Source organism: Metopolophium dirhodum, chromosome 3 (assembly GCF_019925205.1).
Source record: "Metopolophium dirhodum isolate CAU chromosome 3, ASM1992520v1, whole genome shotgun sequence".
Classification (NCBI taxonomy): Eukaryota; Metazoa; Arthropoda; class Insecta; order Hemiptera; family Aphididae; genus Metopolophium; species Metopolophium dirhodum.
The window spans coordinates 35,949,197-36,004,378 of NC_083562.1; the positions used below are offsets into that span (position 1 = coordinate 35,949,197).

The 55,182-nt window shown below is 30.0% G+C and overlaps 3 protein-coding genes across 3 annotated transcripts; all 3 read right to left on the minus strand.

The window, feature by feature from the left end:
* Positions 1 to 2,868: 2,868 nt before the first annotated feature.
* Positions 2,869 to 14,403, minus strand: LOC132940661 (zinc finger MYM-type protein 1-like). The gene is made up of 4 exons (XM_061008372.1): positions 14,119 to 14,403; positions 11,924 to 14,002; positions 11,468 to 11,731; positions 2,869 to 3,015 (listed from the first exon to the last, which is right to left on the minus strand). The coding sequence occupies exons 2-4, from the start codon at positions 13,973 to 13,975 to the stop codon at positions 2,869 to 2,871; spliced, it is 2,463 nt and encodes an 820-aa protein (XP_060864355.1). The 5' UTR covers positions 13,976 to 14,002; positions 14,119 to 14,403.
* A 1,723-nt stretch (positions 14,404 to 16,126) lies between these two features.
* Positions 16,127 to 34,073, minus strand: LOC132941459 (fatty acid synthase-like). Its single transcript, XM_061009521.1, has 32 exons — positions 33,940 to 34,073; positions 27,257 to 27,394; positions 26,960 to 27,112; positions 26,686 to 26,859; positions 26,411 to 26,611; positions 26,076 to 26,314; positions 25,788 to 26,018; positions 24,539 to 24,736; positions 24,149 to 24,277; positions 23,845 to 24,081; positions 23,337 to 23,756; positions 22,935 to 23,239; positions 22,696 to 22,840; positions 22,470 to 22,583; positions 21,931 to 22,039; positions 21,612 to 21,860; positions 21,379 to 21,555; positions 21,157 to 21,308; positions 20,937 to 21,092; positions 20,559 to 20,870; positions 20,297 to 20,499; positions 20,014 to 20,235; positions 19,848 to 19,935; positions 19,610 to 19,786; positions 19,363 to 19,542; positions 19,107 to 19,290; positions 18,477 to 18,648; positions 18,290 to 18,414; positions 17,985 to 18,232; positions 17,667 to 17,912; positions 17,317 to 17,557; positions 16,127 to 16,751 (listed from the first exon to the last, which is right to left on the minus strand). Exons 2-32 carry the CDS (start codon positions 27,390 to 27,392, stop codon positions 16,576 to 16,578), a joined length of 6,099 nt encoding a protein of 2,032 aa, XP_060865504.1. The 5' UTR covers positions 27,393 to 27,394; positions 33,940 to 34,073; the 3' UTR covers positions 16,127 to 16,575.
* A 4,207-nt stretch (positions 34,074 to 38,280) lies between these two features.
* Positions 38,281 to 54,979, minus strand: LOC132941707 (fatty acid synthase-like). The gene is made up of 32 exons (XM_061009856.1): positions 54,862 to 54,979; positions 50,567 to 50,704; positions 50,292 to 50,444; positions 50,036 to 50,209; positions 49,769 to 49,969; positions 49,448 to 49,686; positions 49,161 to 49,391; positions 48,904 to 49,101; positions 48,586 to 48,714; positions 48,275 to 48,511; positions 47,767 to 48,186; positions 47,353 to 47,657; positions 47,131 to 47,275; positions 46,513 to 46,626; positions 44,280 to 44,388; positions 43,969 to 44,217; positions 43,735 to 43,911; positions 43,513 to 43,664; positions 43,293 to 43,448; positions 42,915 to 43,226; positions 42,653 to 42,855; positions 42,370 to 42,591; positions 42,204 to 42,291; positions 41,966 to 42,142; positions 41,719 to 41,898; positions 41,463 to 41,646; positions 40,524 to 40,695; positions 40,337 to 40,461; positions 40,032 to 40,279; positions 39,715 to 39,960; positions 39,365 to 39,605; positions 38,281 to 38,622 (listed from the first exon to the last, which is right to left on the minus strand). Exons 2-32 carry the CDS (start codon positions 50,700 to 50,702, stop codon positions 38,447 to 38,449), a joined length of 6,099 nt encoding a protein of 2,032 aa, XP_060865839.1. The 5' UTR covers positions 50,703 to 50,704; positions 54,862 to 54,979; the 3' UTR covers positions 38,281 to 38,446.
* Between the last annotated feature and the right edge of the window lie 203 nt (positions 54,980 to 55,182).

The window sequence follows — 55,182 nt, forward strand, 5'->3', positions numbered from 1 at the left end:
CCCACGCGGGCATGGCAGGAACAAGGGACGACGTGTGCTCAAAGAAAAATTCTGCCAAACAGCTGACCAGACTATAAGGGCTCACTCCCGGTAACAACACCCCACGAGTTCAAGACGTCTAGTGAGATTGTCCACAAGTGACAATAGTGTTTTTGTAAGCCAGCAGCTGAGAGATTTGTACTTGACCGTAGTTCGCCGATGGTTTTAATTTGGAGGTCATTGCCAAGTATTATCATTATTTATATTTTACCTACATAGGTACCAATATACCAAGGAACTTGGTGATGATACAGAAGCAAATAGTAGTTAAACGTATACGTTCACCACTATTAAAAAAAAAAATATATTTTTTTAGTACGATATCATTGGCAAAGTGCCTGCACAGGGTAATTTCTATAAAAATGGTATTGGAATCATCTAGTGTCTCTAGGGCCGTGTTAGGAGACGGTATATTGGGGTATGGCATTTTGTAGGAGAATGATTTAACATAAGCATACTTTATGGAGGACAAGATATTAATGACAGGCGTGCAATTGATATAGTATGATATAATATCATAATTTATAAATATTAAATATATAATTGCTGTTTTGTTGGTAAACGGTTGGGGCTAAATGGTACTATAGACAGTCGTAAGTTACTCTCACGATCTCGCCATTGGTATAATAGTTCATTTTTGTACTAACCGCCGCCACTTCAAGAAAATACATTTATTATATTATATGAAAATGTAATTCCAACAATATTGTTGTACCTACCTAACGCTAAATTTGAAATTTTAATGACTCAGTAATAAATATTACCTATTTATTTGATGAAATGAATATTTATTTAGTTCCATATCAATATTCAATATCATATATTGACAATGCATTACTTGAACACGATTTCGCTTGAATTAATTAAACAACCAAACGTGATATTTGAGAAAAAAACACGTTTTTCTTAAAATCTGTAGATACAGTGTACCTGGGTAAAGGTTAAAACATCATTGAACAGGATATTTTTAAACTAGTTGTTACCGTCGATTGAGCCCAACTACAAGATGTTTAGACGTATAATATTCGAACACAAATCATCCGATTGTTAACCTACTCACACTAGAAACAAAATTTAATGAACTTTCCATTACAATAAAATTAGTGAAACCGAGAAAAGAGTATGTGTTAAAATAAAATATGTATATACCTACATATCTATGTACCAATAATGTGTTTTTAAATTATTTTAATAATTGGCTATCGTGCATAAAATAAAAAATGTATTATATTATTAAATCAAACATTTTTCAAGAAATTAAAAATATGATATTTATACTCGTCAATTATACATAGTAAACATTACCTATAAACATTTTATAAACGAATAAAGGTCTCGAATGACAAACATCGATAGATGAAACTACGAAAGCAAACGTAGTTACCAAGACGTAAGATAGGTACTAGATTTAGACTTATATTTGTGCAACTTTTTTCACCTTATTGCCCAGAAACCTGAAATAACAAAGTTTATTAACAATATGTGCAAGTACTAATCGGTATATTATTTGGGTACTGTGTACTTATCTAGGTTATGTGTTCTGAGTGGTTGATTTAGAATTTAATTGTATTATTGATTTTTTTTTTAATGGGAGTAAATATTATTAAAAATAAAACTTTTAGTGTATAGTTACTTGAATAATAAATTGTAAACGCCTAGAATTTTGTTTATCGAACAGGATATATAATATGTCTTCGTAAAATGCTGTTACTTATATTATAATATGTAAAGAGTGGATTTTTAGGTTTAAAATATGATTCTAATATTAAAAACCTTAAAATATTCTCTTAATAATCCTTTAAATATGAGTATTATTTTTTTTTTTTTTTACTTCAAATAATTAAAAAATCTGTATACCAGTTACAATATTACATATTATATCAGTTTTGTATAGCGTAATAGTTATGACATAAATATATTATTATGTACCTACGTCACAATTATAAAAAAACGGTCAGTTTATTAACCTAGATATGAATGCGCACCTTATAACCACTACTCGCATTTAATATAATGAATAATTATTTATAATTACTATGACTGTTTTAGTAGTGTAGCGTGCACGCGTTAGCGTGAATTCAATAGTTTTATAAAAAAAAAAAAAATACCTCCTGGAAAATATTACACAAACAATGCAAAACAACGTCCACTCGATGTTTAGGATCGGATTTAATTCAACATACGTACCAAACGGGTGAAATAATAAAATATATTATAAAGTGAAATGGATTTTTGTACGATACATATTATTATAATGATATTGTCATTCCACCGACAATGCACTTATGCACGCCCATACCTAGGTCCGTCTATACTATAGTAATAATATTGTGTGCATAATATACGTATATTATCATCGGTATTCACCTCACGCGGGTTATTGATTTATTTGCAGCAGTTTCGACACCATCGCCGTTGTCGGTTCATTTTCCGTTCGGTCGAAGAATATTTTATAATATAATATATTATAATAAAACATTATACACTATATACGCGTTATATATATATATGGGTACCCATGCACGTATATTATTATAAGCACTACGTATTATTATTACACTATTGTCGTACACGCATTATTCTCACGCGGTGTCCAATACGCATTATATATTTCATATTATTATGTATACGTGATTTGCTTGTCTACCGCACTCCGGGTTCGAATCGAAACAATGCCAATAAGTTTCACTTAAATCCATATCGAGAATATATACTGTGAGGTGGCAGCAGCGCGGCGGCGGCGGCCTGCAGATGCACGATATATATAATAATAAAATAATATAATATAAAATACATTGTGTATGAAGTATATAATAATAATGTATATAATTACGCCGCGACGTCCGCATTTATTGTGGATAATTTTTGGCATTGCCAGGAGAAATCGACGTGACATTTACCTCTCTGTAACGGGCTCAGAGCATCGTAAATCGTGTGGTGTGCAGAGACGCCATATCCATTATGTCTTGCACATTTCTTTAACATATAATATTGTAATTTATAAACAAAATTATTACCCTTCGCTGTGCCGGTAGAATCATTTTATGCCCACTTACCGAAATATACCTACTATATGCACACGCTATATACAGAGTGATTCACCTAGCACGCTCACCCTCCTTGACTTCGTCAATAATGAAGTTATTCTGACTTTTGGAATTTTCAAATATTCTTAAACACCATATGGTTTTCAAATTATTGATATTTTTTCGTTCTACTCGAGGAGTGCCCTGTGGTGATGCAAACGTTTGTTTTTCAAATGAAAATCCACTTTTTCTACTCTTAATATTATTTAGTGGGTAGATAATTTTTCTGAAAATGTTGAAGTATCAAAATTCGAACGAGTAATTTTTTAGTCACTCATTCAGCTTATTTGTGTACTAAAGATAATAGTTTCATGATAATGAGTTGGAAACACATGGGGGCGCTATGGAAATTTGAAAATTTTAGTAATTTATAGCAATCCATCAATATTTATAACTGAATTTTAAATTGGGTACATCAACATTTTCAAAAAAGTTATCCACTAAATTATTTACAGTAGAACATGGTGGGGGGAGAGAGAGAGGATTCTCGTTGGAAAAAAAACGGGAGCTTGTATCGCAACGGGACACTCCTCGGGTAGTACAAACAATCTCAAGAATTTGAAAAAATAGTCTAAAAATAAGTATATAGGTATATTAAATTTAACAATTTCAAAAATCAAAATTAATCAAAAGAAAAATGGGGGTTGAGTGCTCATTGGTGAATCATCCTGTATACCGACTATAATACAATATACACGTTTTTCGATAATTTTCGGCGGCCGCGTCGCCGGAACGCTTTCTACACTGCACATTTATAATATATTATATGCGTATATATAATAATAATATCGTATATGTACCTAAGTGCGGTCGCGGAATTAATAATAATATTCTCATTTTACGCCAGTTAGGTATAATGTATTACAATTCTCTGGGCAACCAGTAATTATCGCGTGCCCGTCCGACGATAGAGGAGGCCCCGTTGTAATAACATCTGCGCACGTCCACGCATTACGGCAATATCTCAATAATATATTATTATTATTACTGTGCAATAAATAACCACTGGGAATATATTATTATTATACGCTAAAAAAAATCACGAGTCATGTCGTACTGCAGCCCAATAAAACATTGTCCCGAGATCTTCCGTTATTTCATAAAACAGTAGGTACTAATAAGTAATAGGTATCGACTTTAGTGTTTTTCAATTAACTATTATATAGTATAGGTACCCGCATATTTTTTTATTACAAATTTTCCCTTCGATTTGGATGTGCCATCTTTCCAAACCTATATTTACTATGATATCACACATTTTAATATACTTAAAATACGTTTAAGAGGCGAATACTCGGAAAATGGTTTACGTTCAAGAAACAAATAATACAGGTTGCCATTCGAACAATATTTAAAAATGTATTTTGTTTCTCGATATATCGCCTTGTAAGCGAGTATTCGAGTTGAAAGAATCACCCTCTGTAAAACTCACCCTTTGTTTAATCTATAGATTTGGACCGTAGTGACGACTGTTTTAACAACAGGTTGCAGGTTGACGGAAAACATCGCGATTACAGGCTTGCGTGTGTGTGTGCCATCATCCGCGGATGCAATATAATATCTCTCATAAACTTAGTAGCACGACCCTATAACAGACTGTTTGAAATACATCCTAAAAATGTGTTGGTAATTTGTCGGATATTGTTGGATTGTACTCGCCCAGACTTTGTTGCACTTGCAGGTTTCGTCGGTAAAGCTTTTTTTAAGTTTGTGCTGCCGGCATAGGCTTGCGTGTGCGTGTGCCATCCGCGGATGTAATATAATATTATCATCCCTCATAAACTTAGCAGCACAACCCCATAACAGACTGTTTGAAATACATCCTAACAATTTGTGGGTAATTTGTCGGATATTGTTGGATTGTACTCGCCCAGACTTTGTTGCACTTGATTTTCGTCGGTAGAGCTTTTTTTTAAGTTTGTGCCTCCTGTCAACAGCACACCGCTCTATGTTAGCAACATTTTACTCGAATAAAAAATTTCGATTTTAATATTTGACGACGATACGATTGTTATGTTTTGTCTTGCGCAAAATAATAACATTTTATTGAATATGCCTCCCTGGAAAAAGTCCACGGGTGCATGGGATGTTGTCCCACGCACTCTCAGAATTAAGTAAAGGCGATCAATGTCCAGTGCAGAGATAGTGTAGCTAGAAGAAAACAATTATAGAAAACCGTCATATTATGAATGCACGGTATTGTTTTGAATTATTTTAACGGTTTTTGGCCCGACGAGTGAAAGCGAACACGTTTCGAAGCTGACGCAAGACGCTCGCTAAAATGTTAACGACCCGATAGATGCCGAAACCTCCAGTGGCGTATTTGAGAGTTTATTTCGGGGAGGGGGCTTTGCAAAATCGAGATTACAAAATACGTGTTTTCTTTTAAAAATTATCATTGACCAAACCAAAATATTTTATCCGTATAAATGACTAGAAAACGTCTTAATATAGTATACATTCGTCAATCAGTATAATACAATAATATAATATTATTATATAAAAAAAATCTATTGGTGGGCATGGGATCGATTCACTCAGGTACGCCACTGCATAGTGGCAGCTTTACTATTATAAGCCATAAGCCAACAGCGTGATAGCTTCTACCCGTAAATGTATTATAAATATATATTATTATGAGTACAGATTGAAAGAACATAATAATATGTTATATTATAATTTATAACTAATTAATAATAGTTCGATATTTGTGCATCAAAATTCTCAAAATATTATTCTGCTTATGAGGATAAAAGAAAAATGTATTTTGTCATTCTAAAAAGAAAAATCCTGCATAACAAGGATGGTTACGATAAAAATAGTGAAAAATAACATTTTACTTTTTTCCAAATACATTGTAGGTATTCGCCATCTCTGTTTTTCCGTTTCAAAAAACTTTCAAACTTTTCAGGAAAATTAGTGTTTACCAATTACCACCCTACAGTATATATTTATGAATTTACAATCGACGTCGACTATAATGCATTTGCATACGCCTTTTCATTAATTTTACACCTAACGTTTATTTTATTAAAATGTTACTATATAATAAAAATTAATTATAAACACAGACAGCAATATTTCACGAACACAGACAGTCCCTGTAGACTGGACAAAACAATTTTAACGAATCGTCGAACTGAAACCCGATCGGGATGGGCCCAGCTGTAGATCGTTGACCAGAAGTATAATCGCGTTGAGTTGGGTACCCTATTACAGGTGGCTGGTTGTACCGAGTGGCGTAACTTTCGAGGATAAACGCGGCCGGCACTGACGCGATTTCCGGTAAACGTAGCAGCAGAGTTCTGCCTCGGGTTTCGACCGACGATGTCTGTTTAAAAATTTCTTTCCGTCCGTCCGCGGCGAGAAGGGAAAACGACGCGTATATACATACGACATCAATACATCGACTATACAGATATACGCACAACACATAATATTATTATATATATTTAATATAAAATCGTCGCAGGTTTTTACTGTACGCGCGCTTACGGAAAAGGACAATTCATTCGAAAGTCACGAGCACAAACTTACCCATACTCATATATAGATAACCGACGTCTATGTATACATAAGTGCGCGTGTATACCCGTGTGTGTGTGTGTGTGTGTGTGTGTGTGTGTATATATATATATATGTTTATGGCGGCATTGAACCAGTTCTGTATATGCACCGCGGACAGAGCTGGGTTTATATATATATATATATATTTTTTAATTGGGACATCCGCACATACGCATTATAACTGTCGCGCGGGCTGACCGACCTGAGACGATGACTGTTTCGGCGGCCCCGTCGATCGCGGGTCACAACATTATATTAATGTTATTGTTGTCGTTGTTTTAGCTAGGTGGTGTTCGCTTGTTCGTGGTATAGTGCGGTTACAGTGGTATTATTGCCACGTCTTGCCCGGTCGCCGGACTCACTTCGAGTGCAAACGGCGGCAAAATGCGTCGCGTACTCGAGTAGGTAAATCACGTCGCACGAAACTTCTATACTACATAGTCGCGACTACAATAATAATAATGATCCTGCTCCTACTCTATGGTCCATCGACCATGTGTGTGTAGAAAAGAAAAATAGACTTCTCCGTCCCCCTTTTATTTCCGGGTGTCCGTATTATTATTATTATTATTATTATACCGCGGTATCTTGCGGACTGTACCGTGCAGGCGAGAGAGAGTAGATTTTCCTTCCTTAATACAAAGCAACGACAGCTGCTACCGCAGACGTGTGGAGACGGATTTCCTCTGCAGTTTTTTTTTTTTTTTTTATATAAAAGGACATGTACTTATTTCATACATTTATTATTATTATTTTTTTTTTTTTATCATCGACCACTCTCGGACTGCGGCCGTCTCTTGGTTTTACGATCTCATGCCACCACTGCTTTTAGGTACAGATCCGCACGTGTAAACACCATAATAGCACACGCAGCTGTTGCGACGATATTAAAATCGTCTGATGTCTCCCATGCACATTTCCGTATGTACCTACTTTGTATTGTAATAATATACCAATACCCGGTAAATTAAAAAAGTGCATAATATATTCAATAGTGCATTATACAATATTAATTTTATGGTCTGCCCGTGACCCGAGCTGTACGTGTGAATGATATTGCAGCAGTACAGTATTATCAACAATAATTATGAAAAATATTATACCAACTACAGTTATAGTTTATTTTTTTATTTTATTTTTAATATAGGTAAGTATAGTACTATAATAGTAAGCTATAAGTATATAAGGGGTATTCGGGTTAACGGGGGTATTGTTACTTGGGGGAAGAATGAAATTGATTTTGTTGTGCTGCAGGCACTTCAGGGTGAGTTTATAAAGTGGTATTATGGTATACGTGTTAAATTATTTAAGAATTTAAAATATAATAAAGTCCATATAATATAATATAGTGTCCATATTTCCACTTGGGATTTCTGGGGACTGCGATATAGGGGAAAAGTTTTGAACGAGAGAGGATTTGGTATGATTTTAAAAACGGCTTTTGAATTTAGAGTTATATAGTTTGGCTATGGTTCAGTGATTTTAGGAATGTGAAGAAGGACTGAATAAATTCAGTTTCGAAACGTACGAAAGAGCATAATATAGTAGTTGAAATGAGTCTGAGAATTTTTTTTATTTAAATCTCGTAGTATAATATTCAATAACTAAAAAAATAAATACCGTGTTTGTTTTTTTTTTGGCAGAGCTCCCAAAATTTGAATACTATATAGGTACATTCATGTGGTGTATAAGATAATAAATGTTGATTCTGGGTTTGAAGTTTTACTGTTAAGTATTTTTTTAGTAGGTAGGTATAGGAGGTCTGAGTAAATAAATTCATCTATTTAATTTTAATTTTGTGAGTATGAAACATACAATGATAGTCCATTCAACATCCACGTCAAATGTTTATCGAAAATGTAGCCTAGGGACTTATATTAAATTTGACTGTATCAGATTTATGATGGTTTAGGTTTGCTGTTTATGACGTGTATGTACTACCGAGGGTTGGAAATAATGCAAATGTTGTGTGGAGTGATTTGGTATGACAATCGAGGAAAGCATTATTGGCGCACCCCGTTTGTTAGAACAACTCAGAACTTGCGTTGCTGGTAACACCAGGCTTCAGTGGTCGTTTAGCCTATTTACCGGTAAGTCGAACTAATTTTGTAAAAAAAAAAAAATGTGTCTTTAATAAGAATGATGTATATAATAGCCGATAAATGGAAATAATAATATTAAATAACTTTTCATACCGTGCCAATTATAATCCTTCATATTTTAAAAAATTTAAATACATTTATATCATCTGTTAAATTAATTTGAACTTTGAACTACCTATGTGTAGTTTGTTATCAAACGTAATTTATTCATAAGATCTGTTGAACTAGTTTTAATTGTAAATATTTTTTTATCAAAGTTCGTACGTGATTCTTACAAATAAATAAATAAATATAATAATACCAACTCGAATAATAGTATTACATATTTTGGTTAAGCAATAATCACGTAAGTTAATTTTTAAACGTTAAAATTTTTAATTCTTATAACTGAAATTTCAATTTTTACAAATTTACCTAAATATTACTGTTTATAAGTTTATAACCTTAGTCGTTCAGTTCGTTCCATTTTATATATTTACTTTAATTTTAATAATATGATTGTCCTTCTATACTTTGTTCCTTATGGGTAATGATTTGATGTAGGTATACCCAGAGCTTGAATCCGATATTGAACACCGGTTAAAACCGTTAAAAACCGAAACCGAAAACAAAAAAAATCAATATCGGTAATCAAAACCGAAATTGAAATCGGAAAAAATAAAAATCGATATTCAAAACCAAAAACGAAATCAGAAAAAACAAATACCGATAACCGAAATCGAAAAAAATATTTTATTATTATATTATAGTATACTTACCTGCATTAGTCATAAATCGAACAGTTTAGTGTATCATGTTAATTCTGACGAGTAATCAACATAAATAATCATACATATGTCACATTATTTTGGACCTTTTTCAATTAATTACAATAACCCTATTGTGTTGAATCAACTAAAACATAACAATTAAATCGGTGTTGTTATAAAATAGTGTAAATTATACATACACAGGTTAGTAATTATAATATATTATTTGACCTGTCAACCACTATTTGTGATACTGCAATTATTTTTTTATAGAACAATTTATATTTCTAATTAAAGCCTCGAGTCATAATTCTAATAGTTAACAATTTTATTGAATATAGTAAATGATAATTGTACAACTCTATCAGACCCAACTACATTATTCCTTATTTTAGGGCGTATTATACGGCAATATCTGTACGTTTGTGTATGACAAATAGTAAGTATACCGGGCTGTCGTCTAAATTTTACATTCTTGAGAACTAAAATTGTTACTCACGTTTTATTTGCATTACTTGAGTGTAAAACGTTACAACTAAGGTCTGGACTATGATCTCCACCAATTATATCTACATTCCACCATGGTTACAACCAAATAGCATCAGTGGTGTGACCACAGTGTGTTGACCGTAACACCTAATTAAGTCCTCTATAGATTTAAGTTTTGTTTATAACTCTAAAATTCAGTATTCATACCTAACTGTAAAGGTATATTGTTGAATATCGAAACTTTGATACTTTTTATGTAATATTATAATATTCATTTTATCGACATAATTTTGCAAAGTATCAACTATTATTTAATATTTTTAAAAATCGTGATAATTTTGTAAATAAAATAATTTCCAAAACGGAAAAATTCATTTTTCTATTAAATCGAGTCTTAGCCTCTTAGGGGTTATAGATATGCATCATAGACCTATTAACATTAATATCTGACATGTATACAGTCTATGGTTTTATGGTTAGGTGTACCACTGTTATTATTGAAGATTTGTAAACATATATAATAATATAGGAATATTAATCAAATATGAGCAAATATTATTGGAACTGTAATTATTATTAATATTACTCGGCGTCTTGACCGGTGGCGTTTAAATTATTGATGTATCACCGTATAAAAATACTCTGATAAAACCGCACTTATTTTGAACGGTCGTCCTTCTCAATAATAATATATTGTTATAATATAACTTGTGATATCCGTTCCGCATTCGAAAGGTCGTGGACACCACATTAGTTTATTATTGCCGGGGTCGAAAAGCTCGAGTGTTTATCCTACACGATAACAAAATATAAATAATAATATAACATAATATATTATAGCGATGTGTATTGTTATCATCGACGGGCACCTCTCTCGGCTTTTTCCATACAGCGTCTGCAGCAAAAAATATTATGCTCGTGTGTGTACACTGCAGGTAAAATACCTATCGTACAATATATTTTTGAGCGCAGACCCGGATTAACACTATCGTAGGCCCTAGGCACAGTTCTTTATTACCCATCATGTGCTAATATACGGTTCTGTAGTGTTCAGTATTTAAATGATTAAGAAACCTAATTTTTGGGAGAGGTAGTGTTTTTCGCAGTGTTTTAAGTCTTTAAAATCAAAAATATTTACAACCTGAAAATCAATTATTAACTTTATAATCATAACTTTATCTAATGACAATTTTAACACATCTAAAAATACATTTTACATTACTCAAAATATATTATTTAAAATTAAACTGCAGGAACCATACAAAACAACTTATTTTATACCATTTTTCATTTTGTTCTTTGTATTTAAATATAAAACAAGATAATTTATTGTAACAATTTAAAAATAACAGTATTATGTAGAATATGTCTTAATATAAATTTATTGTTACAAATGTTTTTTACGATATTTTTTGTTTGCAAATGATTCTATAACTTTTTCGGTATCGATGTCTTGGAGTAATTCGTGTTCAATTGCAAGTACCGATAATGATGATAATTTATCTTGTCCAATAGTTGACCGCTGCCAGTTCTTAACCCTCTTTAAAATTGAAAATGATCTTTCACCTTCGCACGAAGTCCCAAAAATTGATAAATATATCCTAAAAGCAATGTTTACATTTGGAAAACTTGTTACCATTTTGGTATTTATTTGTTTAATTAGCATTTCATTAACAGACATCCCAGTTTCTCGAAAGCTCTTAAAAATCAAAAACTCATTAACAAATGAAGATTCTAAATCGGTTTTATAGGCTTCAACTAAATTATTTGCCTTTATTTTTATTTCTTCATCTTTTAAACTCTCGTTAGTTAAAAAATTAAATCTTTCGTCTAATTTTAAATAAGCTTTTTTTCGTTTTTCCATTTCAACAATCAATTTATCAATTATTACATAAAATGTTTGAGTTTTGAATTTATCTCTAGCACTCATTTGATCAACAGCATCAATTGCATTGCCATCATTTATCGAGACTTTATGTTTACGTTTTCTAGATTCCATTTCAGAATAATCAGACAAACCAGAAACTCTTTTTTTTGCTTTTTCTTCAAATAAATCAAATTCTTCGGCGCTTCTCATTTTTTTAAAACATAATATAAGACTGTTATAGAGGTTAACGACAGTACATATCTCAATACCGGGTGTTTGTAACGATTTGTTTACAATATTAATTTGTTGTAAAATGTCATTCCAAATATTAGACATTAGAACAGTTTCAAGACGATTGAGTTTTTTAACAAGTGACTTAGCTTCATTAACAGCATTAGGAGGTTGTCTTTCTGATAATGAAATATCAATCAAAGCCTGACGGATTTCTTCATAATTAAGTGATAATGCCTTCGTTGCATCACTACGCGCGGACCATCTTGTTTCAGACAGACTTTTAACTACAAAAACAGACTCCTTCATATTTTTTAACATTATAGACCATCTTTGAGGTGATGCTGCCAAAAACGTATAAATTGACTGAACCACACTAAAAAATTTAATGGCTTCAGTACAACATTCAACAGTAACAGATCCTACCAAGTTTAAACTATGTGCAGCACAGGGAACCCACTCGGCCAATTTATTTACTTCACGAAAAAGAGCTTGAACTCCTGAGTATATTCCACTCATATTACTCGCATTGTCGTAAGACTGAGAACGGCAATTTGATATGTCAATATTGTTATCGTTAAGCAATTTAGTCAATACATTAAAAAGATATTTACCATCATGCTGTTCAATAGGAACAAAGCCAAGAAATCTCTCTACGACTTTTCCTTGACCAATGGTGGTGTAACGAATAATGATCGTTAACTGATCGATGTGCGCTATGTCGGGCGTCGAATCAATACTAATACCGAAATATATTGATTCTTTTATTTCAGAAACAATTTTTAAATTTAGAGTAGTAGCAAGAATGTCTATAAATTCGTTGCAAATCGTAGATGACATATATGATATATTTCCTTTGCCAGGATTTCCGAACTTTTTTATATGCTCTTCAAGAAAAGGATCAAAATTAGAAAGAAGTTCAAGGCAACCTAAATAGTTACCATTTTTTGGACAGCCAAATACTTCCGAATCTCCTCTAAAAGCTAATCCTCTAGACGATAAGAACTTAATTACTGCTATAACTCGTCTTAAAACTTGAATCCAATACATTTTTTCTTTATTATACTGATTTATTAATTCCACATCTATTTTTTTACATTTTTGAAGGTCTACCATTTTTTTTATCGAGTTAAAATGGTCATTAGATTGTTCGTGAGTTTCCATTCTAACATTAATATTTTTCCAATCATCAAAACCACTTTCGAATTGATGCACAAGTGTTAATTTATCACTACTTTGCAAATGACGAAAAATTTTACACACATAGCAATACACTGATCCAGTGGATGGCGAATATATCAGCCAGTCTCGATTTACACACTCACCATTTCCTAATGCTCGTGAAAAATATTCCTTTCTGAAATATCTCATTTTTTTACCAAATTGTCTAGCAGATACAGTTAAATCTGCATCCACATTTTGAATAGGAATATTTTCAGAAAAATAAGAAATCAGATCAGCGTTAATTTCCCAATGTGCAGGATCGTTACTAAATTTTAAATTACTAAGGTCGGTCAGATTGGATTTAACTTTATCTGGTATAGATTCAGTTATAACACTTGTAGTTTCGTTTAAGGGAGTTGTCAAATTTGGTTCAGTTTTCTTAGGAGATGAACCTAATAAATTACCTTCAATTTTAGATTCATCTGTCATAATATTTATTAGTTGATTTTTATTTGAAATCTCAATTTGGTTTGTACTTGTACCTGCATTAGAACGATTTTGTGTTATTATGAATTTGCTCATGGACCCCATTTGTTGACTGATGTATAAATCTCGTTTTTCTTTCTTTTTTCTTTTAGTAGAACCACTTTCGTGCATCCTTTTGTACCCATCACCAGACATTTCAATATTACTTCTACTAGTTCTACTCTAATAATGTATACATAAACATTTATAAGAGTATATCAGTATATGATATAATTTTAAATACGATGTTATTTTAATATATTATCTAACGTAAGATATAGATTAAAATTTTAAAGTACCTGTTCAGAGATTGTTCCGTTTAAAGTTCACTATACTGGATTTACAATTGACAATAAACGATATTAATGAATAATGATATTATAATTTATAGTACGGAACTGCGGACTGCTACGAACAAATAACAATATTGACAAGGATTACTTAAGAATAATTAAATGTTGTCTTATCGTTTCGATACGGCGAATGGCGATACCGACCGAACAAGTCCCGCATATAATGTCCACGCGTGTGTGTGTGTGTGTGGGTGAGTCCGCGGTCGATAAATATTATTTATATTACGTAAATGATATTATTTTTGTATTATTTCCAAAAATATTCTAAACAGAAATCGTCGTTTCATTCATCATACACAGTCGTTTTCCCGTATACCGTATGCATTTTATCGGTTTATGGTTTATCCAATCTGATTTCATTAAGTGATTATTACGAATTACGATAACGAACATTAAATATAAATATACGAGAAATATTATAAAAAATATTTTATTTGTTGTGCTAACATCTACAAATAGTTAATTAACTTTAAAAAAAAATATTACAGAAAAATCGTAACCAAAAATTTCATTTTCGTAGGCCCTAAAATGTTCGTAGGCCCTAGGCACAGTGCCTATAGTGCCTATTGGGTAATACGGCCCTGTTTGAGCGTGTGCATGATAATAATACGAAACATTCTCACGCCACTCGTCTGCCAGGTAGGTTTACCTACGTCATTTACCTCAATACTTTAATGGACATCTTAAACGCCGAAAGTGTCGGACGTCTGTCACTTGAACGTGTAACGGACACGGGCCGTAATAATATTATTCTGTGCGTGAAAAATAACGGCACGACTCACAAAAACGATAAGGCGGAGACTAAAATAATAGTTAAGACGTGTGGCTCTTATATGACACAAATAATTGTGAAATCCTTAATTAAGAAGCGTGTATAGTAACCGAATTACGCAATTTAGCGCCTACTTTGAATATTGTTTCAACTATTATTAGTTTTCGATTATATAATAAAGTTTTGATTTTGCATAAAATAATTCGTAACAATTACGTAATCTTCTAGCCTTATAGGTAGGTAGTAATAATAACACCTATATAGGTTTACGATATTGTTTTTGAAAATAAATAATCTTTTTTGTGAAGTTAACAGAAAAAGTTGATCACTAATTTCCACTATTATTTAGTGTTCCTAGCTATTATTAGTTGATAGTTGTCGACGATTTCGATTGATAACAGTAAATTCTATACTTTTAACACAGATTTCATAATATTATTACGTATAGTATAGAAATCTGTGACTTTTAATCACTACCACGGTACGTCTAGTGAATATTTATCTACCTCAGTGCTTGGAAGTTTGAAACACAGACTTATATAGTAATAATATTATATACTAACTATTATAGTACTATAATACAGAATTCTGCGGTTTGTGGTTACAGGTCTGGATCCACAGATATTTTATACGACAAAAATTGATTGAAGTACAAACTGTATTAATATTATGCCCATAAATAACTTTAAATATTTTTAACAAAATATTGTATTGGACGATGATATACTTTGTTTATGTGCTTGAAGGTCCGTGCTTATAGGATTCATCTTTTCTTTGCTCACATAATATATATGTACACACCGATGTTCAGAATTCAAATAAATACACATTGCAAGTCATTACAGTAAAAGTAAAAGTACTTTGTCCATAAAAATATATGCTAAACATCACGTGATAAAAATAAAATACATTGATGATGATGCTCAGTGGCGTGTATCATAAACGAAATTGGTGTTGCTCAAATAATTTTAGGTGACCTACCCCTCATAATACTGTTATACCGGCCTATACAATTTGCTATTTTTCTTCTATCAATACCCACCCACCCATATTTAAGGTGTTGTCTGAGCAACACTTGGACCCTATGCTACACGCCACTGATGATGCTAATATATGGAACAGTGGGAAAAAAGTATCAAGTGGTCGTTCATCACGGTCGATGTATAAACAATTGTTAATAGATTTAACTGTTAACATTAAAGTGTTTATTATTTCTATTCACAATCTTAATAATCATATAATAATATGTCTTAAATAGTAAAAAAATAAAAAGTAGTTAAATATTTATACAAATTTAAAATTAAAAAGAGGTATTAATTATAGTTTATAGCTTAAGATAAAATACTATTGTCGTCGCCCAGCGATCTGTGCCCCATGTAGCCATGACCCCTCCAACACATCAAGCTCTATTTAGGTACATTACCTACTTATATAGGCATATGTGGTATCTTTAGGAGGCCCATTTAGATTTCATAGATATTATTAATTCCAATATTAACTCAAGTCATTATATGGTTAAATATAGTCTTAAAAAAAAGGCTACATGGTACATCATAATAGTTACGATGAAAAGAAACTAATTCGAATATGTTGTACTTTAACATTGTCAATGAAAATTTGTAAATATGAAATCAGTTAGCACCCACATTATCCAATTCACTAAACTTCAGCTGTTGAATTTGGGTATTGTTCAAGGAAAGTCCGAACATACGTTCAATCGTCTGTTTGATGTCAACTCCCATCAAGGAATCCATTCCTAAATCAGCTAAGGTAGACGCAGGCTTAACAGAAAGCGGATCTTGAATCCCTGAATTATAAAAGAAAATATTAAAAATGTCGTAACATTAAAAAAAGAGAAAGTGCCTATTATTATAAAATAACATTAAACCAATATTAAATTGAATAACCTAATTCTGTTCTTTATAACAAGCAAAATATTAGATAGTATTGTAAAATAGTAAAATACTGAAAAATTCAACTCAAAAACTTTAAAAACTAATTTTAGTTATGTATCATTCAACCTAAATAACTAAAATAAACGTAAACTATACATCTAGATTCAAAGTTATTGAAAAACGTTACTGTAACAAGAAACTCCATTCTCATTCTCACCAAAACTTCGAAAAGGTTTCAAGATACTTCAAGTAATCAAATTATGAGAGAATATAATAGCAAAAAAGACATATAATAACAATTATCACGATAAGAAAAATTACTTAAATACAGAACTAAAATTATGACATATAAGTTAAAAGTTATAGTTGACTATAATATACTAATAATGTTTACCATCATGCATGACACTAAAAGAATAAAATACTTTTTATTTTTAATTATTCGTAAATCGTAATTCATATTGTACAAATATTTACCCATAATTCCGGAAACGATTTCTGTGAGCGATTGTGAGTTTGAATTTTCCGTCAGTTTTCTTTTGGTTGGTATCACATGCGAAGCAACGACGGCTGAACTTTGTGTTAATAACGTATCCAACGCCGCTAGACAAGACGATATTTTTTGGGCCAGAGTTCCATTGATTTCTTTTTCTTCGTTCCCACGAGTTAATAAATAAGCCATTCCGACGTCACCGATACCTCCCCATTGGATAGATTGCTATGAAATAAAATATAGTATAAAAACATTGATTCTATAGCCCCCAATATAGGTACCGATGTCTGTTGTAGAAAATGTATTGGATAAAATGGGACTTGGTGCTTCTTACCGCTGGCAGACCTCGCTTTTGTCTTTGCTCTGAAATTCTTTCCATGATGGAGTTTGCATAACCGTAATTGGTTTGTCCCCTGTTACCCCGGCCACACGAAATGGATGAAAATGTGACGAAATATTCCAAATCCTTGGTAACGCCTTCCGATGCTTCGTCTAAATATTTAGTGGTCAAGACTTTACTGTTGTATACAGTCTGGAAGTTTTCAACTGTTTGGTTTTCAAAGATTCCATCTCTCAAAACCTAATTTGTTAAATAAAAATATATAAATAGAAAAAATTTTAAAATCAATATAAAATGCGTGAAAAATAGTACCCCAGCTAAGTTGAAAATTCCACCAAGTGGTCCTAAACTGAGGGCCAATTCAACAGTATCCTTAGCTCCCGATAATGTAGTGAGGTCAAATGTGCTGATTTCCACTTTGATATTTTGGCTTCTCCAAATATTTACTCTATATTTTTGGTATCCAGTTTGAATTCCACTCCGAGAACAGAGAATAATATTTTTTGCCCCGCGTTCAACAGCCCACTCCGTAAGTTCCATTCCAAATCCACCAAGACCGCCTAATATCAATTTCAATTAAATTTAAAATTTAAATACATATTTTGAACTAGTTTTACCTGATAGTATGTAACTTTTGCTTGGATCAAAGTACACCCGTCGGTATGCTGAAAAGTTTAATCTTTGAGACTCCCCAGTCACTTCAACGACTATCTTCTTTCCAGTCTTATTATTAGTGTATGATCTGCACAAAAACAAAATGTATTTTAATCTTAAATAATTACATGAAATATTATATTAGTTTACCTGAAAGCAGACTCGATATCAGAATATTGGTAAATAGTGAACGGTAGAGGCTTTACGACATCAAGTTTTATTCTTGATTCTATGAATGAATAAATACTGTCAACAGACGAATTATTTAAAATAGGAATATCTTCAAATTTGGCTGACACAACTCCAAATCCATTTTGCGAATCTAAAAATAATATAATTATTAGGTTCTTATAATATTTACTCCTAAATAGATTTTTTCTACTAGAAAAATCATTAAACTTCACGGATTAATGTTAATTATTATTTTTTCAAGTAGTGTTTAACATTACATACTACCTACATATAATATTTAGACACTATATAAATGTTATTAAAAATATGCATTTACTAGTCAAAGAAAAGAATATATTTTATTCACGATATGAAATCTAAGTTTTGAATACGTGAATATATCTAAAAAGCAATTCTCAAATGTAATTCAAACTATAATTAATAATCTGATTAATTTTTTTATTAGCTTTTTCACATTTTATTTGCTTCGAATAATAATATTAAAAATGTTCTAATACATTTGAATCAATATATAAATAGACACATATAACATACAGCGATACATAACTAGTGTGTATAAAGTTTTAAGAAATATATGTTAAAATTTACTTGATAAAACTGAAACATCTGTATTTTCGGTGATGATAATTTTTGCATTATCAGCAAGCAGTTCTGGCAGACGATTGGAACAATATTTGGACAGAATAGCGTAATCAACTCCTTGATTTAGTGTCAACATTGATACCATGTGAATGAATTTTGAATCGAACCTCGTAGTTGAAAACTGACTCACCTTAATTTTATATAAATTTCATATCAGTACCCAGTAATAAATTCCATTCTAATAAATAATTTGACAACTCACTTCTGGGTAGTTGGTTTTAATAACTTCAAGTTGTTCATTCGTTTCAGCTATGACAAACACTTTGCACTTGAGAGATAATGCAATGGAAATAGCCGCATAGTTTACACTATTTTCACTAATAAATACCAACACATTTTTGGATTCCGATAAATTTCCTTTATGTATCAGAGCGTAGGTGGCCTAACACATATTAACAATTTGTTTATTAAACTCAATTAATATGATTTTATTATCCTAGACACCTTACCACATAGTAAGAGTATGGGACAGTGGCGGCTTGTCTCAAAGTCCAACTTTCCGGTACATTCCATAAAAGAGCATTATTCTGATTGACTGTCGTTGATAGAGCCCCAGTTTTAACCAATCCCATTACCCTTTGACCATTTGATTTAATACCGGAAAATTCTACTCCAAAATCAGTTTTCTAAAAAAATATATGTAACATAAAATCGTATAAAAATATGATTGAATAATAAATCATTTACCATTGAAGAAACTGCTGTTAAATCGACATTATTAACACTAGCATATGATATTTTTATAGAATCACTGCTGTCGTAACTGTTGTAATATCTACAAATAACATGCAATCGAAAGTAAATACAAGATGACATAACATCAATGATAAAAACTGTAGTATAATATATCTACTTCGAAGACTGAACCCATTGGAGTGTTGTCAGATCACCCTTGGAAAGTACGAACACTTTAGCATCAGCTGTTTGAACATTTAAAGCAAGTTTTACATCAATTGGTAAATGTCTGTAGGATCCCCAAATCCCATATCTTTCCACGTTAAAGAATAAATCGATTTCAAGCAGTGGGGCAAAATCTTTTAAAGTATATTTTTTACCAGAGTCGGTCAGTATGCACCTAATTAATATATACATTTTATTATATGACAATTATATTTATTATGAAAGACATTTTCTACCTAATGGGGTTTTCTTCACCGCTGAATTCTTCTACTAAACATTTAGACAGACCAAGAACACCGTTGATATTTTTATCACTATAAACTACAACTTTTTTGTTTGTGTTTCCTTTAATATCAGCTAGTTCCTTTTTCAATGATTCAACCCACGAAAACTGTTCATCCTCGATGTTCAAAATTGTGTACTCGTATTTTGGAGAAAGCTGTAAGAGTATATAATATAATAAATTATTTTAAAAACTGTATAATAGTATTAACTTACTTTTTTCAAGAGGAAGTATTTCTTATAATTGTTTTCGATAACAGTCACCATTTGGAGATTAAAGGATTTCAGTGTTGATGAGGCAACGGCATCAATATTTTCAACCAAAAGAACGAATCCTCTGGGAGTTAAAGCCGCAGAAATTTTACCCAATAAAGTAGCATCAAACTGAATATCGTCAGCAACTATCAAATGGTATCCATCAGGCAACGATGCATTTTGGACATTGAAGTCAACAATCTCAATATCTAATGACGATAATTTGCTTTGATCGATATCAACTGGCTTGTTTGAAAGAACTGTATAGTCCACCTAAATCAACGCCAAGGTCAATTCATATGGCTAAAAAACGATCGTGTTATTTTTAAAATTTCTTACATAAAAATTGGCTTCTGCTTCAATTATTTGAACAATTTCGAAAGCCAAAACGCTTTTGTTGTGGACTTCTGCTGCTTTAACATGGTGTACTCCTATGTTTTCCATGAATAAACCAATCAAAGAGTAAAGAACCTCGTACGTAGATAAGTCGTTTGACTAATAAAACAAAACACAACACATCTGTTTTTACTGATAATTTTCGAATTAATGAAACACTTACTGTGTACGTGAACGGAATAAATGAGTGACGTTCCAGAGTAGCTGGAAGTTGTGCATTCTTTTTCAAAGGAGCCGGTGTCACTTTCAAATTAGAAATAGTAACTCCACCCGATTGCGTTGTTTTAGCATAACCAAAATGGTTTACTTCAATTTCTAAGCATATTCCGAATAAAATAAGTATTAAATCAATGAATACATTCTACCTTTAGCTTTTATGCATTACCTTTAGTATTCGACGATCCTTTAACTACTTGCTTATGATACAATGGATCAATTATAACTTCTTTAATGTAAGTTGGTAAACGAAGTTCTCTAGTTTTGATGGATATAAGTTCAAATTGTAAGAGTGTATCAATATAAGATACCCAATTTCCGGTCCATGCAACTTTACCTTTGGAACCTAAAATACAACAACATAGTAATATTTTGTTATAACAAATTGTTTGTAAAGCTTACCTTCTCCGTTTGCTTCCACAAAACCTAAAAATTCATCTTTATACTGATATCCACGAAGTCTCAATTCCTTGTAAAAATCATCAGAATTCAAATCCATTTGTTCTGAAATGGTTGTGAGATGTTCCATTTGATTTTCTGCAGAATTTTCAGTTAGTAATTTCACACAACCCGAAACTGTAATAGACCCTCCCTCTAGGAGCTCAAAATCGCCTGATCCATGAAAAATGTTTATGTTGAACTTAACTGTTCCTAAATAAATATAAATAAAAAATAGCATTTATTTAATGAATGTACATTGATTTGTCATGATTATTTGTACCCTCAGAATTTAGCACAGTGGGCTTAACGAATTTTATATTTTGGAAAATGACTGGAACATCTTCGAACCATTTTCCTTGTAATTTTGAAAAGACTTTCCATACTAATGTCTAAAATTATTGAAGAACGCACATATCAATAAATACATTTATGACTAAATAGTACTTTTAAGTTATAACTCATAAGTAATTACCAAAGGTTCTTTAACATTTTTAGATATATTTTTTCAAAAAAAAAAAAAAATAATGATATTTCAAGTGAAAAGATATTGTATTGTATTGATATTTAAAGTGATAAGTGTATTTTGGTAGTGGTTCTAGGTGTTATTTATGGAATAAAACCCATCGATGAAATAAAAATATTTAAGTCATTCAAATCCATTATTTTATGACGTTCAAAAATGTTTAAAAAAATTCTGTGTATCCGAAAACATTCAATATAATACAATTTGATGTTTCAACAGGTATCAAGTATTTTATGTAGTTCCTATTATGTAAAATTTGAAAAACAATTTAAAAATTAAATATATTGTAATCATACTATATATCCAGCTGCTGGATAAAGTACACGTCCATCAACAGTATGACCAACTAAATATTTATCCTGATCTGTTTTTATATCAATTTCGACTTGATTATCATCTGCCCCAGAACTCTAAAAATAAATATTAAATTTGAATAAAAAATGTTTCAATATTAACTTTTGTACATTTAATTGAATAGATATGTAGGTACCATAAAATATACTTATAACTGTCTTAACATACTTTTTCTACAAAATTTGGAACTGTAAATTCGTTTGAATGATCCCACCTTAACATTGGTGATATCATTGGAGTTCCTCTAACTACTGGGTACTCAACTTTCCCATACAAATTTTGTAATTGCGGCTCTGCTCCGGCAATATATAACCTAAAATATATATATATATATATATATATATATATTATTTTCAGCATGAAAATAATATTATAAAGTTCCAGAATTCAGACAAATAATCGCTTACTTTCCAATTGCTTCCAACAAGAACTTTGCATGATTTGAAACAGTTTTTTTCGTCAAACCGACATTTGTAACTGTAGAAGAAAGTGATCTCTTCAAAATTGCTTGTAACAAACAATGAGGGGCAATTTCAATCGTTATAGCATTTTCAGGTACGTGTTTCATTGCACTATGAAAGTAAACTGGTGAACTTATATTATGTAAATGATAATCTGCCGAAGAATACTGAGCTTCTGGTGTATTCCATTCGTGTTCTGGAAATGTTGTACTCTTCCAGCGACTGGATCTTAATTTAGGATTAGCCATTACCTATAAAATTATTTAAAACATTAATAAGTATGTATCAGCTTGAAGTGTCGAAGAACAATTTTTTTTTAAAAATATATACAAAACTAATATTAGGTACCTTTTTATAATATGGTTTTAACGACGATATAAACCCTGGTAGATATGGCGAATGGAAAGCATATCCCATCGAGTCTACTGGCTTAGCAAATATACCTTCTTGTCTTAGAGTTTCGGCAAATTTTAATGTTACGTCTTTCATTCCCGAAATGGTAACACTGTCTGCACTGTTATGACAAGCAGCTATAATACCTTCAGGTAGTCTTTTTTGTGTCTCTTCCAATGATAGCCCTACTGCAACCATAGCTCCAGCAGGAACGTCAATTTGTTTCAAAACTGTAGACCTCCAGTACATTGTCATTAATGTTTCTTCCAAAGTGAAGCAACCATCTGCATATGCGCATGCAAGTTCACCGACTGAATGGCCAATAATACCATCGGGGTTGATACCAAGTGAGCGTAAGATATCAACAAGACCTATCTAAACAAGTTTACAATATTTATGTAATACAATATAAGATTATTATACGTATACACTACGCAGTTAGCAATTAGGTAACTGAATTTACCTGTACTATAATAACTGTGAACATTACATTCTTTATACTCTTAAACGTATGTTCATCGGATTTGTAAAACAAATCATAAACACTAAAGTTATATGAAATTAAAATTGAATGCGCATTGTCTACAGTTTGTTTAAAAACTTTAAACTTCATTAAATCGGCGACTAAATCTAACGATTGACTTCCCATGCCAGGAAAAATGAAGTAGATTGGCCTTTTATCACCGGAAACATTTCCTTGCTGGAATTGGTCATATTATTTAAGTTTATTTTTTTTTATCAATTTTTTTAATTAACTTAAAACTTACAGCTATTTCAACGTTTCTTGGGCTTTCTCCAAGAATTGAATATCCAGAATACTTATAACCGGGAATCGGTGATTTATAAATATCATCAATCAAAGTTAAAAGATCATTGTTATCTGCATAATTTTCTAACTATAAACGAAATATCATATTAGGTAATACATAAAATACAAATATTTAATTTTAAATACCTAAAATTGTAATCTTAAGTTTAAGTGTGTACCTATTTTATATCGACTATTAATAGAACATACAATCTACATAACTTAAACATATTTTATAAGTACATATTTTATGTATCGTATGCAAGACAATATTATATGATAATATAGGTATGCATGATAGAATTATAGACTAAATCAATAAATTAGTGTATACAAGTATATAACTAACGGTCTCAAATTGTTCAGTCAATGCGTCTCTAGTTCGTCCTGACAAAAATACTAGCCTCGGAATTTCGAGTGTTGGCAATGACATTGACTGCGCTTTTTTATCGTTGGCTTTTAGAATAACATGAACGTTTGTACCTCCAACGCCAAATGAATTAATAGAAACCATATTTCCTGGTAATGGTGTCTGCTTATCAACAACCTAATACATAAACGAATTAATATAATCTAATTTTAAGAGAACGTTGAACTCGCATGTGTTGTCTCTGTTTTACTAACGTAGAAAATGGCAAATTTTACGTTCACAATAATACATTTTGTTTAGTAGTTTCTAAAATTAAAGTGAAATGCGATCTTTTCAAATTTAAAGCGAGTTATGAGTATTTTCAGATGTACAAACTATTTACAATTTTAAATTACTCATTACTCGATTGAGATACTCTGGACGATAATCTTCCATTTAAGGAAATTGGAAGCAGCGTATTTATTTCATGTTTTAGACCTAAGAGCCTGGCAAGATTACGCATACTTAAAATTATCAGAATTCAATTCTGTAAAAAGATTTGGGTTGATCGATCTTTTTTCTAGGTTATTGTGGAAATCGATTTTTGATATTTCTTTAAAAATTGTTCTTAAATCTTAGTTTAGTTTTTAAATTTTTTTTTATTTACCTTAGTGTCTTTTTAAGAAAGTTAAACAGCTATTCCAAAATCAACTTCCACAATAACCTGGAAAAAGGTCGATCAACTCAAATGTTTTTACATAATTGAAATCAAATAATTTTGAGTTGACGTATTTTTGTCAGGCTTTTAGGTCTAGGTTGATTAAAATTAGTTTCTCGTTGGAACAAAATATAATATTATTTACTCAAATGCAATGACTTATACTTGCACGTGCGAACCGCTAATTGTTTCCCGGAAATTATAATTAATATCCCACCGTTGTTGAATATGCAGCTAGTAGTGGTGGCGTGCTGGACATTCACACAAATGTGTATTTACTATTCACACAACAGCACTACGCGACTTCACTGATAAACTAATTGCCTATCGTTTACTCCTTAGAAACAGAGCGCTTCCAGCCCCCTTAAACTTCATAAGAGCTCATATCACTCTATTTTTAGAAATTACCGTTTATAATACTAAAATGTATTATTGTGAACGTAACATTTGCCATGTTGTACGTTTGTAAGACAGAGAGAACACATGCAGGTACGGTGGCTCTTAATTATATAAAATATAATATGATATTACCTTTAATTCTCCACTAACGAGTTTTGGAATATTGTGGTTTAGTGTCTCAAAATTAATATTAGCCGGAATAACTCCTGTTTCCAATGCATAAAGCACCTTGGCTATCGATACTAAACCTGATACTGGTTCTGCGTGGCCCATATTTGATTTAACTGAGCCAACCAGCAAAGGAGTTTCACGGCCAACACAAAACACATCCGAAATGGCGTTTAACTCTTGTTTGTCTCCAACCTATGTTAATAAGATAGTTTAAAAAAATGCTCGTCAAAATTTGTTAGATTGACCTACACCCGTCCCTGTTCCGTGAGCTTCGATATAATGTACATCATTGAGACTTAAATTTGCACGGGCGTAAGTATCTCTGATTAGCCGACTTTGCACTGACTGCGATGGATATGTGGCACCCTCGACTTTGAACCCATCGGTATTAGTGGACGTTCCTACGATAGTCGCGTATATACGTTTGGCATCTGATGATTTTCTTATGTAAATAGCAACAATAGCTTCGCTTCTTACGTAACCATTAGCTAAATGTGATACATAAATAATTATGTATTATGTGTTTTTTTTTTTTAAATTCTGAATTATTATAAACATCAATACATCCTGTCAACTAAACTAACCGCCAATGTCAAAAGGTCTGCTTGTTCCAGTAGGACTAAGCATATTATACCGATGGTACATGACTGAAGTGGCTGGCTTTAAAAGTAAATTAGTCCCTGCAACAATAGCTGCGTCGCATTGGCCCGTTTGTATTGCAGTAATGGCATCGTGTAAACAAAATAGCGCACTTGAACATGCAGTATCAACGGCAACACTTGGTCCTGATTAACATTATTTGAAACTTTGTTACCAACAAATTCTATTAAATTGTAAATTTTTAATAATTAATAGGTACCGTTAAAATTGAACTGAAATGAAAGTCTGTTAGCTAACATAGATCTTATTACACCGATCGTTTCATATCCAGTCAGTTTTTCTGGTGTACGTTCAAAATAATCCGAAGATTCGTTGGTCATCATACCAACGTACACTCCTGTTCTTGTGCCTCGTATATCCTGTGGGTTAACTCCTATGAATGTTGATATGTTATAAATAAAAATTGAATGCTTACTACGAAATATATTTTCTATGATTGTTCTCGTACCATATAATGTAGCTTATAAAAATACCTGCATCGACTATTGCTTCGTGTGTAACCTCGAGTAAAATCCTTAGTTGTACATCCATGGCATTAGCCAGTTTTGAATGAATACCAAAAAACTCTGCGTCGAACTTGTTTATTTCCTTTAATTTTCCTGTCCTTGACGGAACACCATACATTCCTATATGTGATAAAATATATTTAACTTACTGTTTGGAGCATGTTTTAATCATACACTTGAAGGTAAATAATTGTTTATACACGAAAATACACATTATTACAGAAGAAAACTGACAATAACTTAATTATTCAAAATTTAATTTACCTGGAGACCATCTTCTGTTATCGACAGTCAATAAATCAGCGTTATTGTACAATTTTTGTTTAAATTCTTCAGTAGAGTTACATTCTGGAAATCGTCCAGCAATACCCGATATCACTATTTCGTATGCTTCCGGCATGCCTGAAAATTAATAAATTGTTATTCTGTTTACCAATAATATTATAATAGTACACTACACACGTGCGTTATTTATTTGATTAAAACGGTAGTGATTCAGATAAACTATGCTCTAGAATAATTTCCTAATCTTTGATTTATTTTTTCAACATTAATTAAGTAGGTAGCTATAAAAATTGTAAATGTTTATCATCAACAAAAAAATCCCATTACATTAGATATTATAATTAATTTTAAATAATTTATCCCTTGATATCGAATTAATTGTTGATGAAATATTATCTTTTACGAGTGAATAGAAAAATAATGGTCATTATTTTTTTTATTTTTTTTTTAAATTAAAACTATTACCTATTTGCAATGATAATATTATAGGTAGGTATTATATTCAATAACAAATAAATAAAAATTGTTCGTCGTAAAAATCGCTTAACATTAGAAATGTATACGTTAGGTACGTTAGATTTTTATGATTCACTATAATTAGTAGGTATCTAATGTTAATACTTTAAGAGCATTTAATTGCAATAATTAACAAACTCATAACTTGCTCAAATATTACTTATTGAAATATCTTAAAAAAACTGATGTACAAACACGTATAATATTTTACCTTAAAGTTGCATTATAAGTAAATTCACTCTTATAACAAAGCTAACTACACAACATTTTATTGGGAATTTCTTATTAAATTTTCAAATGTTAGCTATAAAAATCAAAATATTTATGAATTTCTAACTGCAAAATAATTTGCACAATTTTGAGATTTTGATGAATTATTTTGTCAACATTTTAATTTTAAATGAATATAAAAAATGACTGTACCTATGTATCTTTAATAGTTTTAATTAATATCAAAACCACTTGCGGAACCTTGCGAAAATTTTTTTTAACAAGTTCGAAAACTTCTTTAGGGTATAATAAAAGCTCAAAAGTGTCATGCCATTTTGAAAATGTTACCACGTATTTAAAAAGGTAATATAAACATTTGGAGATAATGCCAAGTGTAGTGAAGTGTTTACCTCTACAGTTATTCATTTTTGAATTACTTATTATATTTTCGTGATTTTAATGAAACTTGCGAAAATTCTAATATCAGACAATCATAAAAAATTATTGTGGATTTACGCTTAACTTTTTTGTTATAACTATAACATTATTAACAACTTATGTGGAAGTATGTGTAAAGTATTACATTTCCAAGTTTTTTGAATGAGTGAAAAACTATATTTTACAATTATAAATTATAACTCAGTAAAAACTTTAAAAAAATCAAAAATTTGTCATGGCTATACAAGAGTTAAAATATCTACGGTTATTAGATTTTGAGTTAAACCAAAAAAATAATTGTTATTAAATTCTAATTTGTTCTGATTTTAGATTCTGAGCGAAGCGATGAATGTATTGATTTTACAATAATGTGTGTTTTTTTTTAATTTTTTTTTTTATTTTTGTGTCTGTCATCACCTTTTAGGACAGTAAAAGTGCTTGGATTTTCTTCAATAGTAACTTTTCTGATAGGAAAGTGAATCTAGTTTGTACTTTGGGGGGGGGGGGGGGGGTCAAAAGTAAAAATTTCCCAGTAGTTTTCACGAGCGACATGAAAAACAAAAGAAAAATTAAGGAAAAACGGGAATTTTTACGCAAAATCTGTTTTCGAGAAAATCTTTGGTGCAACTCTAAAACAAATGACCGTAGGGACATGAAACTTTGACTGAATGTTTATAATTGCATTTCCTATACACCATAACATTTTCCAAATATTTTGGCTTATTTTGAGCTGTTTAATGGACATTGTCAGTTTTCAATTTTTTTAGTTTTTTTTCTATAAATATCAATAAAATTTATCTGTTGAGTAAAAAAGCTTGAAAATTTAATAGAAGGCTCCTAGGTTATTGTTTCAAAGGCAGATGAAAAAAAATTAAAAATCCTTAGTCACAGTTTTTATTTATAAGCATTTAAAGATTTTTAAGTTCAAATTTTGACAAAATACGGAAAAATCACGAAAAATAGCAAATTATTTTGAGTTGAGAATTCATAAAAATTTTTCTTTTTTAATCTAAGATTTGAAAATGTAATATAAGATTACTCATAAGTTTGTCTACCTTTATCAAAAAAAAAAATGTCTAGAAGAAACTTAAATTACATTTTTATGAGCGTCTGAAATTTATATTTTTACAACATTTGATATTTACTCGATTTCTCATGTAACAATTTTCTTATTTTATTGTAATTAAAAAACGAATGACTGAAGATACTAAAAAATTTCACTGAATGTTTATATTTTCTATACACCATAAAATTTTACTGCTGTTTACGGACATTGTCAGTTTTCAATTTTTTTAGTATATACAAATTACTTTATTCACAATAATATCATCAAATATACTTGGTAATATCATAGGCTGACTGACCGTTTTCGCTCAGAATCGTTTTTCTTATACAATGATTTTATATCATTGAATTCAAATTGATCACTATCCTTTACAGTGACCCAATTGTAACCTACTGTACAGCAGAGCGACATACACTTATCTACCTTTTTTTTTTTTGTTTTTCTCGGCGCTTTTGAAAATTACTGGGAATTTTCAATTTTGACCTCTCCAAGATAATTTGAAAATCGGAGTATTTTTACTACCCTAAAAGTTAATGACAGACAGAAAAAAAACACACATCTCTGTAAAAACCATGATATCTTAATTGCTATGCTCATATTCTAAAATTAATAATTTAAAAGAAAAAGAGAAAAATAGTGCTTACCGCTTACCTTCAAATGAATCACTCTGTATAATATTTCTATATTTCTATATTTCTATATTTCTATTTCTAATGGTTTTACAATGGTGTTTATTATTTTTTTTTATCCTGTATACAAAATTTCTACCAGAAGAAATGCTTCGATTTCAACATATAGAACCTTATCTTTTAGCAAATTGGATCAAGATGGTACTTTAGAAAGGTCATTTTTCGATTTTCTCAACAGTTATTTAATGCCACAAAAAAAACCACCGATAAATTACGAAAAACAACTAAAAATGGGATTTTAATTTCTTTCGCTTTGTGTGTCACCATAGAAACGAATAAAAAATAATAATACCTATTATAATATAAATTCAATTTACAAAATATAATAAATAATTACAATATCTGGACTGACAATTGACAAACCGTCTCCACTCAGAATCGTTTTTCTCATACAATGATATTATATCATTGAATTCAAGTTTAATACAATCCTTTAAAATATATTGACCCACTCGTAACCTACTGTACAGCAGAGTGACATCCTCTTGCCCACTTTTTTTTAATATGATTCGAATATTTACCTAGATTATCTTTTTTCTCAAGGTATTAGCTGGGTCTTAGGTCTTAGGCTTTATACATTATAATGTTGACAATAATTAAAAATTGAAAAATTGAAAAATTAAAAAAATATTTATAACATTATAATAATGTTTTTAAAGATAAATTAGGAACTTTTAATAAATACGATATCGTATAAAAATGTAATATCAAAGCTGTGGCTATATTTTACATACCTATACCTATAGCGGTTTATTTAATTGGCACTAAAAAACAAAAGTTAAAACCAATTTGAGTATTTGGTTACAGCTTAAGCAGTAATATTTTGGATATCGTTGACCATAGTTGTTAGTGATCCACTCCAATCTCCAACTATATAATTATTAAAACCATATGGTACGGTTCAAATTTGCAGAGGTTTCAAAATAATGAAATGGCCTCAAAAATAGAGTCTGAAACACCGCAGTCTCCTGTTGGAATTCTTTTTTCATATGCGATGATTTTAGGTTTACCATTGAATTGATTCTTTACAGTGACATACTCAACGAGGAGTTGCACTCGAAATATACTATACCTACAGATATAAATATACCATATCTAACAGATTGATTTCACCGGTTTTTATTTTAAAAATTAAATTTTTTGTTATATAATTATGAATGAATTTATTACGGCTATATCGATTCCGTAACTTAAAAATTGATTAATTAGAATAAAATATAAAAATAGGAACAAATAAATGTTTCTCGTTATCAACACACGTTCGTGAATTTTGCCTCGTTACAATACATACATTCATTCAGTACCTAATATTATATAGTAACTATATTATCATCTATCAGTAACATTTTATGAGTTGAAATAATATTCTAAGGAGCTTAATAATCTAAAAATCAGGACGGTACCTACATATTATATTATGTAAAACTACAGGTTTTAAATTAAAATTTTTCTGAACTACACCCGTATTATTGGCAATAATAACGATTATGAACCCCTGAAAACGTTTGTTATTGTCTTATTGTCTAATGTCTATTCTGGTGTTTGAACATACAAATCTGAAATCTTACATTTTAGCACCAGAAACGCGAAACCGAAATAAATGGTTTATAGGTGCCGAGCTCTCCTAATTAGGTACTAACAGGTATAATTCATAAATGTACATATAACTAAAAATACAAATTAAAATAAACACATTTAACACTACTATAAATTATCAATAACAAATAATAAACAAATTTAAACTATTTATTTAAACTATAAACGGTCATTGAAGTGTGGCGTGACCTATCGTCATTGAGTAGGTCACGGAATGGATGTGTTAAATTTGAACTAATTGAGTGTAGAAAATAATAATATATTATAGATATATTGAAGATAAGTTTAAAGTCTCTACGAATTATATTTTGAATTTCAACAAAATAAATAAAATCATATCAGGAACTATCGATACCAACAACTTACAACTAACGATTTTGTCAAAATTTAAATATCAGATGCTTATAAAAAAATTTAATACTCTAACTATGTACCATCGATAGCTGGAAGAAAAACTTTTAAAGCACATATTGTACTACATTTTTATAAAAAATAAAAATGTTATCAATATAAATAAAAAAACATAAAAAAAGGTCGGTAAGTGGATGTCGCTCTGCTGTACAGTAGGTTACAAGTGGGTCACTGTAATGGATGGTGTTAAATTTGAATTCTATGATATAATATCATTGTATAAGAAAAACGATTCTGAGCGAAAACTGTCAGTCAGCCTATGATATTACCAAGTATATTTGATGATATTATTGTGAATAAAGTAATTTATATATTATAACCTATTTACGTGGAGCCTTGTTTTCAATTTTCAATCCTTAGCCATAAAAGTAAAACATTTTATAAATTTTTAACTACAAAATAATTAATAAATTATAAATTTGATAAATGTTGTCAAAATTTGAACTTTAAATGCTTATAAAAAAAAATTGTGCCTATGTATTTTTAATATTTTTCAACTGCTATTAGAACGATATATCAGTAGCCTTATATTAAATTTTCACGCTTTTTTACCCAACAAATAAAAATTTATTGATATTTATAGAAAAAAAAACTAAAAAAATTGAAAACTGACAATGTCCGTAAACAGCTCAAAAAGAGTCAAAATATTTTCAACATTTTATGGTGTATAGAAAATGCTAATATGAACATTCAGTGAAATTTTCAAGTATCTACAGTCATTCATTTTTTAATTACAATAAAATAAGAAAATTGTTACATGAGAAATCGAGTAAATATCAAATGTTGTAAAAATATAAATTTCAGACGCTCATAAAAATTTAATTTAAGTTTCTTCTAGACATTTTTTTTTTGGTAAAGGTAGACAAACTTATGAGTAATCTTATATTACATTTTCAAATCTTAGATTAAAAAAGAAAAATTTTTATGAATTCTCAACTCAAAATAATTTGCTATTTTTCGTGATTTTTCCGTATTTTGTCAAAATTTGAACTTAAAAATCTTTAAATGCTTATAAATAAAAACTGTGACTAAGGATTTTTAATTTTTTTTCATCTGCCTTTGAAACAATAACCTAGGAGCCTTCTATTAAATTTTCAAGCTTTTTTACTCAACAGATAAATTTTATTGATATTTATAGAAAAAAAACTAAAAAAATTGAAAACTGACAATGTTCATTAAACAGCTCAAAATAAGCCAAAATATTTGGAAAATGTTATGGTGTATAGGAAATGCAATTATAAACATTCAGTCAAAGTTTCATGTCCCTACGGTCATTTGTTTTAGAGTTACACCAAAAACCAAAATCGATTTTCTCGAAAACAGATTTTGCGTAAAACTTCCCGTTTTTCCTTAATTTTTCTTTTGTTTTTCACGTCGCTTGTGAAAACTACTGGGAAATTTTTACTTTTGACCCCCCAAAGTACCAACTAGATTCACTTTCCTATCAGAAAAGTTACTATTGAAGAAAATCCAAGCACTTTTACTGTCCTAAAAGGTGATGACAGACACAAAAATAAAAAAAAAAATAAAAAAATAAAAAAATAAAAAAAAAAACACACATCATTGTAGAATCAATACATTCATCGCTTCGCTCAGAATCTAAAATGTCAGACGTAGGTATAAAAATTGCTTTGAAGGAAAAAAATTATTTTTAAAATTATGACATGTCAAACAATTTTAATATACATATATTATCTGTATAGCTCCATGCATTCTGAAATTAAAATTGTACGAACCTTTATTTGTTGTCCAAAAATATATTATTAAGAAAATGCCACGGAAGTGAAAATCTGCTCGAGTTTAACACTATTACTAGTAAAATGAAATCCGATTTGTATAGATGACGGTTGAACACTAAAATGAGAATGACGTACATCAAAAATAATAATAAAAAAATAAAAATTTATACAATTTATCTAAAACTTATTCCCGCGTTACATATAGTATGTAGGTATTATGATTATATTTTAGGAACAAACGTGTAAAGTTGTCTATATTCGATAACAAAGGTCATATTTTGACTATTAATTAGTTTCGGCGCAGAGCAGTATATAATATAAATAAGTATAATAATATACATTATTATTATCCTAATTATTACGAACATATTATTATCTGAAAAAATGATTTTATTATTTTGTTAGTGTTTATAGAAATTAGTTTTTTATTCATTGTACGCGTTAATATGACCACTAACCAATCGATTGCAATTCATTAATGATCGGTGAATTTGACGTAACTCTTTTTAAATTATTATTGTTATTTTTATCCTAATGAGCCGGGATGCAATTAATAAATCGATGGCGGAGATGCTATATTGTGAATTTGGCATTAGGTCTTGTATAACTGACATCGTTGAGGAGGATTATTGAGTCGCTCTCTAAGAGTTTTTCGATAGTTTTTCCTCAACTATCTGTGTAGTTAGTATACTTGGTTGTAAAGTATTTCTGCTATTAAAGTCACCGAGTGGTAGGAAGGGACAAGGTAGTTGTTGAATGAGGGTTTCAGGGTCTGTAAGATTGAATGAGATCTGCTCTATCCTTGGCGAAGAAATTGCATGCTGATTTTTTTTATTGTCTTTAATTGATGTTATTTTTATTGCAATATTGCTTCCATAGTAGAATATTAAGAGTGATATTCTGATGATGATGATGATGAAGCAAAAATACAAACCCTTCCACTACTGGAACTACCTAACCGAGATTTTACGGTTCTTAAAATATCCTTTGTAATTTTTGATAGTGGGATTATTTTTATTGTTTTTTAGGTTGGTTTATTGTAAGCAAAGGGCTGACGGTTGAAATTATGACACGTTTGTTTATTTATTTGTCCATAACAACCATTAATAAATAAAAATCTCTATCGTAAATTACACATAAAATCAATTAAACAGCGTATTTATTTGACGTAATGTATGAGGACTGTATATTTAGAAGGATTGCATAAGAATTAGCGATTAAGTACAAATTTATAGGATGAAGTTCAAATGATAACTTTTTACTACCTACTTAATTATAATAATTTGTACCTTCGTTGTAAACACGTAGGTTAATAGTTACATCATTATGGTCAATAAGATGGAGATTGTGAAATGCTTAAAATAATACAAACTTTTAGAAAATATACGAGTTATGTAATATATAAGTTATGGCTTTTAACGAAATGATAAGACCCTTAAGGCCTGAAATTCAATGTTACGGAAGTGAATAATACGTAAATAACTTCCCCGTCCTTGTCTACTACGCTGTACACATAAATATAAAAAAAAAGCGGGTAAGTGGATGTTGCTCTGCTGTACAATGGTTATAATTGGGTCACGGTAATGGATGGTATTAAATTTAAATTCAATGATATAATATCATTGAAAAAATCAATACATCCGTCGCTCTGTTCAGAATCTAATATCATATATTTTACTAGCTGTTATTAATATAAGAGTCGATATTAACGTACCATAGAATGGTGTAAAATAATAAGTTCATAGTATAATTAGTTTAAGATTAGTCTAGATATTTTGACATTTTCATCGTGTGTAGAAAATGATAATTTAAGTAGGCAAAAGTAAAATATGTCAAGTTTTTAAGATTAGTATTTTTTGAATTACAAAAAAGTAACGAATATCCAATGTTGTCGAAATTTGAATTCCCAAGACTCATACAAAAATTGTTGTGGTTTAACGCTAGCTTTTTTTTTTAATTCCAGTAATAACAACGCTTTTGAACAACCTTGACACCTTGTATTCTATTTTCAAGCTTTTTGATCAAGATACATTTTTCTAATCGGCGTTTATAACTACTTCATGAGTTCAAGCCTTATGTGCTAAAAATTAAAATTAAAAATATTATTCATTTTAAACAATAAAATAATTTAAAATAAAAAAAATGTCACAATGTATTTTCGATTATTTTTAATTGGGGTGGGTATGAAAAACACATTAAGAACCTTAATTTAAATAATTGTCAAACCTTTTTAGTGACAAAATAAAATTATCATACATAGGTGCGCTGAATTCAGAATTATATTCAAAACTAATATTTCCCGTTGTCTATAGTTGTTTGTTTTTCCTAATTATTTTGAACAACACTTACAATAATTATTTACTTCTGATTCCCTAAAGTCCCAACAAATTTTCTCCTTGTAACTATCCTCAAAATCGATGATTGAAAAATGTTTAATGCTTCCAAATGTGACGTCAGTATACACAAAATATATTAAATAAACTATAAACACACTTCATTGTAAAACCAATACATACTCAGAATCGTATTAATATATCTAAATATTTACGATGTACCTACCTAATTACATAATATTATGTTATTATAATCATTCGGAATATGTGTGGACCAGCGGGGGGAAATATGATATTATTTTGGGCCCTCTGTTGAATTTATCAGACTGTAATTTTTGCAACAAGTAAATTATTATTATAATTGTACTTAAAAATCAGGTTGTACATGCTTGTTCCACACTATTCATAAATCATTTACAATGCCGTTATGATAATAATAATACACTTTTAGTTCATTGTATTTTAGTATAAGATTACCATTCACTGCAGTGGCGTATTTAGGTTTTTGTCATGTGGGGGGGGGGGGGGGGGAGATATGATTTTATACAGTCTGAAAACGTTCACATATTATGTACAGTCTATGGGGGGGGGGGGATTGATCCCCTTGATCCCCCATTCCCTCCCCCTGTAAATACGCCACTGATTCACTGGATGTCTGGATCCATATTCACTAAATCCGAGATTGATATACCTATTCGATCCCGTCTCTATTAGGTTATAACTTACTGTACCGTCTATACTATCCATCGGATAGAACTTCTGAAAACATATTTGAATTCGTCATGAAGGTTTTTTGAAAACGACTTTGTCCCACTGTTTTGTAATTGAACTCTATAACTATTCAAAATTTGATTTTTAAATTTTGAATATGAAGAATATGAAGAATTTTAAAATGTTAATAATATTGATGTAGAAAAATGTATTTAAAAATCTAAGGAAACCGTTTTCAAGTAAATTTAGTGTAAAATTCAAATATGTTTTCAGAAATTAAATATAGGATAGATAATAATATAATTTGAAAAACATTCATATTTTTGACCAAAAAAAAAAATAATTATTAGTACTTTTGAAATGCGTTATTGACGTGCGAGAGGGCTCAACTGTTTAATTTGTACAATGACACAGACACGTATGATCATTTAATATACGCCACATTTATACAACCTATATGCACACACACCGAAAATTGCCTATATTGAACCCCTTCAAAACAGTCAGATCGGATCCCCTTATAGTTAAGGGGTATGAATAGTATTGAAAAAATCAATGAAAATGTACTTTTGTATTTCCAATAATATGGTTTATTGAGCGGTTTGAGAGTAAATACACCTATTATCAATATTGTAGAAGAGAAGTTAATATTTATGTCTGTTTAAAAGTCAATTTTAAATATTTTAATTACTAAACTCAATAATTCAAATTGAAAAAGTATAATATCACAAGTTTTAGAGTTAAATATTGGACTTTGAAAATAAAATATCGAAAATCGACTCCTATACAAGCCTAGATAAACTTCTATCTTCTCTTCAGTTTGTATAATAAGTGTTCATACTGTAATGTCAATCAGTAAGCTATATTATTGGAAATACGAAACTAAGTTTGTATTATAGCATGTAAAATGCTGTGAAACTGACATGTGCGTGCACGTGAGGGTGCGCTCCGCTATTTATTTACTCACAGTCACTCACACTAATGATCACTTACTACGCACACATTTACACGACCCGCATGCACACAAATAGAAAATTGCCTATATTGAACTCCTTAGAAACGGTCAGTATGCAATATTCATACCCCTTAATAAGTGAAATAGCATCGTTTTGATTACTGTGGTCTGTGACATTGCAGAGATATTTTAATATTAATTTTACTCAGGATCCGATATTTTTGAAATATCATTCCTAAATCTGCCCTAATCACTGTTTAGTTAGGTTAGGTTAGGATAGGTTATTATAATTTTTTCAAAAACTATAATTCTTACAAAAAATATATTTTCACTCACAAATCAATAAAAAAATTTTAATTAACATCGATATAATTTAAAATTTAATTTGGGTCAGGTTAAATTTTTTTGCTTGTACCTACAGATTAAATAAATCAAAGTTACATCAAAATTACACTGATTTATTACAACAAGTAATCAATTTTATCGATAAATTAATTTTCAATTTTCATTTGGCACCCACTTTATCCAATTCACTAAACTTCAGCTGTTGAATTTGAGAATTATTCAATGACAAACCAAAGTTACGTTCGATCGTTTGTTTGATGTCAACTCCCATCAAGGAATCCATTCCTAAATCAGCTAAGGTAGATGCAGGCTTAACAGCTAGCGGGTCTTGAATCCCTGAATAATAAAAGAAAATATTAAAAATGCCTTATCATTCAAAAAAGATAAGTATTATTATAGAAATAATATAATACTTAATTCAATTAATTTTGTAATTTTTAATAAATAAACTATTAAGAATTAATAGGTGTTGTAAAATGTTAAAATACTGTTTAGGGGTGGAGGACTAAATAAAAATATATTTGAAAATCTAGTATTCTACTCTTCCGTAAAGACGTAAAATTATTGGATTACTGATTAAGTATTTAAGCAATAAGCATTAAGCAAAAGTCTATGGTACAAATATAAACTAAGTAAATGGATTGAACGCATATATCATTTTTTTTTACATACTTTGTTATTTTTTAGGAGGTTATGTCCACCGCCCTACCCAACCTACCACAAATATGGATGCCCTTAAGAGACTCAACATTATTTTTGAGTAACATGCTTCAAAACTTTTACAAAGGACAATCGATAAATCAAATATAAAGGGCGATAAAAATTAATTTTAGTTATGTAATTGTCAACCTAAACAACTAAAATATACGTATAGTATACTTTTAGTGACAAGAAGGTTAATTTTTATGAAAGTTATCAAAAAACGTTACGGTAACAAAGACGGTTCATCAAAATTTCAAAAAAGTTTGAACATTCTTCATGTAATCAAATTATGAGAGAAAATATTATCGAAAACGTCTGTAGTTTTTAAAATATTCTATTCTTAATAATTCGTAATTCATATTGTACAAATAACTACCCATAATTCCGGAAACGATTTCTGTGAGCGATTGTGATTTTGAATTTTCCGTCAGTTTTCTTTTGGTTGGTATCACATGCGAAGCAACGACGGCTGAACTTTGTGTTAATAACGTATCCAACGCCGCTAGACAAGACGATATTTTTTGGGCCAGAGTTCCATTGATTTCTTTTTCTTCGTTCCCACGAGTTAATAAATAAGCCATTCCGACGTCACCGATACCTCCCCATTGGATAGATTGCTATGAAATAAAATATAGTATAAAAACATTGATTCTATAGCCCCCAATATAGGTACCGATGTCTGTTGTAGAAAATGTATTGGATAAAATGGGACTTGGTGCTTCTTACCGCTGGCAGACCTCGCTTTTGTCTTTGCTCTGAAATTCTTTCCATGATGGAGTTTGCATAACCGTAATTGGTTTGTCCCCTGTTACCCCGGCCACACGAAATGGATGAAAATGTGACGAAATATTCCAAATCCTTGGTAACGCCTTCCGATGCTTCGTCTAAATATTTAGTGGTCAAGACTTTACTGTTGTATACAGTCTGGAAGTTTTCAACTGTTTGGTTTTCAAAGATTCCATCTCTCAAAACCTAATTTGTTAAATAAAAATGTATAAATAGAAAAATTTTAAAATCAATATAAAATGCGTGAAAAATAGTACCCCAGCTAAGTTGAAAATTCCACCAAGTGGTCCTAAACTGAGGGCCAATTCAACAGTATCCTTAGCTCCCGATAATGTAGTGAGGTCAAATGTGCTGATTTCCACTTTGATATTTTGGCTTCTCCAAATATTTACTCTATATTTTTGGTATCCAGTTTGAATTCCACTCCGAGAACAGAGAATAATATTTTTTGCCCCGCGTTCAACAGCCCACTCCGTAAGTTCCATTCCAAATCCACCAAGACCGCCTAATATCAATTTCAATTAAATTTAAAATTTAAATACATATTTTGAACTAGTTTTACCTGATAGTATGTAACTTTTGCTTGGATCAAAGTACACCCGTCGGTATGCTGAAAAGTTTAATCTTTGAGACTCCCCAGTCACTTCAACGACTATCTTCTTTCCAGTCTTATTATTAGTGTATGATCTGCACAAAAACAAAATGTATTTTAATCTTAAATAATTACATGAAATATTATATTAGTTTACCTGAAAGCAGACTCGATATCAGAATATTGGTAAATAGTGAACGGTAGAGGCTTTACGACATCAAGTTTTATTCTTGATTCTATGAATGAATAAATACTGTCAACAGACGAATTATTTAAAATAGGAATATCTTCAAATTTGGCTGACACAACTCCAAATCCATTTTGCGAATCTAAAAATAATATAATTATTAGGTTCTTATAATATTTACTCCTAAATAGATTTTTTCTACTAGAAAAATCATTAAACTTCACGGATTAATGTTAATTATTATTTTTTCAAGTAGTGTTTAACATTACATACTACCTACATATAATATTTAGACACTATATAAATGTTATTAAAAATATGCATTTACTAGTCAATGAAAAGAATATATTTTATTCTTGATATGAAATCTAAGTTTTGAATACGTGAAATTATCTAAAAAGCAATTCTCAAATGTAATTCAAATTATAATTAATAATTTGATTATTTTTTTTTATTAGCTTTTTCACATTATATTTGCTTTGAATAAAAATGTTCTAATACATTTGAATCAATATATAAATAGACACGTCATATAACATACAGCAATACATAGCTAGTGTGTATAAAGTTTTAAGAAATATATGTTAAAATGTACTTGATAAAACTATTATAAATTTTATTTAAAATATGCATTTACTAGTCAAAGAAAAGAATATATTTTATTCATGATATGAAATCTAAGTTTTGAATACGTGAATATATCTAAAAAGCAATTCTCAAATGTAATTCAAACTATAATTAATAATCTGATTAATTTTTTTATTAGCTTTTTCACATTTTATTTGCTTCGAATAATAATATTAAAAATGTTCTAATACATTTGAATCAATATATAAATAGACACATATAACATACAGCGATACATAACTAGTGTGTATAAAGTTTTAAGAAATATATGTTAAAATTTACTTGATAAAACTGAAACATCTGTATTTTCGGTGATGATAATTTTTGCATTATCAGCAAGCAGTTCTGGCAGACGATTGGAACAATATTTGGACAGAATAGCGTAATCAACTCCTTGATTTAGTGTCAACATTGATACCATGTGAATGAATTTTGAATCGAACCTCGTAGTTGAAAACTGACTCACCTTAATTTTATATAAATTTCATATCAGTACCCAGTAATAAATTCCATTCTAATAAATAATTTGACAACTCACTTCTGGGTAGTTGGTTTTAATAACTTCAAGTTGTTCATTCGTTTCAGCTATGACAAACACTTTGCACTTGAGAGATAATGCAATGGAAATAGCCGCATAGTTTACACTATTTTCACTAATAAATACCAACACATTTTTGGATTCCGATAAATTTCCTTTATGTATCAGAGCGTAGGTGGCCTAACACATATTAACAATTTGTTTATTAAACTCAATTAATATGATTTTATTATCCTAGACACCTTACCACATAGTAAGAGTATGGGACAGTGGCGGCTTGTCTCAAAGTCCAACTTTCCGGTACATTCCATAAAAGAGCATTATTCTGATTGACTGTCGTTGATAGAGCCCCAGTTTTAACCAATCCCATTACCCTTTGACCATTTGATTTAATACCGGAAAATTCTACTCCAAAATCAGTTTTCTAAAAAAATATATGTAACATAAAATCGTATAAAAATATGATTGAATAATAAATCATTTACCATTGAAGAAACTGCTGTTAAATCGACATTATTAACACTAGCATATGATATTTTTATAGAATCACTGCTGTCGTAACTGTTGTAATATCTACAAATAACATGCAATCGAAAGTAAATACAAGATGACATAACATCAATGATAAAAACTGTAGTATAATATATCTACTTCGAAGACTGAACCCATTGGAGTGTTGTCAGATCACCCTTGGAAAGTACGAACACTTTAGCATCAGCTGTTTGAACATTTAAAGCAAGTTTTACATCAATTGGTAAATGTCTGTAGGATCCCCAAATCCCATATCTTTCCACGTTAAAGAATAAATCGATTTCAAGCAGTGGGGCAAAATCTTTTAAAGTATATTTTTTACCAGAGTCGGTCAGTATGCACCTAATTAATATATACATTTTATTATATGACAATTATATTTATTATGAAAGACATTTTCTACCTAATGGGGTTTTCTTCACCGCTGAATTCTTCTACTAAACATTTAGACAGACCAAGAACACCGTTGATATTTTTATCACTATAAACTACAACTTTTTTGTTTGTGTTTCCTTTAATATCAGCTAGTTCCTTTTTCAATGATTCAACCCACGAAAACTGTTCATCCTCGATGTTCAAAATTGTGTACTCGTATTTTGGAGAAAGCTGTAAGAGTATATAATATAATAAATTATTTTAAAAACTGTATAATAGTATTAACTTACTTTTTTCAAGAGGAAGTATTTCTTATAATTGTTTTCGATAACAGTCACCATTTGGAGATTAAAGGATTTCAGTGTTGATGAGGCAACGGCATCAATATTTTCAACCAAAAGAACGAATCCTCTGGGAGTTAAAGCCGCAGAAATTTTACCCAATAAAGTAGCATCAAACTGAATATCGTCAGCAACTATCAAATGGTATCCATCAGGCAACGATGCATTTTGGACATTGAAGTCAACAATCTCAATATCTAATGACGATAATTTGCTTTGATCGATATCAACTGGCTTGTTTGAAAGAACTGTATAGTCCACCTAAATCAACGCCAAGGTCAATTCATATGGCTAAAAAACGATCGTGTTATTTTTAAAATTTCTTACATAAAAATTGGCTTCTGCTTCAATTATTTGAACAATTTCGAAAGCCAAAACGCTTTTGTTGTGGACTTCTGCTGCTTTAACATGGTGTACTCCTATGTTTTCCATGAATAAACCAATCAAAGAGTAAAGAACCTCGTACGTAGATAAATCGTTTGACTAATAAAACAAAACACAACACATCTGTTTTTACTGATAATTTTCGAATTAATGAAACACTTACTGTGTACGTGAACGGAATAAATGAGTGACGTTCCAGAGTAGCTGGAAGTTGTGCATTCTTTTTCAAAGGAGCCGGTGTCACTTTCAAATTAGAAATAGTAACTCCACCCGATTGCGTTGTTTTAGCATAACCAAAATGGTTTACTTCAATTTCTAAGCATATTCCGAATAAAATAAGTATTAAATCAATGAATACATTCTACCTTTAGCTTTTATGCATTACCTTTAGTATTCGACGATCCTTTAACTACTTGCTTATGATACAATGGATCAATTATAACTTCTTTAATGTAAGTTGGTAAACGAAGTTCTCTAGTTTTGATGGATATAAGTTCAAATTGTAAGAGTGTATCAATATAAGATACCCAATTTCCGGTCCATGCAACTTTACCTTTGGAACCTAAAATACAACAACATAGTAATATTTTGTTATATACAAATTGTTTGTAAAGCTTACCTTCTCCGTTTGCTTCCACAAAACCTAAAAATTCATCTTTATACTGATATCCACGAAGTCTCAATTCCTTGTAAAAATCATCTGAATTCAAATCCATTTGTTCTGAAATGGTTGTGAGATGTTCCATTTGATTTTCTGCAGAACTTTCGTTAAATAGTTTTATACAACCCGAAACTGTTAAAGACCCTCCTTCCAGGAGCTCGAACTCGCCTGATCCATTAAGTATGTTAATGTTGAACAGGACACTGCCTTAATACAAAAATAGCATATATTTAATTTAAAATAAAATTACCTAAGAGTATTTTATGTACCTTCGATATTAAGAACTGTAGGCCTAAGAAATCTTATATTATGGAAAATGACTGGAACATCTTCAAACCATTTCCCTTGTAATTTGGCAATAGCTTTCCACACTAATGTCTATAATTGAACAATTTGTATACAAATAAATAAAATAAATATAAATACTATTAATTACTAACCAAATTTTGAAACATTTTTTTGAAATCTATTTTTCAATATCTTAATTTTGTACTATAATGGATTTTGCATTGAAGTTATTTAGAAATTGTTAAAGAGACTTCAAATGTTTTAAAAGTTATATTATTAAACCAAAAATCCAGTAAAAACTGTAAGAATTGGTGTTGAATGGTGTTAATTTAAAAAAAAGGATTATGTTTGATTTAAAATTTGTCCTATTTTGTACTATAATAGGTGATTTTTCATATACCAAAAATGATTGTTATTACATAAAAATACTAATAATTAACACTAATAAAAATACAACCTATATATTTCTCATTCTGAACAGTGGGTTTTACAATAATGTGTATTTTTTGTTCTTCATCACTTATTGGAAGAGAAAATAAACTGTGCATGTAACGAGTGCGTGCGGATGAAATGAAACTTCTTTCAGTCATTGAACTGATAAAATATTAGGTTTGTATTAGGATAAAACGACAAAAAATACACAAATCTATTATATTATGGAAAATATTAACTATTGTTATATTTATCAACCTAGCTAAATCAAACATGTCATAATCAAACGATTAACCTGATCTTAACACCATCTTTTTTTGTTTCATTTTAGCATGTTTCATTTAGCTAGGTTAATAAATATAATAATTATTAATATTTTTAATAATTTAATAGATTATCGGGTGTCACAAAAGTCCGCGAAGAGCAACAAAAAGCAACAATAATGTTGTTCCTAAACCAGAGTCGAACCCGCTATACCGTGATTTACTAGCTTCATGAACTATATCAATCCGACGGTGGTCCACCGTCACGCACAATAATTTTTTTTTTTTGTACCCTCTGTCAAGAGTTTCACTTTAAAAATCACTTCAATGTTCAACTTTAGGGAGTTTCCTTGTTGAAAATTGAATCTAGATGATACCTATTGGTTTTTTGGTAGGTGGGGGGAGACTAGAAAAACAAAAACAAAGTCACGTAAGTACAAATATATTTTTGTGTGCTTTCGATAACTTGTGCAAGCGCGTACGAGTGTTATAAAACGTATTTCCCTCGTCCACCAGCTTATTGCGCACACTCACACTAAAATCATTTACAACTAACACAAAGCTCACGGTCAGTGAAGTCGAGATAAGAAATTGCCTACATCTTACCCCTTAAACATTGCCACTATGAATCACTATAGGCAACGTAATCAATAATCGAAATCAAATGCACGTTGTAGATAATCATCCACAAAATAAAAATTAATATAATCAGACCATTCGACGAGGCGTGAGAGTTTTTCATGTAAAGCGTGTTTTGAGCAAAACATCACGCTTATCATGCTTGGTCGGTGGTGCCAAAGACATGCAACGCGAGTGTAGATAGCCCAGTAGTCGACATCTGACTACTACACTCAAACTAATTATTTATAACTAAGTACTAACTCAAAGGCCACAGTCAGAGGGTATGTGATTGCATATTGCCTAAATATTCTCCCTTATAAAATAAGCTCAAGCAGGGTCCATAAGAACACAATAATTTTTTATGAGCGATTGAAGATCAGATAATATTTATCAGCCTCATTAATCATTATCCATTTATTTATCAACATATTTAGTGTTGAAGGTTAGGAACCAGATTGGACTCATTCAATTGAATTAAATATGCGACGCAAATACACAATGAGGTTTATGTTTCGATTTCTATCATATTATTTGAATAAGGTTTTTTATTAGTTAATTTAGCCCCCCCCCCCTCACCAGAAATTTCAATGGATTTCCGCCTATGCTTTGTACACACTGACAAGTCACTAAAGTATTATACTAAAAATGTTTAAATGTTATTTTCATTCAAACACGATCGACTTCAGCCTCCTTATATTCAAAAAAATGGTTTCTAGACGTAAACTATAAAGTTAAACAATAATATTTATATACGTTCATTTTTAGTTTTTAGTGTTTTAGACAAAACACAATATATCTATAAAGACATATTCTGCAGTTTTTGTTGTATGTTTATCATAATGTATCTTAAATAACATTAGAACAACAGGCATTAATAAAATAAGGTAGGTATTCATACTATATATCCTGCAGCTGGATACAGTACACGACCATCAATAGTATGTCCGATTAAATATTTATTTTCATCTGTTTTTATATCAACTTGAACTTGATTATCATCTGACCCAGAACTCTAAAAATAAAAGTTTGCATTTGAATAAAAAACATTGGATTACTCAATAATAAAGGATTAATCAAATACATAAAGAGAAATACATAGATACCTGCCTAAATGCATACACTCAGAAAAAAACGAGTTTTAGTTTTAAGGATTGGGTATCATTATAATTTATTTAAAAGTAACTATAACTATTTAATAAGATGTATTGATCTTTAATTTAACAATGTTTTACTTATATGTATTATTCCTTTTACATTAATAGTAGATAAAATATCATTAATTTAAGTAAAAATGTAATAATTTTTCATTATACTTGGCATAGTATTAATGAAGAACAATATTCATGTTTCAATTAAAGCAATATTCTCATTTTTCTGAATACACATCATAGGCTCAAAATCAATAATCATGCCTATTTTTCATTAAAACTATAGCCATTTTTCCTTTAAAATAGTGCATTTTTTTCTGAGTGATAAGTTCTATAAAAAAAAACATATTTAAACGGTTTTAAATTACTTTTTCGACGAAATTGGGCACTATGTAGTCGTTTGAATGATCCCACTTTAACATTGGAGATATCATTGGAGTTCCTCTAACTACTGGGTACTCAACTTTCCCATACAAATTTTGTAGTTGTGGCTCTGCTCCAGCAATATATAACCTAAAATAAATAGAATTAAATTTTAAGCATAAAAATAATATTATAAAGTTTCAGAATCCAGATAAATAAATGCTTACTTTCCAATTGCTTCCAACAAGAATTTCGCATGATTTGAAACAGTTTTTTTGGTCAAACCGACGTTTGTAACTGTAGGAGAGAGTGACCTTTTCAAAATAGCTTGTAACAAACAATGAGGGGCAATTTCAATCGCTATAGCATTTTCAGGTACATGTTTCATTGCACCATGAAAGTAAACTGGTGAACTTATATTATTTAAATGGTAATCTGATGACGAGCACCGGGCTTCCTGTGTATTCCATTTGTGTTCGGGAAATGTAGTACTTTTCCATCGACTGGATCTTGGTTTGGGATTTACCATTATCTACATAAAAATAAAGTAGGTAAGTATATTAAAATAATTTTCATTTAAATACGGGGAATTATAATCAAGACTTTTTTTGAAGAGTAAAAAAGACTATTAACCTATGTACCTTATCATAATACGGTTTTAACAATGGTATAAGTTCATGTAGGTATGGTGAATGGAAAGCATATCCCATCGAGTCTACGGGCTTAGCGAATATACCTTCTTGTCTTAGAGTTTCGGCAAATTTCAAAGTTACGTCTTTAGGTCCTGAAATAGTAACACTGTCTGCACTATTATGACAAGCAGCGATTATACCAACGGGAAGTCTTTTTTGTATCTCTTCCCACGATAGTCCTACTGCAACCATAGCTCCAGCAGGAACGTCAATTTGTGTTAAAATTTTAGACCTCCAGTACATTGTCATTAATGCTTCTTCCAAAGTGAAACAACCATCTGCATATGCACATGCAAGTTCACCGACTGAATGGCCAATGATACCATCGGGGTTGATACCAAGTGAGCGTAAGATATCAACAAGACCTATCTAAACAAATTCACAATATTTATGTAAAACAATATAAGATTATTATACGTATACAATATGCAGTTAGAAATTAGGTAGCTGAAGTTACCTGGACAATAATAATCGTAATCGTAACATTGACTATACTCTTAAAAGTATTTTCATCGGATTTGTAAAATAAATCATGAACACTAAAGTTGTATGGAATTAAAATTGAATGTGCATTGTCTACAGTTTCTTTAAAAACTTTAAACTTCACTAAATCAGCGACTAAATCCAATGATTGACTTCCCATGCCTGGAAAAATGAAGTAGACTGGCCTTTTATCACCGGAAACATTTCCTTGCTAAAATCATGTTTAAGATTAATTTGTTTATATTTTTTATAATTTTCAGGTTTTGTAATTGACTTAAAACGTACAGCTATTTCAACATTCCGAGGAGTTTCCCCGATAATTGAATACCCAGAAAACTTGTAACCGGGAATCGGAGATTTGTAAATATCATCAATCAAAGATAAAAGATCATCGTTATCCGCATAGCTTTCTACCTAAAAAAGAAATATTATGTTTATTTACTATATTTAGATGTAGTTACTTCAGTTGCAATATAGTATTTTAGGTAATATAATATTTATGTAATATTGTGTGTATATTATTAATTGAACATGCATACAGATAAATTATAGTACGTTCGATAGAATTGTAGACTAAATTATAAATTATCGTATACAACTAACGGTCTCAAATTGTTCAGTCAATGCGTCTCTAGTTCGTCCTGACAAAAATACCAGCCTCGGAATTTCGAGTGTTGGCAATGACGTTGTCTGTACTTTTTTATCGTTAGCTCTTAGAATAACATGAACGTTTGTACCTCCAACGCCAAATGAATTAATAGAAACCAGATTTCCTGGTAATGGTGTCTGCTTATCAACAACCTAATACATAAACGAATTAATATAATCTAATTTTAATTTAACAAAATATGTGACAATACCTTCAATTCTCCACTAACGAGTTTTGGAATATTGTGGTTTAGTGTTTCAAAATTAATATTAGCAGGAATAATTCCTGTTTCCAATGCATAAAGCACCTTGGCGATCGATACTAAACCTGATACTGGCTCTGCGTGGCCCACATTTGATTTAACCGAGCCAACAAGCAAAGGAGTTTCACGGCCAACACAAAACACATCCGAAATGGCGTTTAACTCTTGTTTGTCTCCAACCTATATTAATAAGATAATTTAAAAAATGATCATCAAAATTAATTCGATTGACCTACACCTGTCCCTGTTCCGTGAGCTTCGACATAATGGACATCATTGGGATTTAAATTTGCACGAGCGTAAGTATCTCTAATTAGCCGACTTTGCACTGACTGTGAAGGATATGTGGCACCCTCGATTTTGAACCCATCAGTATTAGTCGACGTTCCTACGATAGTCGCGTATATACGTTTGGCATCTGATGATTTTCTTATGTAAAGAGCAACAATAGCTTCACTTCTTACGTAACCATTGGCTAAATGTATTACATAAATAATAAGGTTTTTTAAAATTCTGAATTATTATAAACGTCAATACATCCTGTCAACTAAACTAACCGCCAATGTCAAAAGGTCTGCTTGTTCCAGTAGGACTAAGCATATTATACCGATGGTACATGACTGAAACAGCTGGTTTTAAGAGCAAATTAGTTCCTGCAACAATAGCTGCATCGCATTGGCCCGTCTGTATCGCAGTTATGGCTTCGTGTAGACAAAATAACGCACTCGAACATGCGGTATCAATGGCAGCACTCGGACCTGTTTAAAATTATTTGAAACTTTGTAACCAACAAATTCTTTTAAACTGAAAATGTTAATAATTACCATTAAAATTGAACTGGAATGAAAGTCTGTTAGCCAGCATAGATCTAATTGCACCGATAGTTTCATATCCAGACATTTTTTCTGGTGTACGTTCAAAATAATCCGACGATTCGGTGGTCATCATACCAACGTACACTCCTGTTCTTGTTCCACGTATATCCTGTGGGTTAACTCCTATGAATGTTAAATGATAATATGTCATAAATAAAAATTAAATGCCAACTAAAAAATATATTTTCTATAATTGTTCTCGTACCTGCATCGACTATTGCTTCGTGTGTAACCTCGAGTAAAATCCTTAGTTGTACATCCATGGCATTAGCCAGTTTTGAATGAATTCCAAAAAACTCTGCGTCAAACTTGCTTATTTCATTTAATTTTCCTGTTCTCGGTGGAACTCCATACATGCCTAAATGATAAAACGTATTCAATATACATTGAAATCATTTGAATCTTAAACTCGACAATAAATCATTTTCTTTTTTAGACTAAATTGTGTAAACAATACTACAGACCAGAAATTGAATTTACCTGGGGACCATCTTCTTTTATCGACAGTCAATAAATCAGCGTTATTGTACAATTTTTGCTTAAATTCTTCCGTAGAGTTACATTCTGGGAATCGCCCAGAAATTCCCGATATAACTACTTCGTTTTCTTCCGACATGCCTGTAAATTAATAAATTGTTACAACGATGGTGGCTTATATACGATGTTACACACAATAACAATTACCTAATCATATTTTGTTTCAACCTTAGTAATTTGCGTGTAATAATAATTATAAATAATACTAAATAAATACTGATAAGTAAAGTTTAAAGCTATTGAAAACTCACCGATGTATTTCAATTAAGCGATAGCTGTTAATAATTCAAAATATATCCAATTATTTTATTTTGATAATTTTTTATTAATTTATCCCATGATTAATTTAATATCATTAGGTATAATAATATAATTATCTATTACAAACAGGTTAAATAAAGAAACTAAATTTTCATATCTAGCTAATTCAAATTACTTTTATTAAACGTGTGAAAACGCAGAATTCGACAGATTGAGGAAAAAAATTATCAAACCAAAAATAAACCATCACAAATCTAATCATTAACTAATATTTTTTTGTCATCTTCAAATTCTAAAAATATTTTACATCGTAATCTATTAATTAACTATTTCAATCTAATAAATTGAGTATAAAAAAAAATATCTATCTCTTATACTCCTATCAAACATTTTATTATTTGATAGAACTACCAATTTATGACACAATAAATATATAATTATTTTATTTCATTACAACATGAAAAGTTATTAAAGTTGTTATAATATTACTTTTGGAATAATATTACTGCAGTTTAAAATGACAGAACACAGCTGTAACCTGCAGGTTTATTGCTTTTGATCATTTTCTTACCTTTAATAATTTATTATGACTATCTAATCGTTACATTCCAGACTCCAGTGCTAACGTAGTTTACGTAGTTCAAAAAGTTGTGTATTTACAAATCGTAGATATAATTTTTCTTCGTCACCGGGGAGTTAAACATTTAATTCTATAAATAGAATAATGGTAAAACAATCTAGATAATGGATTTCGCTTAATTCGCACTCCCAATTTAATAAAATATTGAATAAAAAAAGTGATGTGAAATTCAATAAATGAATCATTTACTACAAAGGTCAATTTGTGTTAAAATAGGAACTTGTACATTTCAAAGGTCGTATTTCCAATGTCATTTAATGTACTGATTTTATAATATAAACCATAATATTGTAAAATATAATATACAACTAGGTAATGCACATGTTTAAACATTTATTTAGAGTATCAAATATGCACTAAGATTAAAAAATAAAAATTATTCAAATTTTAAATCATGAAATTATAAGATGCGACTATATTTCAGAAAACCCCTGGCTATTAAAGGGTCAAAAAATAAATAATAATTATAGTCTGTTTAACAATGTTTTGTGTATTATATATTTATATGATATGAATCAAATTCAAAATTAATTTGCAACTTAAAAATCTTGCTATCACCTGTAAGTATCGAAATATTAATATCTAACTGTTTTAAATGTTGTATTATTCCTAGAAATACTAAGAAAGCTCATGCATTTTTAGCTAAAAAAAAATTTTAAATGTCCATGATTTTGACGAATTGCATATAAAATTTAACTGTAAATAAAAAAATCGGGGAAGTCGGTATCGGTCTGTTGTATATTAGGCGTCTGGAGAAGTCACTGTGATGGATTTGTTAAATTTGAATTCAATGATATGAAATCATTTATCGTATACGAAAAACGATTCTGAGCGAAGACGGTCTGTCGTCGGCCTATAATATTACTAAATATATTTTATAATATTATTGTGATTAAAATAATTTATTTAACTATTAGGCTTTAGTAACTAAAGTAGGTTAAATTCATTTTTGGCGAAAAAAATGCATTTGTGTGTATAAAATATAATAATACATTTTAAAAGTTTCAAGTTTCAAAATTACCCTTAAATTATAAAAAAAACTGAAATTGTTACCTATTCTTAATTTCTAAATGTCTAATGTCGTCCAAATTTGAACTTAAAATGTCTATAAAAAAAAACTGTGATGGTATGAACTACTTACGTGGAACCTTGTTTTAATTTTTCAATTCTTAGCTATATAAATTGAACATTTTATAAAGTTTTAACTACAAAATTATTTGCAAATTTTTAAAATAAACTTAAAAGTTTAAGTGCTTATATAAATTTAATTTTACTTTCGGTAGACACTTATTTTTGCTAAAGGTAGACAGACTTATATGAGGAATCTTGTAAAATTCAGTCAAAATGTCATGTTTACAGTAATTTTTTTAGAGTTACACTATAACCCCAAAACTGATTAGGCCAAAAAGCAATGTTGCTTAAAAATTCCTGTTTTATCTTAACTTGTTTTTTCAGGCTCTTTTGAAAACAACTGAGAATTTTCAATGTTGACAACTACATTCACTTTCCCACCAGATAAGATACTGAAGTTGAAAATCAAAGCATTATATCGACTATATATCAAGTTACATAATATACAAAAAAACACACACACACACATCGTTGTAAAATCAATACATTCATCGCTCCGCTCAGAATCTAAAATTGGGACTATATAATATACTTGATATTTTTAAATTATTATACAACTTATGATGAACCTTGCATTACATTTTCAATCTTTTTGACCAAGCATATTCATTTTTACTAGCTTATAAAAAAAAAAAAATTCTAAAATTTCATTACGTATATAAAATTATAATTATTATTAATATTAAAATCTTTCAAGTTTCTATGACTAATGTAATATGAATAACAAAATAACAAAAATAATTTTCAGATTAATACAAATATTTAATTTTGTCAAAATGTTGATTTCTATATTGTTCTTAAAAAATATAATATATAACTTTACAATTAACTTTTAGATTTTGAGCAGGGGCGTTGAATGTATTAATTTTACAATGATGTGTGTTTATTTATTTATTTTTGTGTCTGAAAACACTTTTTATCGCAGTAAAAATGCTTCAATTTCCTACTTTATTAAGGTGATTTATAGTACCAAATTAGATCTAGTTTGTACTTTGGTAGGTCAAAAGTAAAAAAATATGAACATTTGTTAAAATTATAATACTTAATGTTCTTAAAATAATTATTTGGTAACCTCGGTTAGGTTAGGTCTTCACTTAAAATCGTTTTTTATCGTAAAAAATAATTTATCATTGAATTAAAATTTAACACATCCATTACACTCAATTGCCCTTCTCTACAGCAGAGCCAACCTTTTTTTCCAATTAAAAAAAAGCTTATAAGAAATCTTTGAGTTTAATGTTCAAGCCTAAGGTATTCCGTATAAAATAATTAATAAATATTCATGAACATTTAACTACAAAAATAAAATGCATTTTTACTTAGTCATGATATAATTTAAGGTCACTTAGATTATTGATGAAATCAAAAACTTTGAAAAATAAATAACCTGGGAACTCACTCTGCTAAATAGTAGGTTTAGAGTGTACCTATTTCTAATGAGTAGGTCACTATAATTATACATGTGTTACATTTGTATTCAATAAATCAATTTGGGTACCTAAATCGACCTGCCACGACTAGTTTCCGAAACATCCCCTTTGTATATCCTGCACTGGGTTTTTCAGCATAAATTCGTACTTCCTAAGGATATGTTATATTCTATTTATATCATGATAAGTATTTTCTTAAATTGGTTGATTGATCTAATATTTGAACGAAAATATTGCATAATATAGCGTATAAGTCTAAACTTACTAGGTTCATGGTATACTGGTATCATAAGCTAAAAAATATTCTAAATATTTCATTGTGTAGTATGAAATATGCAGCATGTATACGTATTATATTTCGTTTCATGTCCCTATAAGAATAATATTCTTTGAATAACAACATGATAACTAAAATCGTACAATTACGTTTGAATATTCTATTTGGTCAAAATTTGAATGATCAACACGGGAACAATTATTAAAATATTGTGATCATTTTTAATTTTTTATATTTTTTAATTGCTGCAAGAAAAATGTACCTACGAGGAACCTCGTAATACAGTTTTAACGAAAAATAAAAATTTCACCACCATAAGTTATAAAAAAAACTAAACAATTTTAAATGTTTGCATAGCTCAAAAAAGATAAATATCTTGAAAACTATGATAATAATTATTGAATTATGTCAATAAAATACTAATAAAAATATTTAGTCAACATTTCAATTATATACGTTATTTATAATTCCATTCAGAAATATTTAAAATTATACAAACCTTTATTTGTTGTCCAAAAATGTGTAGTGAAATAAATAGCCACGGAAAATGAAAAGCCGCTTGAAATTAACTTGGTAGTGAAATATTATCTGACTTGACGTCGGGATGATGATTGAACACTAAAATGAGAATAAACACGTAAACCAAAAATATAAAATAATTACAATTTATCTGAAACCGCTGTACCTATATTATAATTGGAGCATAGAAAAAAACGTTTATAGCTTTATGGTGTTATTTTATTTGATAACAAAGGTCACACTTTCGACTATTAACTATAAGGGTCGGCAAAATGCAAAAAGTGTATAAAAATATCATATT

Excerpts from the sequence above, each read along its gene's own strand:
- LOC132941707 (XM_061009856.1), bottom strand. The coding sequence starts at position 50,702 with ATGTCGGAAGAAAACGAAGTAGTTATATCGGGAATTTCTGGGCGATTC. Across the intron at positions 43,449-43,512 it reads TTATTCCGTTCACGTACACA|TCAAACGATTTATCTACGTA; the intron begins GTAAGTGTTTCA and ends TTGTTTTATTAG. Across the intron at positions 42,856-42,914 it reads AATACTTCCTCTTGAAAAAA|CTTTCTCCAAAATACGAGTA; the intron begins GTAAGTTAATAC and ends ATACTCTTACAG.
- LOC132941459 (XM_061009521.1), bottom strand. The coding sequence starts at position 27,392 with ATGCCGGAAGCATACGAAATAGTGATATCGGGTATTGCTGGACGATTT. Across the intron at positions 26,612-26,685 it reads ATTTCAGTTCAATTTTAACG|GACCAAGTGTTGCCGTTGAT; the intron begins GTACCTATTAAT and ends AATGTTAATCAG. Across the intron at positions 19,291-19,362 it reads TTAAAACCAACTACCCAGAA|GTGAGTCAGTTTTCAACTAC; the intron begins GTGAGTTGTCAA and ends TATAAAATTAAG.
- LOC132940661 (XM_061008372.1), bottom strand. The coding sequence starts at position 13,975 with ATGTCTGGTGATGGGTACAAAAGGATGCACGAAAGTGGTTCTACTAAA. Across the intron at positions 11,732-11,923 it reads TCAAAACTCAAACATTTTAT|AGCTTTCGAGAAACTGGGAT; the intron begins GTAATAATTGAT and ends TTGATTTTTAAG. Across the intron at positions 3,016-11,467 it reads AAGACATCGATACCGAAAAA|AAATGTGCAAGACATAATGG; the intron begins GTTATAGAATCA and ends TATATGTTAAAG.